At 32.1% G+C, this 60,088-nt stretch overlaps 6 protein-coding genes across 7 annotated transcripts; all 6 read right to left on the bottom strand.

Annotated features, from left to right (window-relative positions):
* Positions 1 to 302: 302 nt before the first annotated feature.
* On the bottom strand, positions 303 to 2,419 carry LOC114419789 (thaumatin-like protein 1). The gene is made up of 3 exons (XM_028385574.1): positions 2,291 to 2,419; positions 1,416 to 2,106; positions 303 to 1,062 (listed from the first exon to the last, which is right to left on the bottom strand). Exons 1-3 carry the CDS (start codon positions 2,352 to 2,354, stop codon positions 903 to 905), a joined length of 915 nt encoding a protein of 304 aa, XP_028241375.1. The 5' UTR covers positions 2,355 to 2,419; the 3' UTR covers positions 303 to 902.
* A 9,675-nt stretch (positions 2,420 to 12,094) lies between these two features.
* On the bottom strand, positions 12,095 to 19,262 carry LOC114393989 (ferredoxin--NADP reductase, leaf isozyme, chloroplastic-like). The gene is made up of 4 exons (XM_028355559.1): positions 19,253 to 19,262; positions 18,055 to 18,113; positions 12,491 to 12,725; positions 12,095 to 12,162 (listed from the first exon to the last, which is right to left on the bottom strand). The coding sequence occupies exons 1-4, from the start codon at positions 19,260 to 19,262 to the stop codon at positions 12,095 to 12,097; spliced, it is 372 nt and encodes a 123-aa protein (XP_028211360.1).
* Positions 19,263 to 19,977: 715 nt separating this feature from the next.
* On the bottom strand, positions 19,978 to 22,060 carry LOC114405669 (thaumatin-like protein 1). Of its 2 annotated transcripts, none has more exons than XM_028368119.1 (3): positions 21,991 to 22,060; positions 20,459 to 21,074; positions 19,978 to 20,387 (listed from the first exon to the last, which is right to left on the bottom strand). In XM_028368119.1, the coding sequence occupies exons 1-3, from the start codon at positions 22,058 to 22,060 to the stop codon at positions 20,183 to 20,185; spliced, it is 891 nt and encodes a 296-aa protein (XP_028223920.1). In that variant the 3' UTR covers positions 19,978 to 20,182. The 2 variants fall into 2 exon arrangements, with proteins under 2 accessions (XP_028223920.1, XP_028223929.1); XM_028368128.1 differs by lacking the exon at positions 21,991 to 22,060 and adding an exon at positions 21,155 to 21,224.
* A 3,033-nt stretch (positions 22,061 to 25,093) lies between these two features.
* Positions 25,094 to 25,798, bottom strand: LOC114405682 (thaumatin-like protein 1). Its single transcript, XM_028368139.1, has 2 exons — positions 25,674 to 25,798; positions 25,094 to 25,596 (listed from the first exon to the last, which is right to left on the bottom strand). Exons 1-2 carry the CDS (start codon positions 25,783 to 25,785, stop codon positions 25,094 to 25,096), a joined length of 615 nt encoding a protein of 204 aa, XP_028223940.1. The 5' UTR covers positions 25,786 to 25,798.
* Positions 25,799 to 37,292: 11,494 nt separating this feature from the next.
* On the bottom strand, positions 37,293 to 39,642 carry LOC114419796. Its single transcript, XM_028385586.1, has one exon. It carries the CDS (start codon positions 39,536 to 39,538, stop codon positions 37,571 to 37,573), a length of 1,968 nt encoding a protein of 655 aa, XP_028241387.1. The 5' UTR covers positions 39,539 to 39,642; the 3' UTR covers positions 37,293 to 37,570.
* Positions 39,643 to 54,143: 14,501 nt separating this feature from the next.
* Positions 54,144 to 55,038, bottom strand: LOC114419804 (chaperone protein dnaJ 11, chloroplastic-like). Its single transcript, XM_028385598.1, has one exon. It carries the CDS (start codon positions 54,956 to 54,958, stop codon positions 54,482 to 54,484), a length of 477 nt encoding a protein of 158 aa, XP_028241399.1. The 5' UTR covers positions 54,959 to 55,038; the 3' UTR covers positions 54,144 to 54,481.
* Between the last annotated feature and the right edge of the window lie 5,050 nt (positions 55,039 to 60,088).

Genomic DNA, 60,088 nt, shown 5'->3' on the forward strand with positions numbered 1-60,088 from the left:
ATATACGCTCTGATATGTTTTAAATACTTCATAATTTAAATAACTTTGTTTTTGTTCTCTAAATTTAAAAATAATCTTTCTAGTCATAATTTTTTTTTAAAAATATTTTAGTTCCTTTGATTAAATGCTCGTCACTCAAATGCCATCAAAATTAAATGATCACATTTAAAGAAAAAAATGTGATAGGATTTTGATAATAAGAATGTGAACTTAAAGTGAGTTGACTTGTAATTTGTTAATAACCACATAAGCATTTTTTGTGTAAGAAATTTTGAAACATTGATTGACATACATGGTACTCCTTTGTTGAAGAGACATTTCAATTCTCAAATTAACGATTGTAATAGTAGGTCTACATAAAAGTAGGTCAAACGCACAAACCTCTATCTGGTGCCATTAGGAGAGAAAATAACTGCTCCAGCAATTCAAAATTGTTCTACTCCTTGTTCACCTCAATAAACTTGATGTTCATATTTACAATTGGAGCAAATTAATGGCAATGGCATTTTATTTATAAAAATGTCACAATTCTTCCCAAAATGCCCTCCTGTTTGTCTCTGAAGATAGAGGACAACACATGAATGGTATTAGACTCATGAGCCGAAGTAAATGCCACTTGCCTAATTCTGTCTGTGCATCTGAACCTTTCTACTCTAAATAAGTGCTCCATGAAGACATAACCAATTAATGTTTTAATTAGTTGGTATATATACAAGTTGAGAAGTGGCAATCTTTGCACCGATTCCCATTGCATCTCTTCAAACACAAGTTGCCAACCTTGATTCCGCAAGAATATGATGCAAGTTGAGAACCGAATCGATAGAGACTGGCAATTGGCATGCACGGTGTATTATATAAAAATCAAAATAAAAAGTTATAGCCCACCAAATTCACCAGCCATTTTAATGCAACTTTGGCAGTGAAGGGACACCTAATTGAGTTGCCACAAATGCCACCAAAACAGAAGCAATCACCGCCATAACATTGTTTGTTCTTACGTCTACATTAGCACCCGAATTGTCCACCGCCATTGGGTATTTCCCATTTCCCGATTTAATCGAACTGCATCCAAATTCAATCCCAAATTAATCGCAAAAATTGAAAACATAAAACACCATAAGCGGAATCTCGACGGTGCAATAAAATTAAAACACGACATTGGAAAATAAAAAACGTGACAACTGACAACCATGTCTATGGCGATACCGCACCCAAAAACTGGTCCCCTAATTGACATTCGACCCAACTTCACTTTCCCAAAACAATCATATGAAAATTCAACAAGAACCTATACTCGTCTGATGTAAAACACGTTTTAACAGCTAACAGTTTCCGTAGATTAGTTAATTTGATTATTATTATTATTATTGAATAAAAAGAAAAACAAAAAGCGACAAATAATAAAATAAAATTACCTAGTGGATGGTTGTGGGCAGAAAGTGATGGTATAATCCGCTGTGGCGCAAGTGAAGGTGCTGGAGCCATCGTCATAAGCGTAACTATAAGCGCGTGGGCACGCGCTCTTAAAGAACTGCGAGTATGAACTGGGTTTGCATGTGTCAGGCGTCGCGTAAGCGCCACTACAGCAGTACTGTGGATCGTCGAAAGCTTCGCACGCGCTTTTGCACGCCACGCCCTCTCCGCTGCTCATCACCATCAGCTCCGCCGGGCACGGCGTGTTTAAATCCACCACGCACCCCGTGGCGGTGCAGTTTCCGGCGCCGGTTCCGCCCTGTGGCTCCACGATCATGGGGAGGTTGTAACCGTCCACGAGGCTCACATCGAAGAAATCCAGCCCGCCGGCGCCGTTCAGGGTGAATTCCGCCAGCGTGGCCGGCGGGGCGGCTCCTCCGCCGTTGCATTCCACGGCGGAGGAGCCGCAGTCGCCGGTGACGCAGGAGAATTTTCCTGTGGCATCTTGGGTGCAGAAGGTCCGCCCCCAGAGGCGGCCGGACCAGGCGGCCGGCACGGCGATCACGTTGGACTCGCCGGGTTGTAAGACGAAGCCGGTGGTGGGGAGCGGCGAGGTTCCGGCGCCGGATAAAATGCCGGGCCAAACTGTGTAGCTGCACTTGTTCACAATCGTGAATGTCGTTGAATACGAACCTGTACAACGTTAAACACAACGTAACACATAACACATGACAGTTAAATACAAGTAGCTAAAATTTGTTTTAAAAAAATCACGTAATTGCATATGAGAACTCGAACTGATTAAATTAAAATAATTTTATGTTAATTAATCTATGTATTTAGAACATAAAAATGTAATGGTAGTATGAATGGTTACCAGCTAGGAATTGGAAGAGACATAGTGTAACAAGAGTGGTGGAGAATTGAGTTGAGGATGCCATAATTGAAAAATGGAATAATATTCTGTTTCCCTTGTTGGATGGTTTTGGAGAAAAGTGTTAAGATGAGGAATGGGTTGTGTTGGGAGGGAAATCAATATATATATAGAGAGGATTTGATGTGGCCCATAGGGTTGAGGGAGGTTATGGGTGTGGGGCCCAGTGGAGCAGTGCACATGCATGCATTAAGCCGCCAATGTCTGGTGTTTATTGATGACGATTTTGCATACGCCCTAGATCGAAGGAACCTGAATATAAAATGACAAAAGAAAAAATAATGTTTATCGAAGGAATCAAAAACAGTGCTGACAAGCTTCAATTGGAGCCTGAAAATTAAAAGGACGGCTACGAATTTACATGAATAATGTTTGAAAGGACCTTTGATACTCGTGCACTTGAAGCCATTGTCGTTTCTAAGTAACCTAGGATGGAGGTTGGTTGAGGTCAAATATAAGCCAGTCAAGTACTTTATCAATCTTGCTAATTCAGATGGACCATCCATCTTAATGTTCACATGTATTCTGTCTTGTATTTTACCAATTATAGTACATTATACAATTTCATTCTTCAATAATTGATTCTTTCTGTATTGATACATAATAATTGATTCCTTGTTTCTTGTGACACCACAGTTATTGGTTTTAAAACCTTAAGTACATATTTTTCTTTTAAAAAATTGCTGTTTCTAATCTCAAAACCAAAAGACACATAAAAACTAAAAAAATGAAAATATCCGTACGAATCTATCTACCATAAAGTTTATAACACATCACCGTCATTTTTCAATAAGTGACATTATATTAATGGTGGTGGTAAAACACGCTGTCCGTGTCTTGTGTGTTAACTTTTTTTTTTTTAGTTAGATGTACTTCAAAAAATAACTGTAAATAATTACTAGTGATTGTAAGTAATTTTTAAAAAATAATTGAATGACAAATTAGGAATAATAAATGTGTGTATTAAATGAGGTCATTATTATTATTATTATTAGTTATAAATAGAATTTTGTTATAAAAGAATCGTAACTTGTCTGTCTGGCCTTGCCTTTCCGCAATAGACTTGCATTGGAAGACGGCCCAAAAAGAGTTAAAATGGCAGAGAGTTGTTATTTTCATTTCAGTTTTGTTATTCTTACTCCCTTATCTTGTCAAAAACATGCAAATGATACTCTTCCTCTCCCCTATTTTCCTACATCGCTCACTCCTTACCCCTTCCCACTCTTGCTATATATATTTTTATTTTATTTTTAATTATTTTACTTAATTATTATTGGTTTATTCTTTTGATGATGCTTGAACTAATCATGACACAAAATGATGCCAACTGATATCTTTAATTGTGATATAAATTACTTTTTTAATTAAAATTTAAATTAATGATAACATAAATTACTTTTTAATTGTAATTAAATTAGTTACCATAAAAATTAGTGTCATAATTAATTTTGATTATTATTAGTAAAGAAAATTTTCATAATAATTAGTTCAATTATTTTTATAAATGGTAAGTTATATCATAATCAATTTAATTTTAATTAAAAGGATAATTTATATCACCATTATTTTCATTAAAAAATAACTTATATCTATAAGAGTATTCACAATGAAAGTTGTTTAATAAGTTGTTTATTAAAAAATATTATTCGTTAAATTAGTTTTTTTTCCTTTAATTTATTTTTTAAGTTTGATTTGATTATCTATTTTTTTTCAGGTTCAATTTGATTCTTCAAATTTTAAATTTGGTTTGATTTAATCCTCTAATTTTTTAGTTTAATTTAATATCTAATTTTTAAAATCAGTTCAATTTATTCTCATCGTCTAAATTAATTTGAGTAGTCTTGACTCAATTTAGACAACAAAATCAAATTAATTCAATTGCTTATGATTGAAATGACAAAAATAAGTTACTTTTATAAAAATCATTGGAAATACTCTAATTAATTATAATTTTTTCTTAAAATTTTAATAATGTAAAAACATACTTTTATTGTGTAGTTACACTTTTTCATTGTATAAAATATACAATAGAAACATATTTCTTTTTTATTGTGCAAGAGGGATTGAAAAAAATATGCAGTAAAAATACGTTTTGGTGGTACATTGGAGTAAAGTAGCTAGACCAAAAATATCCAAGGAATTTTTTTTTGCAAAATCCAAAAATAGTGAAAAAATTGAAAATCACTAAATTTTCAAATAATCATAAAAATTGTATAATGCCAAAAACATCTTCGTTTCCTGTCGCTTTCAAATTTGTCTCAACTCTCAACCAAAGAGAAAAAAAAAACTCGCATGTGTCAGAGAAATTGAGGAAAGAAAGACTGACAGCAATAATAATAGAGATCCATCATGCATTCGTGTTCAGTCTCAAATAAAAAAATGTAACATTTCAAAGATGCAAGTAACCTAGTTGGTTGTATCTTTATACGGATTGGGCCGACAATGATGAATTCAAGTAGCTACTTCACAAGTCAGTGCCCTGTGAATTGACCAAAGGTCAACAACCTGAACTGCCCTATATTACGGCCCTTGCTTTGTGTCATAAGCAAGGAGTGAGTCATAACCTCACCCTCACCCTCAAGAGTCGCAATATCTCACTATTGGCCGGAGATACAAACCAAAGGAACTAAGACCATAATCTTATGCTTTAGATGGCATAATAAAAATTATTATAGTCTCTCATCTTCAATTAGTTTTTATAAGTTGTTTGACTTCATGATCTAAATACAGCACAAGTTGGCAAGAGTTCATTCTACTTGCACGTTTAATTTCATCATTGTACAATATAGTACTATATTTTTAAACAATTAATTATAATAATTCTCAGTTCGTCTTTATTATACTAAATATTGATTGTCACACTGCAAATATGAGATAGTGTGTTTCATAGCAATGTGAAATGAACCTCTTTTGTGCAGCCCTAAGATGTTATTTTCAGAATTATGATGACTCGGAGGCAAGAACGTTGAGGGTGGTTACTTACCGCCATATCAATTAATGAAGAACCAATCAATATATCATCTCGATCACTTATAATTGACTTCTCAAGAAAAGTTGTTCTTGCATATTCACAGAAGTGAATCAATGTCCAAAGCGGACGGATGGCTAATAAATTAGGTGTTTGTTTTGGATGTATCGAAAAAAGGTATTTGTTTTCGACCCCTTTTTGAAGAGTTGAACCTATCATAGAACAATAAGCCAATAAATCAGCCAGATAATTAGGATCCGATAATTGGACCTTCTATACACATCATCGAGAACCTTTCTCCAATATAGAAGGATCACAATATGAATCCAAATCAAAACAGCATGAGTGCATGCATGACCCATATTTTGTTAGTGGTAGTGTTTCTATTGAGTTTCAACGAGTTATGGCTGATTTGTCAGGTTCTTCTCTTCTCATAGTAATGTCTGATCTTTAATGTTAAAGCGGAGGAAGGTATCTGCAAAAAGAACTCTGACGAGCAAGTCAATGGTACTCTAAGGTGTTTATGTATCTATGTGTGGGATGAGTAAAAGCGTACTTGATAGTCTTGTCTTTGGGTCTATATATACACGATTGACTAAGGGGGAATTGCACTTTTCCAAGGGCCACGTCGGACCATACTGACTAACCGCTTGAGGGGACACATCATTTGCGTCGGCTAATTGCTCAAATATCATGGGGAGTTGAGTGCCACCACGATTTGAGTAGGACCAAGTTTCTTAGGCCATACGGTACATAAGCCCCAAGCTCTGAATTCACGTGTGTATGATAAAGCTAAATATGCCTAAACAGACCAAGCTGAGGACATTGGTGCTTGGGCCCTACATCGAGTGCGGGAGTGCTCGGGCATACATAAGTTGACGTTGATGAGGTAAGCGTAGCCAAGTTTCATAGACATATTTAGAATTGTCACATAGACATTTTTTGACATTTTAAACATTGTGTGATGTGTGTCTTGATCTATGTGGGCGATCGGGATGAATCTCAGGTGTTTTGTCATTTTGGGAAGCGTAATGGAGCGCGTGTAATGACGCAAACCTCCATGGAGCCTCGTCGCTTCATTTTCGTGTTGTTTGTCAATGAACATGACTGTTGAGTGTTAGACGATTGACAAGTGCACCAATTCGTTCAAGTAGTAATTAAAACGATAAGATCGAGTATCGTATCCACAGAAAATTTCTTGTACTTCAATGACGCATGTTCAATTTGTAAACAATTTTAATTGCAGGAAAGTGAAATGAATTAGCTCATTCATGTTTTTAAGTAAATTTAACAATTTTTCTCAACTTAGGAATAAATACTAGGAATAAACGTAGAGTTGTAAGATGAAACAAATACCAAGGTGAATATGTCGAGGAGTATTCTACTGAACTTCCTCTTGACATGATTAAAGAAGTTTTTCTCTATTTAACATTATCCTAATGTTCTTTGCACCGTCAAATTACTCTAGTTGTGATCTCTCACATGAAAGAGTCTAGTCCTCCTAGTTTCATTCTTGATTCCTCAACAAATTCATTCTAAGCGAGCCGCATTACGAATTAGATGTAGTGTTTACTAGATTATTTTACACTATTCCTAAAAATGAAGGCCTCTAGCTACTCTACCAAGTTCTAAGGATTAAAAATATTTTCCAATACTTAAATCCTAACAAAACATATAAATAGATGATCAAGCCACAAATGTGGAAAATAAATACAGATAAAAGCAGAGAACACTAGCAAATAATCTTAAATAGATAGTTAGAGTTTTTACATCAAGAGTGCTTAGTGAAAAAACTCACCAACAATAAAGTGTTTAGCCCTCCATTAGCAAGGAGGGCTCAATACAAGGTTAAAACAAGATAGAAATGGAGTGGTGAAGTAAAGGTGTGAAGAAAGTAGCTTCCTTCAGCCTTGATGCTCTGTTTCTTCTCTCCCATGCTGCTTGACACTTCATTTTTCCTTTCTCTTCTAGCTTTAAAGGATTTTGGGCTTCTCATATTACAAATGCGCGCTCAGCGAGCATGTCTCGCTGAGCGAAAGTTAGTGATTGGGTGCTTAGCGGGCATGGACACACTAAGTGTGAGAAGCGACAAAGACTTCGTTGGGCGGGCTGGCTACACGCTTAGCACACTGCTATCTAACTTTACATTCTCTAGGGTTCTGCTCTCGCTAAGCGAGCTGACTTCCTCGCTAAGCGGATTAGCCTTGTTTAGCTAATATGGCTCGCTGAGCGAGCTTTTCAGCAACATTTTCAAATCCTCTCTTCTTTAACCTAAAAAATCCAAACATTAACCATCCAAACGAAGCCTCCATTGTGTAAACTCACACAAATTCAATTATTTACAAATCTCACATAAGAAACCATAAAATTGGAGGCACATTGCTACATTTTTTTATCCAATTTTTATAAATTTAGTACTCTTGAATAACAATTATCATTAAGGTGGTTGTTGGATAGTGAAACAGTCGAACCGTAGGTCATTAGGGTTGGGCGCAAAGAGTCATGCTAAGGGTGAAGTGAAAAGTTGTGAGTTCCTTTAAAAGGGGTTGTTGTGCACGGACCAGCCACATTTCCTTCTTCCTTGCATCTCTCTTTCGTTCTAGCATTGTTCCTACAATTGGAGTGTTCTTCATTCTGCTTCCCTCGCTCTTGCTTTCCTTGCACTTCTTGTTAGGTACGCTTCTCGATCCTATTCCCTCTTTCTGCAGTCCTTTGTTCTTCCTTTGTTATTTGCTTCTTGCGTTATGTCTTCCTTTGCTATGGAGGACGGGTCTCCCGTCCGGGGCAAGTCCCTTGTGGCCAGGGAGGTTAAGGGCATAAGGGAGTCCGGGAATGAGGAGGAGTTATTTCTTTCGTCTCCTTCAAAGAAAACAAAGGATTTCTTGGTGAGTGTTGGTGAGGGGGTTCATGAGAAGATGATAGAGATGGGGGTGAAAGCCAAAGAAGGGATAATAACATTGTCGAGGATGGTAAGGGGCTACATCAGGCCATACCAATTAATCGCTTTAAGGGCCACGTCATCTGCACCGACTAACTGCTCAAATATTATGAAGAGTCGAGTGCATCCACAATCCTATTACGAGTCATGTTTCTTAGGCAATACGATATAGGTAGTAATTTTATTATGATTTTCTCAATAAGACTATTCTCGTGTTACTTCTCATAGGAAACGTTATAATAAGCAAATACAAAAAATAGTATATATAAATAGATCCACAAGGTTTGATGTACTCTCACTAACTCTTATCTCTTATTGTTGCTAGTATTCTACATACACTAACTGGGGATTTTTTTACCAAAAAAATATAAAAATAATAAATATTTATCTAACTAATAGAATCTTAAAAAATATTTACTCCAATAATATAAAACACTATAAAAAATGAAAAATCGATTGCTCTCAAATCGATAACTGATTTCACATTTTTTTTAATAATACTTTAGAAATTATTGATTTTTAAAAGTGATTTTTTAACACCTTATGAAATTGAGTTCTTAGTAAATAGATTGCATAACATGTTTCTTTTCAAAGCCATGTTATGAAATCGATTCCCTATGGAACCGATTTCATAACTACTTTTATTTTTTATTTTTTTCCTTACAATTTTTTTATAAAAAATTTAACTTGTTTATTTTTGTTTAGTTTTTTTTACTTTAATAATTTATTTATATTAATTTATAAAAAATATAATTTATCTAGTATTTTAAAAACCATTAATCTTTAAATGAAATTCAATTTAGCTAAAAAAATGTTTTATAAATTATCATAGGACTTATATTGTATTTAAATTTAGTTAAATATTTTTCTTGATTTATAATTATCGTATGAAAAAAAGACACATTAACTCCAGCTTGCTGATATTGCAAGAGACTCTCTTCCCCGCCAGATTCGTATAGTTTCTTGGCTTTTCTTTTTGTTTGATCCTTTGCCTTCCAACGTACCATGTATACACAAACATCCTCCAAACGTTATGCAGTGAGGCTTACAGATTGCACTCAATGTTTTCAGGATTCTAAGATGCTCCACTATAACATAAGGTAAAGGCTACTTACAAGAGGATAAGGTAAGCTCAATCATCCTCGAAACATTAAGTTCAAAATATTATTAAAAAATTGTTGATTCTTTTTTATGTTTTCAAGATTCATCAACCTCTGACGATGCATGCATGTAGAAAAGCATTATTCAGAGGCCAAAAACTAGGATCATTAGTTTTCATCTTCTTCTGTATGCTTTCGTGTCTTCCTCAACGTATGATAAGTACTCGAGTCATTCTCTGTTACTTTTGTTGCAATCTACAATCCAATTAATTTTAATATAATAAATTGATGGCCGATAATAATAACCTTACGGTCCAGAGAAGTCAGGATATGAAATTTAATTTAACAGCTCTGACACAAGAAAGGCATATTCCAATTTAATAAACAAAGTATAGCAGGTCCCTTAAAGCAATGACTATATCAAGAATATTGCACATGTTAAACCCGGAAATTAAAGTAATAAGAAAATAAGAATTTTGATCCCCAAACATACCAATCATGTATATTACGCAAATTAAGTTGCTTCTGAAACATTAATAGATAGAGCCTTACATATTATTCATTTATCGGCAGGCAAAGAAACCCAGAATCACATATAAATCTAAATATTACATTATTAGAAAATCACAGTTAAGAAAATCTGAAATGAATCAGTATTTTATTTATCTTCAAACACTTATAATCTTATTTGTTTCACGTATTTTAATTCATAAATAAAAAACAGTAAATGATAAACGAATGGAATTATTCAAAGTTAATATGAATTATTGATAATATTATATTTTTAATTAATTTATTATGATCTTAAAAAGCACTTAAAAAGAAATTACAAGAGTATTTTTCTAACAATTTGCCCTGATGTCGTGATAATATTATATAGTTTAATTATTATTAAAATTCCTCCTATAATTTTTTATTTAAAATTATTAATTCTTTGTTTTATTAATTTACTTGAATAGTTGTGACTCGTGAGCTTAGGTTGAATTCTTAAAAAGAAATAATTTTAAGATCCGTAGTAATTGGATTAAATGTAAGAGATTTTATTGAAAATAGATTATACTTTTAAAGAAGAAAAATATTTTTTATTTTCAGTGACATAATTTTTTTTTTTTTATGTTTAGAGTAGAAAACAAGCATATCATATGAATTTTATTAGAGAAAAAGTCACAAACTTTATATCGTAGCAATTAAAAGAATTACTCTAAAAAAATGAATCATTGTAAAAAAAAATTATCGACCAAATTGTGATATTAGCACAAAATAAACAGACTAAAAATTAAAATTGAGCTCAAAATATTTTTAAAAAAATTTAAGTTGCTACGTAAGTACAAGATCCATGTCTTTGATATCAGTTACACAAAATGGAATGTTTCTCGGACTGGTGATATTAAAACAAACTTTGCTTTTTCATTTTGGGCCGAGAAACCTTCCAACCCATTATCAGTAGCTGACAATAAATTAATGGCCCATGACAATATAGTATTCACATCATTCCCTCCCTTTTTTTCCCTCTCGCTTCTGCTTTTTTTTAAAAAAAAAATTGATAAAATATCTTTTTATGAAAAATGGTTTCCCTAAGATGTACGAAAAAGTAAGGATATAAAAGTGAGGGAAAAGAAGGATATTTTGAAAATATAAACAAAAAAACTAAAAAATGGGTGTATTGAAGAAGAAAAAAAAAAGAGATGTGAGTAAGATGGGCCTAAAGTAATTTTACAGGAAAATTTACATCATTAATATTTCTTTTTACAAAACATCATTAATCAAATAAATAACACTTTAAATTTGATTTTAAAAATAATCACAAAAGTTACTAGTTTTTAATAAAATGATAATTTTTTATTAATTAATAGTATAAAAATCTTTATGAAATTAAAATAATTCAATTTACCGAAAAACTGAAAAACAAGATAAAGAGAATAACTCATCTTCAAAATCATTAATTAAGTTAAAGTAATCTATTACTAATTAATCATACACTCATTAATAGATTTATACCGGTTGCACCAGTGACAATACACTTTAACCCAAAATCTTAATGCTTAGGTAGGTTTATAAGTTATATGTTGCTCGACTTTTTCGCATGAGAATCCTGAAACTGGCCAAATACAGACTAAAGGTTCAAGTGGAGAAGGATGAAGGCCTAGAGGCAGAGAGACTATCAAGACTATTAATTGTTGCTGAAGGCCCAAACTAATTTGAAGGCTCAAGTTAAATATGTTTTTTAGTTATAATTTTTATTTATTGTAATTTTGGCCCAAACTGTTTAGAAGACCCATGTCTATTTTTATCTTTTGTTCAGATACACTATAAGTATTGGTTTTGTTTTCAATAAAAAAAAAAAAACTTTTGGCATTTGATAAAATTTGGTGAGAGTTTTTCTTTGGGTTCCTTGTTGAACCAATCTCAGATTTATCAAGGTAATCCTTGTGGCGTCTACCTTGATTTATCTTCCTTCACTGGAAGTGGCATCATCCAAATCTTCGTAGCCTGTATCAAGCGATCCGCTCTTAGTCATGTTCACATCATCTGCTCAGGTTTATAGGTTATATGATACTTAGCTTTTTCACTTTTGTCTGATGTGAGACTTCACCTCACACTTGTAATCCAACAAAAATGATCATGTAGTAGAAAAGTTAGAGGGTCGTTATCTATCTACAGAACGCATGACAACAAAATAGATTTGCTACTGCACAAAGTAGGACATGATATCTATGTAAGTGCAAATGAACATAAATTAATTAGTAGACTTTGACATTCCGTTGTTCTGCCTTCTTCAATGGCCTCTTGTACTCAATCCAATCGATACCTAAAGCACAACAGCGAACTCAACATGATGAAATAAATTTCTTTGATTCTGGGCTAAGGTTATGTTTGGATAATTTTGTTCATAAATACTTAAGGTAAAAATAGAAATGTAAACTGAATTGAGCTTCTTCCATAAGTTATAATTAACTTATGCACTTAAATTTTCTATATTAAAGCTCTTTCATTTGATTTATTTAAAAGTTGAAATACACAAGTTAATTTTAATTTATGGGAAAAATTCAATTCACTTTAACTTATTATTTGCTTCTCTCTTATAAGTGTTTCTGAGAAAATTTATCCAAATAGACCCTAAAGATAAGTGTTGTTACCATCTTTTGCAGCCAATGACACCATTATGTCATCGATTACCTTTTCCATTCCTTTTAGTCCACACATATAGACAAAAGTGTTATCTTTCTTCAGTAACTCCCATAGCTCTTCTGCATATTGAGCCATTCGTGTTTGGATGTACATTTTCTCTCCTTTTTTGTTTGTTTGCTCTCTGCTCACAGCAAAGTCAAGCCTGAAGTTATCAGGTACTTTCTCCTTCATCTTTTCAAATTCCTGTTCCACATATCAACATATGTATAAGCCAATGCAGTAGCAGATGTGTGAATAAGTTTATTTGTAATTGTAGTGTATGACACACAACCTATGAAACACAGACATTGACACGAACAACGAACATGTGGATACCTGTAATGTCTAAAATATAGGACACGGACACAGCTATATGTATATATATAATAAAATAAAATAAAATTACATAAAATTAAATATAATTGATATGCATAAAAGATCTAAATTGAAAATTAAGATTTATATATTCATCATCATCTCAAAAGAATTTTTCCTATGATAATGAGTCTCACAAAAAATACTAAGAGACCTCATTATACACTTTGTACGCTTTGTTTCTTTACAAAAAAAAGTATAAAGATGATGAATTAGCAACTTCAAGTCTTCAAGAATTTCATAATCTAAGGCCTTTCACCCCCTAGGTGATCATCATCATTGAAAAAGACATTCTCTAACTCTGATTCATCTAAAGACAAATTAACAATTTCAAGAATACCACAATCATCAAGTGATCCAAAATCATCTCGAGCTACATCTCACATTTTAGTTTCCTCTTGATGATATTGTGGAGTATTCCTTGAGAGAAGTCGTAGGTTGTCATGAACAAATACTAAATCTTCAGCTCTATGTGGTGCCATTTTGTTTTTCTTTAAAGAATGGATAAATGAATACGTACTCCAATTTCTTTCACAACATGAAGATGAACAAAGTTGCTCAAGTAGCTTAAGGACAACCTTTTTAAAGTATTTGAGCATTAACGCCATGAAAGTCATACATATGGTTCTTTGTATAAAAAAATTTATATCAAAAAATAAAACAAACAAAAAGCAATACCAACAATATACTTTTGTTTGATATTTTTATTATTATTGGCTAATTTTTATGTAAAAAAGCAACGTGAACATAGACTAAGTTAATTTGGACCACTTTTGTATTGAATTTTATATTATAAAAAGTAATATAGCATAAGAAAGTGCAGCGGGAACACACACTGAATTAATTTGGACCACTTTTGTATTGAATTTAATATTATAAAAGTAATATACCAAAAGAAACTAGCAAGTGCAAACAAACAAAAAACAATACCACTTTTGTATTGATTTTATATTATAAAAAGCAATATACCAGAAGAAACTAGAAAGGGCAAGGCATACGAAAAACAAACAAAAAGTAATAACACTTTTGTATCTCCATTCTCCACAAAAGAAAAAAAGAGAAATAGGGAGCAACTGAGCAACTTAGAAAAGAGAAAAAAACAAGGAGTGGTATCCCTACCGTGTCGGAGCTGGAAAGAATGATTTTTTCAATATGGACACCGATGGGGTGTATCCGATGCGCGGACGTCATACCGATGTCGGTGTCGGGTTCGTGTCGAACATCCAAATCTAACAAGGGACTGAGGTGTCCGAGCTTCATAGCACATAACCCTGCATGGACCTTTTTGGATTTAAATTCTCTGCTCTCACATGATCACTTAATTGGAAATGTGGATCGTATGATTTCATTAAACGAACGGTATTTTAAAAGTATTTTTAAGTTTAATTTACTAAAATGTGGATCGTATGATTTCATCAAATGGTTCTCTTATCATCTGGGTGTGTGAATGGGTGTTTTATTCGATTGCATGGGAAGCCGTATCTGCGAGACACAAAATTCGAATGTTAAGAGGGCAGATCGAAAAAACTAGCCTAAATTGATTGTTTTGTTTGTTCTGTATCTTCCCTTCTTTACCTCTTGGTAATGCGCCCAACATATATAAATAGGCCCATAAGCGCATGACTTCAGCATTATGTAACCAATAATAAGATAAGAAAACACTCTTTTAAATACATTTTCTTTAATTGAGTAAATTTAAATGAAAACTATCAAATTAAAAAATAATTATGAAATATAACGTGAAATCTACACAATTTTTATATTTGATAAGAAATGAAAATGAAAGGAAAAAAGTAAAAAAAATAAAAATAAAGTTAAAGCTTTTTGTGTGAGCTTACTGTTACTAGTCTAGATTTAAGGATTTATTGTACAATTGCTCATTTTACATTAGAATTATATATATGAAATCCAAGGAAAAAGATCATAAGTTTTTGTAACCAAAAGGCCACCTTTTTCTGTAAATTGTTTGGAGAGGATCCTTCCTATGAATCATAGATCTTGTTATCATATTTTTTATTTTCTGTAAGCAAATTGTGATAACAAGGTCCTTTTTTTTTCCTGTAAGCAAAAGATATTTTATTAAATCAACACAATATATATAACATTCATAACATTTCTCTCTTATTTATGGGAGAACGTACCATTCACTTGACCTCTTTATCCTTGTCCTAGGTTTTTGTTGTTCCCAGGCTCGATCGAACTGCATGAAAATTCGAACACTTTAAAAAAAAACTCATTTATTTTACATTTTAAAAAAAAGGTGGAAAAAAATTGTCATAAGCATAAAATCATAGACCTTGTGGTTGTGGAGGATGTGGGAGTGATGGTATAATAATCATAGACCTTGTGGTTGTGGATTTATACGAAATAACAATTTTCTGGCTGATTCCAATTTGATTTTTAATTTTCATGTTATTTCATTAATTAATTAGCTAATGTATAAAAATTCTTCCTTTTGATTTGGTGCAAAGATACATGAATATTTTCTTTTCTAAGCGCTTTAATTTTTCAGGAAACTTTTCTATATACACTGTGTTTAAGATCCGGCACTGTCTCCCACTGACAAGTCCTGCAAAGCCAAGTGTCTTCCACGTCTTTCTTCTCTTTAGTTGATTAGCTGCAGCAGGAAAGCAGCAAACAATTCGTTTTCCCACTCCCAACAGTTGGGTGGTTTTTGGCAATACCAGGCCACGATTATTTATTGTGTTAAGTAGTTAGTTTTTTTTTTCTTTCTTTGTTTAACTATTGTACCTAAAAAACATTAGGATATTTGTTGATAAAAAATATATGAATAGTGTTCCTCTTTAATAACGAAATGTTAAAAATTTGAGATAATATTTATTAGGTTTGAGTAAATTATTATTCTTTTGTTACATTAATTGATGTTCAGATTTAACGGCTAATTTAGTTTTTTTAATCAGTGGAGAATTACAAAAGATAATTTGAATATTTTTGGTGCTTTTATTATTTAATTTTGTTTGAAGATATTGTTAAATATTTACTCTTATTTTAATTTTAGTGATAGTTGTTATACGAGACAAATTGCCTAGAAGTTTTCCAAGTATAATGTTGTGGAAGTTATTTTTCAATAATTTGAATCTAAAGTGGGATATTAATTTTATATATGCACATAGTAATAGTTATGAGAAGAAAATTTTGATACTTTAATTTGTATTTTTTTCACAGGGATACTTTAATTTTTATTTATTTATTTTTATTACATTCGTTATGTATGTCATGATTTATTCATTATTCACTAATAAAATAAAAGAAACCAATTTAATATGAATTGCATGTTTTAGTTACAACAGATCGATTAGATTTTAATTAAATTTAAAATAGATTTTATTAGATTGACTATAACAAAAGAAAATAAATGAAACTAAATTAAAATTTCCAATACCCCTAGGCTCATTGACATTCTTATGGACAATTCTTCCCGCAAAGGCTGGGAGTGCACAAGAGCTTATTTGAATTAAATCATGAATATTTTTCAATTTTTTTACTTAGAAACTGTTTTAATTTATTTCAATAAGTTTTGTAAAAAATATTAAAATATTACTACTATTATTTGTATCCTGTATTAAATTTTACAAGTAAAAAATATAACTTCGAATAATAACTCTTGTATACACATGGAAGTCACTACTAAAGAAGTGGAATTTTATATCAGCATACTACATCGGTTTACAACCGTTATCATACGAAACATCGTAAAAAGAGAAAGCTTATTCTATGACGATCGCGAACAATTGTTTTAGAATAGTGAATATTCTACGTCAGTCCTTCAAATATGACCGTCGTACAATAGTCATCATTCTATATCGGTTCTTCATAGAAGATCATCTAAGAATGCTAGGCAATCTAAGACGGTCTCGTCTCAACGACTGATGAAGAATGCTCAGCATTCTAAGACGTTCATGTCTTAACGATCGTCTTAGAATGGTTAATATTTTATATAAGTCGTTTCAGGATTAATGTAGAATGCCTTTTTTTTTTTTAGTTCGAGCTACTTTTTTTTATATATAGAATTGAAAGCTAGGTTCTTTAAATACCTGTAATAAACACGTGAGAATATAAAATTAATTAAATTTTATGCAATGAATTTTAAATTTTCAAATCTTTTGTAGTTTCTAACATAGAAGAATTTTAAATTTTCAAATCTTTTATAGTTTCTAACATAGAAGTTTGTTGATATTACTTATTTAAAGTTCTTTTGAGGTCGGACTGAGCGGATTCCATGCATTCACAGTTAAATTTATTGATATAACACCATAGAAATAATCTTTGTAACTATTTCATATACTTTTGGTCATTATGAACAAAACAAGTAAAAAAGATGTTTAAAAAGACAAAGTTAATAAAACCTCATATGATTTTAATAATTGCTATGACGTTAAGTTTATGGCTGAAGAAAAGATAATAGGATTTCAATATGGAGTGAAACCTCCGATGATTCGACCCAGGACATCTAAAAGCATGATGTCATTCAAAGAGAACAAATTAATTATAATTTTTCAGCTCATTCTCATATTGGATATAATGATCACAACCAGGGGATATAACAAGACAATGGCAATTAAGAAATGCAACATACCCACACAACCATTGGTAGCCATTTTCCATAGTATTCTGATTAGATTAAACACTTACGTACCAATCTTGCGGCCGCAATAACAAGCAATAAAAACAAAGCAACGATAAAACCAAAACAAGACAGGGCCAAGACCATAGAAGCCAAAAGACCACTCCAAATAAAGGCACAATCTACACAATTATAAAAATAATAAATAAAAACACATACAAAACAAACAAACAAAAAGGCCAAAAATAAATAAACAAATTTGATAATTTTACATATTTGGATAAAAATATTTTATATCGACAATGTATATAAAGTAAACTGTAAAGCAAGAGTTTACCTTTAATTTGACAATTTTACAGTTCATAAAAGAAAATACAAGTGCTAGTTATTAAAATAAGTATAATTAAGTAGTAATATCGTTAATTTAAAAAATATAGAAAAAATAATCATTTTTTATCATTCAATTACTACTTATTATATCTTAACAATTAAGAAATTGCACATATTTGTTAAATGTTCATGATTCTTCAGTCTCTACATACAAATTAATACTTTGAAGCTTAGCAATCATACCTTGTAACGATGATAAGCATCAATGGTCACATCTCCATTGCTTTTGTCTTTGTTCTTATCTGCATATAAATTTAAGATGATACATATTAACCAAACAATATATAAAAGATAACAAGTCAAACATTCCCTTTGGTACATATTAATTTATTAAAAATGTAAAATCTGATTAAATTAATTCTACATGAATCCGTTAGCTTTAATTTCAACCATGAGATGGATTCAATAGTCAGCAAAGAAACTGAAGACCGGTTGCATGAGAAATCGGGAGGAATATGTTTTCCTAGCTAGTGTTCATTTTTCTTTTTGTTTATGACGTAAATATGGGCCCATGCCTGTGAATTATCAATGGTCAGAGACTCAGCAGGTGCAGCATGAAGAATACTCCTCATTGGATAAGAAATAGCATAAGGATGTTTCCTTTTTTCCTGACCTTTTCTGTTGCATTGCATATTTACCATATTTCCTTAAATTAGTTTCATAATTAATAAAATGGCTACTTGCTTGAATTCGGATGATTTCGTGTAGCGCTGCTGTAATCTAACTCGGAATTGTGCAGCAATACAAAATATAATATTTTTAGGGTGTTGTTATTCAGTTAGAAAACCATAGACACGAAATGAACAGAAAATGTCTCTTAACACAGTTTTTCGAAATACTATATATTAATTAAAATGTACAATAAATTTTGACAAAAATCACACTTGGTATACATATATATTTGATGAAATAGGATTTATACGAAATAACATTTTTCTGGCTGATTCCAATTTGATTTTTAATTTTTCATGTTATTTAATTAATTAATTAGCTAATGTATAAAAATTCTTCCTTTGATTTGGTGCAATGATACATGAATATTTTCTTTTCTGTACGCTTTAATTTTTTAGGAAACTTTTCTGTGTATACACTGCATTTAATACTCACAATTTTTTTTCTATTTTTTATTGTAAAATATTTATTTATTATCCCCATTAATTTTCTATTTTCCAGTTTCTCACAAAATATTAAATTATCTTAAGGTATCCACCTAACATTTTAAAAAAAACAAATGTTAAGATACAACGAGAATGAAATATTTTCAACACATTAAAATATTTTGTAACGTTGAATTAAGGGATAGAAATTGTTTTTCCAATTCTTCGTTGTCTTTGTTGTATATATTGGGCCACCCTTGTCCCCACAAGCCTTGGCCACTCACCATGAGCCATGCACCGCCTCATTACTTCCGTTGCAACTTCAGCATCAGTTCAACATCTTTGAAATTGGGCATTTTAAGAATCTTGAGTGTTTTTTTTGTTGTTGTTGATATAACTAATTAAGTATTAACTTTGGAAAATGAAAAGTCTTAATTTATATCCCTCTGGGACCATCCAGAGGCAACAAGAGGACCATTTTTTTGTGTGTGGAAGGTGTCGTAATCTCTTTTGCAGTGTGCCAGGATTGTGATAATTTCGAATTTAATGAGGATATTTATGTTGAGAAGGTTTATTTCAGGATCATCTTCGAAAGGTTAATTTCTATCGCACTGAAACTCGCTCTATGCATGGCATTCATTCTGTTTAGACAGCTGTCTGCAAACTCAACTGTATTGCAATTATAGGGACAGACATGTCAACTTTAGACAGATTCTGTAAACTGCAATGCGATATTTAAGGAGAGACAAGCTAACTTTTTATTTGTCGGACATAGAGTGAAACACAAATAGGAGACAACTTATTTGAATCCCTGATAGGCAATTAAGTTAGAAACCTGTTTTGCAAAACATATCTTATTCATATAAGAACTCACAATAATTCATATAACAACGTTTCCTATATCCACAAGTTGCAGAAGCAATCTGTCCAAAGAGGAGCGTGCAAATTTTGCTCCAACTGTATTTTCAGTATCTGGAGTTTGAAACTCACTGTGCACAGATAACAAAAGCACGGAGGGGAAATGTTGCTGACGATAGAAGCTATTCTCAAGGTGTTTAGGAAGACTGCACCAAGATCTTTATTAAACATTCACTACCCCTACTCTCTTTCCAAAGGCGCAACACCATCATTCAAAAACATTACACAACATAATGCGAGTTTGTAAAATAGAAAAATATTGTAACAAATAAGAGGACCCAGCGCTAGCGTAGTTTTTAAACAGTGACATCTTGGATTGTTCCAGTTCTAGTTCCGGCGCCGATGCCGAAGACACAATCTCCATTTGATAAGCGAATGGTTATTTTGCATGCTATAAATAGGCCACAAACAGAAGCAAGAGCAACAACCACGGCAACGACGACGTTGATGGGTGAGCTCCCGGGTTGTCCACCGCCGCTTCCCCTGGATATTTCTTGATAACTGCATCAAAATTAAATTAAGCACCCAAGTTTTAAAAACTGTTACTATAAATTAATAAAATAATTAATTACCTGGAAGAGGGTGTGGGTGGGGGACAGAAAGTGATAGTATAATCATGAGAAGAACAAGTATAAGCATGGACGTGAGCGCCTGGGCATGCAGTCTTGAAAAACTGTGAAGTCAAGCATGGCTCTGCTTGGCACGAGCTCTTGCACGCCACGGCGTCTCCGTCTCTTATCACCTTAAGCTCTGTCGGACACGATAAGTTCAAGTCCATCTCGCAACCAGTAGCCCTGCGGTTCCTGCCGCCACGAGGCTCCACCCTCACGGGGAGGTTGAAACCGTCGACGAGACTCACTTCGTAGAAGTCGAGCCCGCCTGTGCCGTTCAGAGTGAACTTCACCAGAGTAACCGGTGGGGCGGCGTTTCCTCCAACGCATTCTATGGTGGTGGAGCCACAGTCACCGGTGACACATGAGAACTTGGTGCTGGTAATGTCTAGGGAGCAGAGAGTACGTCCCCATAGTCGCCCGGACCAAGCGGGAGGAACAGGGACGATCTTGAAGTGTCCCGGTTGGAGGACGAAGCCGCTGGTGGAGAGCGGCGAGCTTCCGGTGACGGATAAAATTGCTGGCCAAACTGTGTAGCTGCACTTGTTGATGATGGTCAGTCTGGTTGAATACGAACCTGTAATATTAATCTTAACCATTTTTAGTCTTGGAACAAAAAAATTAACTTGTAAAGTGTTCGAAGAGTCACCTACTCACCATATAGGAATTGGAAGAAAAATAAACATGCCGTAGTGATGATGAATGCCTTTTTAGTCGAACTTGCCATACGTTAATTAATATGGGACACAAAGTGCACTAATATATCAAAGATTGATAAATATTCGTGAGGGGTTGGAGAAGTATATATAGCAGATTGGGCTTAGAATTAGAAGCGATGGCAATTTTGTAATTTGGGAGAGAAAAAAATGTGATTTACGACGTCGCAATCTAAGAGGGTCATTGAAATCAATTTGGTGGCACCCGCTGGCCATTTGCTACATTGCTGCTCTTTCTTGTCTCTCTTACTTTTAAACTACTATTCAAGGAAAGAAAAGGAAAGAAAAGAGGAAAAAGAAGGACGAAAAACTTCCCACATCCCTTAGAAATTAAAATATTATGTAATTGTAAAAAAAATCATAGTTTCTTTTGTGAATATGATTAATATAAATAAAATGAAAGTATATGTGTATTATGTAAAATTTTATTTTTTCAATTAATTATAAATTATCTTTAATATATTTATAAAAAAACATCCTTAATATTCTTAAGGTAATTATGATAAAGATTAACAAACTTATCATATTTATTAATTTTTAATTAAATGATAATATAAAAAAATATATTTTTTCAATACATATATCGCTTATTCAAAATTTAATACTAATGAAATACAAATAAATAAACATTCATACAATTTGTACAGTGACTTGCGAGAGTTAAGTTCATTTTATACTACACTATTAATTATATATAAGATAACAGTATTTTTTGACACAAAAAAAGATAATCAGCATTCATGAAATATAAAAGATAACAGTATTTATACTACTCACCAGATAGGAATTGGAAGAAAAATAGACTTGCCATAGTCACCATGAATGCCATCTTAGTTGAACTTTCCATACGTTAATTAATATGGGACACAAAGTGCACTAATATATCAAAGATTGATAAATATTGATGAGGGGTTGATTGCACCGTCTTAGAATGGGACTTAGGTGGTTGCATTTACAAAACTATCAGGAAAAGAAAAGAAGTGAGGAAAAGGAAGGAACCAAAATCTTCCCACATTCCTTGGAAATTAAAACATTATGTAATTGTAAAAAAAAATCATAATTTCTTTTGTGAATATGATTAGTATAAATAAAATGAAAGTATATGAATTTAATAAACATGTAGTATGTAAAAATTTATTTTGTCAATTAATTAAAAATTATCTTTAATATATGTATAAAAAACATCCTTAATATTCTTAAGGTAATTATAATAAAGAACAACAAACTTATTATATTTATTAATTTTTAATTGAATGATAATATAAAAAAATTATATTTTTTCAATACATATATCGTTTATTCAAAATTTACTACTAATGAAATACAAATAAATAAATAAACATTCACACAATTTGTAACGCAGAGAGCAAGGTTCCCATCCGCAACAATGCAGATCCGAAGAATGAAACTCAAAGGAACTGAGGGTCCCATAACAACTCAGAGAGCAAGTATCCGGTGGAAACCCAAGAATGAAACTCAAAGGAATCGGGCGTAGCTCGTAGAATAGAACTGGCAGGTTTCTTGATTGTGACATCTCGAATCGGTACAGCCATTCTCTTGGAAGACCTTTCTCATAGGACTCTCAGCATGCTACCAGTCCGATCTAGCTGAATCCAGTAGATAGTGAGGACTGTCACTGGTAGAGAAAAGAAGACGACAAGCTAGTTACCTTAATATTCTTAAGCTAATTATAATAAAGATTAACAAACTTATTATATTTATTAATTTTTAATTAAATGATAATATAAAAAAATTATATTTTTTCAATACATATATCGTTTATTCAAAATTTACTACTTATGAAATACAAATAAATAAACATTCATACAATTTGTACAGTGACTTGCGAGAGTTAAGTTCATTTTATACTACACTATTATTTTATATATATATATAAGATAACAGTATTTTTTGACACAAAAAAAAATGATCACAGCATTCATGAAATATAAGAAAATTGTTAACAACCCATTTTTTATATCTTTTTCTAACATTTTTTTATTAAAAATATAAATTTATTAAATTAAAAAGCTATGAAAGAATTTTTTTAAAAAAATTTAATAAAGATGTTTGGCAAGTCAAATTAAATAATAGAAGACAAGGAGTTGGTAGTAGCTCAGCCCTCACGTGAGGGGGTGGTTTTCTCGGACCCGCTCTGTGAAGGATGTGCCAGGGAAAGGTCTTCGCATCGGTTATTCTCCACGACAATAAGGCGTGAGGTTTAAATGCTTCTTTTGGTTTTGTGGGTAAAAGTCAAATATCATTATTTCACAGTTTCACAATGGCTTTTGCCATTTTACCAACCAGCCTTTCTGGCCTGTGCTCATGTATATAATTACTTTTTCTTTTTAATTTTATACATAATATATTCTGTAGTAATATTTACATGTGTATGGTTTTAGAGTTTGGAAATTTTGGAGTCTTCTGTTCTCTGTGGAACAAACTACATAGATAGTAGGATTTTGTAAACGTGAATAAATTTGAAAATCTGAAACATTTACTTATTTTCTAGTCTATTTCTTTGGTACTGTGTTGCTTTGAAGATATGTTTAACATGCTCGTTTTGTGTCCATGTTACAACAGTTGCTTTTGAGAAAGGTACTATCACTGCCCTATCTTACGGAGGATCAAAGTCATGGGTTAATTACGTAGCCAGCAAGTTGCAAGCTTTGGCATTCGGGGTTCCAATCTTACGTTCAGAATTTACTACTAATGAAAAATTATATTTTTTCAATACATATATCGTTTATTCAAAATTTACTACTAATGAAATACAAATAAATAAATAAACATTCACATAATTTGTACATGACTTGCAAGAGTTAAGTTCATTTTAATTATAAATATATATATATAAAAGATAACAGTATTTTTTTACACAAAAAAAATAATCAGCATTTATGAAATATAAAAAAACTGCTTTTTTATATCTTTTCTCAGAGCATCAGCACTTATGATATAAAACCACATTTTATTTTTTAATCAATTATTTGCTGGAAAAAAAGTGAATAGACCTCCAACCCCCCCCCCCCCCCCCCCCCCATTGGCTACATCGCAGTATCTCTTGAGCTTTGAAACTACAATTCAAGAAAAGAGACAAAGGAAGGACGAAAAATCTTCCCACATTCCTTAGAAATTAAAATATTATGTAATTCTAAAACAAATCATATTTTCTTTTGTGAATATGATTAATATAAATAAAATGAAAGTATATGAATTTAATATACATGTACTATGTAAAGTTTTATTTTTTCAATTAATTAGAAATTATCTTTAATATATTTATAAAAAAAAACATCCTTAATATTCTTAAGGTAATTATAATAAAGATCAACAAACTTATCATATTTATTAATTTTTAATTCAATGATAATATAAAAAAATTATATTTTTTCAATACATATATCGTTTATTCAAAATTTACTACTAATGAAATACAAATAAATAAATAAACATTCACACAATTTGTGCAGTGACTTGCAAGAGTTAACTTCATTTTATACTACACTATTAATTATAAATATATATAAAAGATAACAGTATTTTTTGACACAAAAAAAGATAATCAGCATTCATGAAATATAAAAAAACTGCTAACAACGCATTTTTTGATATCTTTTTTCTAACATGTTTTTTTATTAAAAATTTAAATTTATTAAATTAAAAAGCTACGAAAGAATTATTTTAAAAAAAATAAGAAGTGAGTCCATAAAAATTTGATAAATTTTAGTAATAATACAGAATATATTCTGTCATAATACTATATTTAAAAATTTATTAAAGATTATATTAGTATTAATGTTTATCTGAAAATTACTGAACTTAATGTGAGTCAAATCAAAGAGCGGTGTGATTTCCGACTGTTTAAGACTTCATGACTTCATGGCTCTGCTTGGCACACGCTCTTGCACGCCACGGCGTCTCCGTCTCTTATCACCTTAAGCTCTGTCGGACACGATAAGTTCAAGTCCATCACGCAACCAGTAGCCCTGCAGTTCCTGCCGCCACGAGGCTTCACCCTCACGGGGAGGTTGAAACCGTCGACGAGACTCACTTCGTAGAAGTCGAGCCCGCCTGTGCCGTTCAGAGTGAACTTCACCAGAGTAACCGGTGGGGCGGCGTTTCCTCCAACGCATTCTATGGTGGTGGAGCCACAGTCACCGGTGACACATGAGAACTTGGTGCTGGTAATGTCTAGGGAGCAGAGAGTACGTCCCCATAGTCGCCCGGACCAAGCGGGAGGAACAGGGACGATCTTGAAGTCTCCCGGTTGGAGGACGAAGCCGCTGGTGGAGAGCGGCGAGCTTCCAGTGGCGGATAAAATTGCTGGCCAAACTGTGTAGCTGCACTTGTTGGTGATGGTCAGTCTCGTTGAACACGAACCTGTTATATTAATCTTACCATTTTTAGTCTTGAAACAAAAAAATTAACTTGTAAAGTATGAAGAGTCACCTACTCACCAGATAGGAATTGGAAGAAAAATAGACTTGCCATAGTCACGATGGATGACATTTTAGTTGAATTTCCCATACGGACATTACAAGTTGTTGCCATAGTCACGATGAATGCCATTCTATATATAGAGATTAAGTGAAAAACACTGTTCCCTGCGGACATTAAATCGTTGGACGGAAAGAGGCAAAGGACGATGCTGCTTACGTCGATGTTGTTCCCTAAGTTTTCATATCTTCGTGGTTGCGGCCACTAATCCCATATAATAACTGTGATAGCTCTATGCTATCTTTTATTTCTAGATGATAAAAGAATTCACATTCAATAGGTAATTTTAATATTCAAACAATTTTTTTCAGAATCTTATTTTTCAGTTATTAAACTCTTTTCTTTTACTAATTCATTTTTTAAAATTCATCAAATTTTATAAATAAAATCTTATATTTTTATATTTTATTTTATCTATATTTATATAATTAAATCCTGATTTTATTTTTTATAATTTGTATCCAATGACTTAGGGTCTTAGATCCGCTATTATGTAGATCAGTGATGGACCTATATGGCTCTAAGGATGGACACTTGCACCTCCTCATTTTTTAAAATTCATTAAATTTGTAAATAAAATCTTATATTTTTATATTTTATTTTATTTATATTTATATAATTGAACCCATTAATTTTATTTTTTATAATTTACATCGAATGAATTAGGGTATTAGGTTTGCCACTGGTTTTCCCACTAAGTGATGTTGTTGCTTGCTGTTTCGATGTTGTTGACCTTTGACGTGGATTAAACAAGCTTCCCACATTCCTTAGAAATTAAAATATTATGTAGTTGTAAAAAAAATAGTTTCTTTTGTGAATATGATTAATATAAATAAAATGAAAGTATATGAATTTAATAAACATGTACTATGTAAAAATTTATTTTGTCAATTAATTAGAAATTATCTTTAATATATTTATAAAAAAACATCCTTAATATTCTTAAGGTAATTATAATTAAGATAAAAAAAACTTATCATATTTATTAATTGAATGATAATATGAAAAAAATATATTTTTTCAATTCATATATCGTTTATTCAAAATTCACTACTAATGAAATACAAATAAATAAATAAACATTCATACAAAGTGACTTGCAAGAGTTAAAAGATAACAGTATTTTTTTACACAAAAAAGATAATCAGCATTCATGAAATATAAAAAAAATTGTTAACAACGCATTTTTTATATCTTTTTCTAACATTTTTTTTATTAAAAATTTAAATTTGTTAAATTAAAAAGCTATGAAAGGATTTTTTTTTATATAAGTGAGTCCATAAAAATTCAATAAATTTTAGTAAAAATAAAGAATATATTCTGTCATAATACTATATTTAAAAATTTATTACAGATGATATGAGTATTAATGTTTATCTGAACATTACCTTAATGCGCGTATGATACGCGTACACGTTAACATGTATCGCTGCTCCATTCTATCACTGCTATATACCCAAAATCAGTCCGGAGGATCAAAGTCATGCTACATGTTTGTTTCATCGGCAGAAAAGCTACCAAAGTCAGAAGAAAAATATTTTAAAAAAAAAAGTGGCAGGACCGGAAATGAAATATTATATTTATCCCTGTCGAATGCGTTAAATACTTGAATAGTTAAATCCCACAAGTAGGTGCAAAGTCAAAAATGTATATTGGTATAACAAGGGTTATTACGCAGCCGCCGGCAAGGCGCAAGCTTGGCATTAGGGGCTCCAAATCTCCAATCTTACGTTCAAAAGATAAATATTATTTATTTTTATAAGAGAGAATTTTTATAATCAATAAATATTTTTTGATATAAAAATTATATTTTAAATTTGCAATGATAAATTTAATTGTAGTTTAAGGTTATTCTTATTTGAAATAGATAGATAATTAAGAAAGTTGGGTATACATATAAAGATAAAATAAAAAAGTGAGTAATTTAAGATGGTTGAAGATATGTTTCAGGCTTTTAGCTTGTTGTAAGAATAGTACATGAAGTATACCTTCCAAGGAGGAAAAAAAAAGAGTGAATGTTAAGAATGTCTTATTCAAAAAGCGAGAAAAGTGGAAATTACACTCTAAATCATGAATTATAATTTATAGTATAAACATCAGTTATACAGAAATTGGTAGTTTTTTTAATACGATTAATATAAATAAAATTAAAATGTATTGCTAATGAAATATAAACAAAATAAATAAAAATTTTGAAAAAAAAAAGACTTGCAACCACATGCATAGTGGGACAATCATCATTATAAATTACATGTAATAGAGTGATATATTCTGCAAGATGTTTTCTCATATACTTAGATGTAACATTCAGATTGTCATCCACATGAACTAGTGCAGTTCCTCGCCATGAATAGCCCCGAGATTGGCCAAGGTCATGAAATTCATTCAAGCATACCACACTAATGTGTGTGACACTCTTGTTTGTAAATAGTATGCAACATATTAAATGCAATAAATATATTCGAGCTGCTAGGGTACATTGTTTTGTATCACATTTGTTACGATAAACATCTTGTTGCCAAACTAAGTGAACATATACCCCTTTACATTACTCAGTCTCATCTTTTGTTTCGTGTCTACTGACTTCAAGCAACTTAACAACTTTCACAACATCAAAGGTATGGAAGACATCTCTAATGGGTAGATTTAATAAGGATGTCACATCATTCAGGATAATAGTCAGCTCTCATATAGGAAGATGAAAATTGCTAGTTTTCTTGTGTCACCTCTCCACAAAAGCAGATAAAAGTCTCATGTCACTTGTCCCTAAAGAACTTAGTTCTGTAACAGTAACTATGCCTTCAATCTTAGGTGTAGGTCTTCCATATTTCTCAACCTTCCTCTCATAGGAGGTCAATTTCAACTCAATATTTTCCTGCAAATAATTAAAATTAATTAGGTAAATTAAAATGATAAATAGTTATTCAAATAGGTTATAATTAAACAAATAACTATCTCTCCTTCCCAAATTATAGCTGCCACATGATCAGCATATAACATCAACATTGATGTATCATGCGGTCTGTCTAAAAAACCCTCAATATCAACACTTATATGATTCGTAACTAGCTTGTGATGCTCCTTATGAACCTTGTCAGTAACATGATCCACATGGTTAATATCCTCAAAACCAACTGCAGTTGTCTGTTGCCTACGTGTGGATGTTGTCTATCTTTGACGCTAAGGGGATTCTTCCTCATTACCCTAAATTGTCTGCCTAAGGCTCTTTATGAAACTCTACCTACAATCCGACAATTCTTTGATTCTAACTATAATATACAAATTTACAATTTCATATCAATTAATGTCATCGTTCAAATAATAGTTGAGTTTCATATTTCATAACAAAAATGTTTTCATTTTATTGCTAAAAAAAACTAACTAAAAAAGTAACTAATAAATTTTGTAAAACTTTAATGTATTATAAAATGTAGTATATTTTAACAAATGTAATAGAAAAAAATTAAATTAACATTAAATTATTAATCTAGCAAACTAAAATATATAATCAAAATCAAGCTACAATTTTATTTTAAATATTTTATAAATTATTATTTAAAAATTCATAGATAAGGATTTTATTATTTTATAAATCATTGTACAAATTTATTTTAAAAATTTTATACTTCAAATCAGTATTTCGTGCAAACTAAAATATATCATCAAAATAAAAGTACAATTTTATTTTTAATTTTTGATAAATGATTAATTCAATATTTTATAAATAAATATTTTAATACTTTTATATATTTTTAAATGAACGAAAAAATTGATTTATATATTTTGATCATATAGGTGTGTGAATGCGTGTTTTATTCACACAAGATTCGAATGTAAAGAGAAGCCGGATCCGTGAGACACAAGATTCGAATGTTAAGAGGGCAGGTCCAAAAAACTAGCCTAAATTTATTGTTTTGTTTTTACTATATCTTCCCTTCTTTACATCTTGGTATTGGGCAGAATTCACTCGAGCTTTGACCCAAAATGCGCCCAACATATATAACTAGGCCCATAAGCGCATGACTTCAGCATTTTGTAACCAATAATAAGATAAGAAAACACTCTTTAATTTAACTACAATTTTTTTAATTGGATAAATTTACTTGAAAACTATCAGATTAAAAGAGAATTATGAAATATAACGTGAAATCTACACAATTTCGATATTTGATAAGAAATGAAAATGAAAGGAAAAGAGTAAAAAATATATGTTTTATAGGTTATTTGATATTAAAATTAATGAAAATAAAAACAAATAAAGTTAAAGCTTTTTGTGTGAGCTTTACTGTTGCTAGTCTAGATTTAAGGGTTTATTGTACAATTGCTCATTCTATATTCGAAATTATATATGAAATCAAAGGAAAAAGACCATAAGTTCTTGTAAGCAAAATGTGATAACAAGATTACCTTCTTTTTTTTTACCGGTAAGCAAAAGATATTTTATTAAATCTGTGGTTTGTGACTCAAAATTACAAAAGGTACAAGTTGGAAGGTTTCAAGTGGTGCTGTCATAACTGAATTCAGTTATTATAACTGAATTGGTTTTGACACCAAAGTATAGCCTTTATTCCTAGGACTAGCATCTTGAGTGAATATATATGTTTGATCATGGTATTCATTGATGGCAAGCTGAAAAACAGAGTAGTTGCAGAATATTCAGAGTGTTCATAAGGAGATAGTGAGCTAGGTGATTGAGAGAGGTTTTGTTAGAAAGAAACCAAGAGAGATCAAAGCTAACTATTGCTTGTATTGAACTTGTAATTTTCATGATCAATGTGATGATGATGAGTTGTCATTTCCCGTGAATGTAGGCACATTGCCGAACCATGTAAATCTTTGGGTTCTTGTTCTGCTGCACTTGTTTTTTGTTTTCTGTTTTTTTTTATCTTGTGCAGGTTCTATGAAAAACGAAACTGATAGAAGACCACAACAAGTGGCACCGTCTGTGGGAAAAGGATCAAGATCAAGAAAGATGGGAACAACAAAGTACAATATTGAGAAGTTTTCAGGGGAAAATGACTTTGGGTTATGGAGAATCAAGATGGAAGCAATCTTGATTCAACATGGTGTGTAGAAGCTCTTAAAGGAGAAGAAAAAATGTCTGAATCTCTAAGCTCAAAGGAGAAATCAGAGATGATTGATAGAGCCAGAAGTGCAATCATTCTATGCCTTGGAGATAAAGCTTTAAGAGAAGTTGCAAGAGAAAAGACATCAGCCTCAATGTGGTTGAAACTGGAGTCATTGTATATGACAAAGTCCCTTGCAAATTGGCTATGCTTGAAGCAACAATTGTACACCTTCAAGATGACAGAGTCAAGAACAGCCACTGAACAATTGGCTAATTTCAACAAGATTCTTGATGATTTGGAAAATATTGAAGTAAAGCTTGAAGAGGAGGATAAAGCTCTTTTGCTTCTGAATTCCTTACCAAAATCCTTTGAACATTTCAAGGATGCAATTCTTTATGGCAAAGATCAAGACATTACCCTAGAAGAAGTCCAGACCTCAATAAGGACCAAGGAGATGCAAAAACAGCAAGACTCCAAATCTGAGGATAATGGTGATAGCCTGAATATTTCAAGGGGAACGAGTGAAAAGAAGGGAACAAGAGGAAAGAAGTCCAGATCAAGGTCAAGGGATTCAAAGAATGGCCAGAAAACAAAGTTCAAATGCTTTAATTGTCACAAAACTGATCACTTCAAGAAAGACTGCCCAGACAGGATCAAGAAAGGATCTTTGGACTCTACTGACATAGTTGAAGCCTCTGAAGGTTATGAGAGTGCAGGTGTTTTAGTAGCTTCTAATACCAAAACACAAACAAAATGTATTATGGATTCTGGATGCTTATATCACAGCAGCCCGAGAAAGGACTACTTTGAAACCCTGAAACTGAAACCAGCAAGAGCTCTACTGCTAGGAAACAACTACCCCTGCAAGGTACAAGGCATTGGAACTGTGAGACTAAAAATGTTTGATAACAGAGAGTACCTACTGAAAGATGTAAGGTACATTCTTGAACTCAAAAGAAATCTTATCTCCATAAACATGTTTGATGATCTAGGATATTCAACTAGAATTTTGAATGGTGTTCTTAAGATTTCAAATGGATCTTTAATCATAGCTAAGGGTAACAAGAATAAAAGTAATGGCTTGTTTATTCTTGAAGGTTCCACTATTATTGAACATGCATCAATAGCTAGTAATACATTGATTGATAAAACAAAACTTTGGCATTTGAGATTAGGTCATGTTAGTGAAAGAGGATTACATGAACTTGAGAAAAAAAAATTTGTTAGGTGGTGATAAACTAGATAAACTTGAATTTTGTGATCATTGTGTGCTTGGTAAATCACATAGAATAAGCTTTGGCACTGGTATTCATGTTTCATCTAGGCCTTTTCAGTATGTGCATTCTGATTTATGGGGACCATCTAGAGTGAAAACTCATGGTGGAAGCTCATACTTTCTCACCATCATAGATGATTTCTCAAGAAGAGTATGACTGTATGTTTTGAAAAATAAATCAGAAGCTTTTCAAAAATTCAGAGAGTGGCATACTCATATTGGAAATCAACTTGGTACAAAATTAAAAGTTTTAAGGACTGACAATGGCCTGGAGTTTGTTTCAGAGCAATTCAATGAGTTTTGCAGGAAAGTAGGTATCAAAAGGCACAAAATAGTCCCTCTCACACCACATCAGAATGGATTAACAGAAAGAATGAATAGGACCATTTTGGAAAGAGTGAGGTGCATACTGCTAAGTGCAGGACTGCCAAAGACCTTTTGGGGAGAAGCTGCAAACACAACAGCCTATTTGATTAACAAATGCCCTTCATCAGCCTTAGATTTCAAGACACCAATGGAAGCTTGGAGTGGTGAACCACCTGATTACTCAAAATTAAAGGTGTTAGGATCACTGGCCTTTGTTCATGTTAAACAAGGAAAACTGGATGCAAGGGCTCTAAAGTGTGTGTTCGTTGGCTATCCTGAAGGAGTTAAAGGGTACAAGCTGTGGAAGTTGAAACCTAGTGAGACAAGAAGCATCATTAGCAGGGATGTAACCTTTGATGAGAGCAGAATGACAATGCTAAGCAAGGAGTAGATGGATAACAACTCAAGTAGAGAGAGAACCAATTTTGAGGTGGAGCATTATGAGATTTCAGATCATGACAGTGGAGATGCTATTGATCACACTGATCAAGTAGAAACTGGAGATAATGAAGAGCTAGGTACTCAACATGACTTGTCCAATTATCAATTGGCTAGAGATAGAGCAAAAAGGGTGATAAAGCCTACAAAGAGGTATGGTCATGCTGACATTATCTGTTATGCCCTGAATGTTACTGAGGAGATTCAAAATTCAGAACCAAAGACCTGGAGGGAAGCAATTGAAAGTGAAGATAGTCAGCTGTGGCTTCAGGCAATGAATGAAGAAATGAAATCCTTAAGAAAGAACAAGACCTGGATACTTGTGGATCAACCCAAGAAGCAGAAGGCTGTTGGATGTAAGTGGATTTTCAAGAAGAAAGAAGGCATTCCAGGAGTAAAAAGGCCTAGATTCAAGGCAAGATTGGTAGCAAAAGGCTTTACACAGGTTGAAGGAATTGATTACAATGAGATTTTTTCACCAGTTGTGAAGCATTGTTCAATAAGAATCATACTTGATCTGGTAAATCAGTATGATTTGGAACTTGAACAGCTAGATGTTAAAACAACTTTTCTCCATGGAAATCTGAAGGAAACCATTTACATGAACCAGCCTGAAGGTTTTGAGGAAGGGGAGAACAAGGTGTGCTTGCTGGAAAAATCTTTGTATGGACTGAAGCAAAGCCTTCGAATGTGGTATCTGAAATTAGATGAGCTCCTTATCAGATATGGCTTCATTAGAAACAGATATGACAGTTGTGTATATATCCTGAAAAAGGGAAAAGTGTGTGTTCTCTACCTTCTCTTGTATATGGATGACATCCTCATAGCAAGTGCTAACAAGGAAAAGATTAGGAAACTCAAAGAAAGCTTGAACACAAAATTTGATATGAAAGATCTAGGGTCGGCTAGAAGGATACTCGGGATTGATATTCATAGGGATAGGGCAAAGGGTGAACTATTCTTGTCCCAAAGCAATTACCTCAAGAAAGTAGTTGAAAGGTTTAAGATGCATCAAAGCAAACCTGTTAGCACACCACTTGGCCATCATACAAAGCTATCTGTTATTCAAGCACCAGAAACAGCTGAAGAAAGGTCTAAAATGAATCAAACACCCGATGCCAGTGGTGTTGGAAGCATAATGTATGGAATGGTTTGCAATAGACCTGACTTGGCTCATGCTGTAAGTATTATAAGAAGATTCATGGGAGATCATGGAAGTGCACACTGGGATGCTGTGAAATGGACACTGAGGTATCTAAATGGATCTTTGAAAGCTGGATTAAGGTACAAGAAGACAACACATGAGGCAACAATCACAAGCTCTGTAGATGCAGATTTTGCAGGAAATGTAGATACAAGAAAGTCCTTAACTGGATATGTGTTTACTTTGTTTGGAACAACAATCAGTTGGAAAACAAATCAATAATCAGTTGTTGCTCTTTCAACAACTGAAGCAGAGTACATGGCCCTAACTGAAGGAGTTAAGGAAGCAATTTGGCTAAAGGGAATGGTAAATGAGCTTGGAATAGCACAATCCTGTGTCATAATTCATTGTGACAGTCAAAGTGCTATTCATTTAGCAAATCACCAAAGTTACCATGAGAGGACAAAACATATAGATGTGAAACTACACTTCATCAGAGATGTGATTGATTCTGAGAAGGTGAAGGTGGAGAAGGTTTCAACAGAAGAAAACCCTAATGACATGTTCACAAAGTCTGTATCTACTGTCAAGTTCAAGCACTGCTTAGACTTGATCAATTTTGAAGATGCCTAAAGCAGGTTTAGTAGAAGTGCAGCCCTGAATCACAAGATAAACACTTGTTGATTTGGAGTCAAGGTGGAGATTTGTGGTGTGTGACTCAAAATCACAAAAGGCATAAATGGGAAGGTTTCAAGTGGTGCTGCCATAACTGAATTCAGTTATTATAACTGAATTGATTTTGGCACCAAAGTATAGCCTTTATTCCTAGGACTAGCATCTAGAGTGTATATAAACGTTTGACCATGGTATTCATTGATGGCAGGCTGAAAAACAAAGTAGTTGCAGAAAATTCAGAGTGTTCATAAGGAGATAGTGAGCTAGGTGATTGAGAGAAGTTTTGTTAAAAAGAAACCAAGAAAGATCAAAGCTAGCTGCTGCTTGTATTGAACTTGTAATTTTCATTATCAATGTGATGATGATGAGCTGTCATTTCTGTGCTTGTTTTCTGTTTTCTGGTTTTTTTTTTATCTTGTGCAGGTTCTAAGAGAAGCGGAACTGATAGAAGACCACAACAAAATCAACACAATTTATATAACATTCATAACATTTCTCTATTTATGGGTGAACCATCCACTTGACCTCCTTCTCCTAGGTTTTTGTTTTTCCCTGGCTCGATCGAACTGCATGAAAATTCAAACACTTTAAAAAACTATCATTTATTTTATTTTAATAAAAAGGTGAAGAAAAATTGTCATAAGCAATAAAATCATAGACCTTGTGGTTGTGGAGGATGTGGGAGTGATGGTATAATCAGCAGAAGCACAAGTGAAGGAGTCGTGGTCATAACCATAGACGCGAGCGCAAGAGCAGAACCATTGCCACAGGCGCATTCCAGGTTGAGGAACCACAGTCACTAGTGACGCAGGTGAACTTGCCGGCGACGTTGGATTCTCCTGGTTGTAGCGCGAAGCCCGTGTTGGAGATATGCGAGGTTCCAGCGCCAAATGGAAATGGTTGGCCAAACTTTGTAGCTAGCTGCACTTGTTGGTGGTAGTGAGTATTGCTGAATTCGAACCTAAATAATGTTAAAGACATAAAAAATCTTTACCACTTTTAGTCTTGGAACAAAAAGCTATGAAAAATAGTTACTTAGTAAAGAATCACCTGTCAAGAATTGGAAGAAAAATAGACTTCCGAAAGAGATGAACGAAATTTGCGCTGAAGTTCCCATAGTGGAGGTAAAGACTCCGCGGGAGAGGATACAAGTTCAGAATATATACATTGGAATATTTTTATATTTTAAAGCAATGGAGTACGTATTTTGTTAGCTGACGTGGTAAAGTTGGAAGTTTTTATGATCACAGATTGGAAGAAAACAAGCTTTTCCTCTTTTTAGTACTAGTTATACATAGGGAAAAGGAACACAAAAATGTCATGCTTATTTCTTGATCTGCTTTATACAAGCAGATCATAGGTTTCGGTTAGTAGACCACTTGGGCATGTTCTATGTTTTTTTTGTGTTCGTAAATGATGGGCGAGTATGAGTAATTGGGCTTAACTGTAACCCGGGCTTTGACTGCGCAGACATGTTTGTTGTGCAGAAGCATGGACTGCAAGTTTGAACAGTTGGTGAACCGTTTTCACCTTTTCTATACCTCTTGACTTTTGTCTACATTGACACTGATACAATGATTAAGACGAATCTACTTATCAACATACTGGCGTGAGAAACCCCTGTGCGAAAAATGGATTAGTTTGGCACTGGCCATAGCATAAGTATCGAAAAGCAATAGCTATACACGTTCTATTCACCGTGGAAATTTTTGCTTGGATTAGTTTATCTGTTTTATCCAAATGCTGTGTGGTTTGAGCTGACATTTTTTCAAGGTGAAGACATTTGACCATCGTCTTGAACGGGTTTTACCTACGTGTGGCATAAGCCTACGTGAAAAATATTTGTTTGACTAGTTAAAACTAGTATATGTATACCAAAAATTGTAGTCGTCTTTTTGCCCAGCATACGTGTGGTTTCATCTTCATTGTGTATTTATTCAGTAACGTATTTTCAGTCAGAAAGGAATTAAATCATCATGCAATCTAGATATTTTGCCCAGCAAAGAAAGAAAGAAAGATTTGTTAAGTATGTAAATATGCATTTCATAGCAGCTAGCTTCCATTCGGACTTGAATAGTATTTTGTTGAGAAGCTGTTTGCAACTTGCTATGATCCATAATCCAAGTATACAACCTCAGCTGCACCTAATTCTTGGTTCCACTTTCTAAAGTAAAGTCAATGGTTCTTTTCTTACTTCACGACATAGGAGAATATCGTCATAAATTTGCAAGTTAACTATATTTTATTTGCAATACAGTGTCATGATGTAATAAAAATATATTCAAGTAAACTAAAGGTGGGTTAGTTTGAACAGGTCCAACTTTAGCGTTCGAATCTTTTGGACCATGATCCATCGCCATAATTCAGGTCAACTAGACTTGTCCTTTTCTATCTATATATTCTCTGCTTTCTATTCGCCCCGAAAAGCCGAGGAATCGTTCAAAGCAATAAAATATTCTCTCGAGTCTTTTTCTATATGGTTCAGCCCAGCTATGAATAGTAAACTATTGAAGACAGCAAATCATGCAACGCTCTGCGATCTACCTTAAGGTAAAAAAATTGCTCAAGAAGAAAAATAGTGAAAATATGCTCAGAGTATTATTAGGTGGTGTTATATCAACATTTGAATAAAAATTGTGTCATGAAAATATTATCAGAAATCATACATACAGGGTCTGTTGAGCATGCAATTCAACCTTTGTAGAGTATAGAGTAACAGGGAGAGGAAGGAGGTGTAGAACACTAGAACAGATGGATGAGGAAAAACAATATTATCGGGACAATTGAACAAGTGAATCGATTGTATACACAGCGAAGTGAATGAAAGAACAAAAATGAATGAAAAAAAAAAGAAAGAAAAAAGAAGAACCTTTACAAATTAGAATGATCCTACTGATGCAAATGCAATTTATGGAATCCTCTAGGACCTCTAGACTGGTAAAGGTCCAACTTGGTCTTGGACTCCAACAACAAGGCCTCGATTGCTTGGTCATTAGCAATGGAGGATTGCTTGGAGGCCCATTCAATGACTCCAAGCACCTCAGCCTGAGCAAGTTCCTCGCTATCAGGGACGTGCATTGCAATGTAGGAGAGCAGAACCAGCGCTGGAATCTGAACCATCTCTTCCCCTCCAAAATACACCAGCTGAATCAAGTGCTTGGCCCCGCCGGCGATTATAATCGCCTTGGAGTGATCCACGTGAAGGTAGTTCTCCGTGCACGCGAATTTCGTGAGCGCAATCGACGCTTCCCTTGACACCTCCGCTTCCCTTTCGTCAAGAAGCTTCACCAATGGCCCTATCATCCTTGTCTCCGTCGCCTTGAAGGTCCTCGCCAGATTCCCAATCGTCTTTATGCACGGAATCAAAAGCTCCGAATCCGCTTTCTCTATTATCTTCACCACTTGATCAACAACGGCTTTGCAAGCAGGAGAGTTGGGCTTAAACGCGGATTTCCTTAATTCAGCATCTTTCTCTGCCACTGCTGTAATCTCCATCACCGCCATAGCCGAATTGTACTGCACAGCCTCCGTTCCTTTTTCAAGAAGAACAGCGAAACAGAGCAGTGCTCTTGATTCAGTAATGCTACGACAAATTGGCGAGTTTCCTTTCGCTAATTGCCAGAGAGCCCTCGCTGCCATTTCCTTCATGTTAGCCTTAGTCTTAGGATCCTCATGATCCCTTCCTTTCATGTTTATCCCCGAATGTGAATAGTTTGGCTGGTGATTCTGATTCTGATCCTGATTTCCTTGCTTGGCATCATTACCAACTCCATTGGTCTTGGGATTTGATTCGTTTCCGTGTTTGGTGGCAGCGTGCATTGCGATTGTGCTAGTAATTACTCTATGGAGATTTCGTGGTCTTTCACCCAAGGGATGTGGCATTCGTGCTTTGTTTTGGTTGTCGAGAAATGGATCTTCCATCTTGACGTTATTGGTGCTGGCGATGACGAGGGCGTGGATGGAAGTGGGTTTGGTGCTGACAATGGTGTACTTACTGTGCTCCTCGACGGTTTCGAAAGCGAGGTGACCGACGAGTAGCCTTATGATGTTGTGCTGGGCGAAAAGGTCCTGACACTTGGGGTAATTGGCGGCGAGTTCCGACACGGCCCAGGCCACGACAGCTTGCACTTTCATAGGACCTTCTTTGAGGATCTTCGCAAAGACGGAGCACGCGCCCACGTGGATCACGTGCTCAACGCTCTCGGGGTCACGCCCCAGAACCCCGATGGCACGTGCCGCGTGTTCCTGCCCTTCGGGTTTTCCTTCCTTCAGAAGCTTCAGAAGTGGGCCCACCCCGCCTTCTTCGATTATCAGCTTCCCGTAGCGGTCGCTGCTGCTGGCCAGCGAGACCAGCTGCGCGGCCGCGTCGGACCGGTCCTCCGCCGAGCCCGTGTGGAGGACGGCGATCTGCTCCCAGATGAGGCAGAGGATCGGGTCGTTCGCCGCGATAGGAGGGAGCCCGCCGATGTAGTCGCCGCCTCCGTCGCCGGCGGAGACGCGGAGGAGCCAGGAGACGTCGCCGGTGGAGTTCTCGAGGAGCAAGGAGACCTTGCGGAACGCGGCTCCCGGGTTGAGCGTGAAGACGCGCTTCATGAGGGCGTTGCCGCGGCACCTCAGGACCAGGGCGAGGGCCTTGTCGAGGACTTGTTCGGTTTCGTCGATGATGCGGCGCGTGGGACGCTCGTAGAGTTCGGAACTCGCACGCGCCGCCTGACGGAGCAGCGCCGCCAGCTTCTCCGTCTTGGACTTGAGGTCGCCGCATTCCTGCTTGAAGGAGCTGGCCTCGTCGGCGGCTTTGGTTACTTGGTCCGCCAGCTGGATCGGCTTCGCCAATATTTGCTTCACTATGTCACCCATCGGATCAAAAAATCGAATGGGCTTTGTTTGGCTTTCTTAATTTCGGGAGAAGGATGCGAATGCCTTTATGCGGTGGCTGAGGAGATTTTATTTTACCAAGTCAAACGCGCTTTCTTATCTTACTTCTCTTTTTATAAACCCGGTTTCAGTAAGCTCACCCTCCGGCTTCTCGTTAAACGCTACTGTTTAGATGGACTTGTTTAAAGTTAAACAAAGTTGTTTAAGAAACTCTAGTATCAGAACTGATGGTTTTAATATTGTGTTATTTAAGTGATTTATTTATGTAAATAATTGTTATTTAATTAACTATTATAAATGAAGAATTATTTTTTCAATCTAAAATTTAATGTGGAAGTTAAATACTTATTCTATCAATTTTAATATTAAAGTAATTTTTTATAGAAAACTTTTAAATTCATATGATATTATGTGATTCATAAATTTAAGATAAATAATTTATTTAAATCATTGATTTTCTAAATTGTGTCCACAAGACACACACGTCCTCTTCTTTCTTTATTTCAGCGATAATAGTTTTCTTTTTTCTTTTTTCTTTTTCGTGTTTTTCAAGTTGAATCTTAACCTAGTATTGTATTATCCTACCCCACCAGAGATTCACAGCTGCCTTTTCCTCCAAAATCAGTAGGTACTTCACAACTACCGCACGTACGAAGATGCACTTTCCCTTTTTTTTTTCTTTTCTTTTCTTTTCTTAATTTCTGAGTGTTCTGATTTGAGATCTTATTAGGAAAAAGGATTCATCCTTCATTTATTTCTTTTTAATTTATAGTAAGTGATGGTAACTAACTAACTATGATTCACGTGGATTCCTTACACAACTTTGCTTGCTTTGAAAAGAAAGCTTAACTGAGCGAGAATTTGGTTTTATTCCAAGAATAGCTTGAACACAAAATTCCAAAGTGCCTTATTGGCTTCATCCATGTTTAATTACTTAGAATTAGGTTGAAATATCACCTGGAGTAGTTTTAAATAACTTTTTATATGCTTAGTTTTACATTCAAAAATTAATTATGATCAAATAAAATGTATGAATAGATCGATTTTCAATTAATATCTAGAATTATATAATCACAACTAAAGTTTTTTTTTAGTGTAATTGCATCTAAAGTTATAATTCCAAATTAATAAAATGTAATTGTTTACTGTCAATTGACAAAAAGTACAAAATTGTCTCAATATTAAAAATTAAGAAAATAAATTCAACTGTTTAATAATAGAAGAATTAAGTTAAACAAATTAAATAAAAATAGAGATCAAAACAATAATTTAACCAATATTTTTTCAGTAACATGATGGCTCAGGCAAAATGTCTTTCCACACAGTACCTTTGAACTGCAATGACTGATTTGAACCAATAATTGGGAAAATATCATAAACAATCTGTCATGGTTGACGCTTCTCACAAATTCAATCCATCACATGGCATGTCAAAACCTGCACTGCTTTTTCACTCTCGCAATCTTGCAAATTTTGTAGCAACAGTGCTATTTGTGCCATATTTTTGTAATATTAATTTTGCAATATTATTTCGTAAACAACAATATAATAAAAACATTTTTTAATAAAACACCTCTTTTCTATTTTAATTTGTGATTTGGTTTTAAAAAATAAATACCATTTGAAGCAAAAACGAGGTCGAGTAGCTCGACCTCTTACCAGTCAATAGGTTCGTCCTCAGTGTCGGTTAAGAACTTGATCTCACAAAGACAATCATTGTCCAACAGTCAATCACTGTTAATCATGTAGAGCGTGTTTGATTTCCTATTGAAACTAAGTTCAACGAAATTTTCTTACTTTCCAAGACAAGAAAGTAGAAGTAAATACCTTGTGTTTTAAAAGGAAGGCTAGTTATACTCCACATAAGTGTTATTCAAACATGTTCATTGCTATCAAATCAAACAATTCCTTTCACGGTGTAGATCTCGAATACAAAGAAAGTCTATCATACTTCACAACAAATGTCTTCAATAAATGTGACATCTATATGCTAAAAAGACTATCTAATTTCTTAAAATATAATGTATAAATTTTTTTACGACAATCTTTTCCCTATGCTACAACATACATATATAAACATATATATATATATATATATATATATATATATATATATATATATATATATATATATATGTTTAAATATATTTTTCATACCTGTAATAAATATATATATTCTTTTCTATTTATTATTTAAAAATATTTTTTTATTTTACTTTCTTATATTTAAAAAAATTTCTTTTGGTATTTGTTGTTATTTTTGATCCGTTGATAACATACTATTATTAAAATATTAAAACTAAGATTTTTTAAGGTAAATTTTTTTCACACTTAGGATGTGCAATAAACGAGTGAAATGAAAAGAGAAAGAAAAGGAGAGAAAATGAAACTTGTGCTAAAACTTGAAGAGAAATATACAGAGAGATGAAAAAGAAAGTGTTAAAAAAAAGCAAAATAATATTTTCTAAGACCAATTTTATTATGTGAAAAGTTGGTGTAAACTCACTAATACTTTGAGTTCAATTTTTAAGGGGAAAAAAAAAAACTGGTGGCCTTTGGAATGGGCGAAAGGGTTTTTGTAGGTGAAACATGATCTGAATTATGTGTAACACGATCTGAACTTTACATGGCCACTATTATTCCACACGAGCAAGGATTACCTCAGGCCCAAGCCGATTTTGTCCGGAGACATACTCGACTGATGCGAAAGTTGAGAAAAAGATAATAATTTGGGTCCCATTGCCAATAAGATTGCACACAACAAGCCCATTGCCATCTAAAGTAGGTAGAACTTTATACGTTTACAAGGGAAATATTTATTTCTATGTTGCTTTGCATTTGGATAACGATTAACTATATATATTGAAGCTGATGCACCAAATATTACATGCACAATTGTTCCATGACTTATTTAAAAAAAGAAAAAATTGTTCCATAACTCGTACAATCATTTGATCAGTACTAACCCCTTTTAGTGGCTAATTTGCAGGGAAATCTGCAGATCAATTAATTGTCAAAAGGACCAATTTAGTGGCATTACCAATGAAACAAAGCTAGGAGTCACGACAAGGTTAACTAATTTTGCTAGAAAATGTGGTGACAAATCAACTTTCGTGTTTCGCATTATACGTGCTTTCGATGTTATATTACATGCATTCACCGGATTGGTTCCTTTATATTTGAGCTGAGGAGCATACGTTAGTTTCCTATTTGTAAGTATGGGTGAGACACAATAGTACATGTCTAAATCACATATATGGCTTTATAACATGCTCCTTAATCATGTCCTTCTTTCTCAGTGGTACAAACTTTCGAGGAAGCAACCTCGTCTGGATTATCTACTTAAAAACTACAAAGGGTCATTTTCTCAACATTGCCAAATCTGATATTTTCCGCACGTTAAACTGTACATATTGGCCCAAACAAGAAAAGTGAGCACAAAGCAATGTGCATATATTATAAGCTACTCATCAGGGAAAGTAATTGGGAGCACTTATCACTCACTGTCTCCATACTACAAACTTCTAGGTATCAGCTACACTGTGATCAATCAATTAATTAACCTTTCACTATCAGGGCCAATTAGTTCTATTACTTCTGTATAATATATATATATATATATATATATATATATATATATATATATACACTAAAGATCAAGAATTTAAACTGTCAATTATCAAAACTATCATGCACATTAAATATTAGATAAATCAAACATATAGTTATATATTATCTTACAGTTTATATTCATTTATATTTTAATTAAAAAGTATATTATACATTAAATTAAATTTTACTAACGAAATATTAAATAATTATAAAATTTTATAAAAATGTAAATTTGATTCGCTAGATAAAAAATTTATTTAACAGTTAAATTATTAAAATTCGATATTTATAATTTTTTTAATAAAAAATTACTTTTAAAATAGCTTAATCGTCACTCATATAATATAGAATAGAGTGTCTTTATTACTGTCAATTATATATGCCAGATACCAAGGTCCCACACATTAGGTTTTTTTGCTTATCATGTAAACCTTTGGAGTGAATATAAATAGAATAAAAAATAATAAGAAACTCATGATTATTTAAGATTTTTTTAAAAAAATAGAAGGACAAATATGGGTTAATTTTTTTTACATTAAATGAGGATGAATAAATTGAGCCAACATATACAAATATCTGTTTACTTAATTTGTTAAAATATTGGTTTAATTAGATATGATATTTCGTCTTGCTTGTGTGGTTGTCCTAAGTTCGTTAGAAATAACGATTTCAGATTTCACACGAAGGCAAAGTAGGTCCATATTTGATTATTTTCTGCTCTCCTACACGTGACACAGTGTCACACTATTCTGTCTTACTCTTGAACAAAGCAGAGAAAATGAAACCTCCACAGGCCTTATGCCCCCAGTTCAGGACTCTACCCCTACCCCATTTGTGAGCTTTCATTTTCCCACTTCATTGGGATGCATGGTTACTGTGCCTGAAAAAGTTGTGTACGTGAGTGGTGTTTAATTAGAAGCGATACGTTCATACTTCATACACTACTACACCCCAATTATAGATAGATCGCTTAGATCTTTATAATCATTTTTCTCGTCCTTTTTTATTTTAATTTTTCTGGAAAGATTCAATTGTTTGAAGACTAGCCATCAATTACTTCAATTGTTTTTGTAATCATCAGAGCCTGCATTTTGGACGCTTTTGTGAATAATGTGAACAAAGTTGTGCACTGTTCTCCCATAAGTCCTCTACTTACTTGTAGCAGAGTAAAATACCATATATCTTCCAGCCGAGAGCTTTAGGGACTACATGATTGACAGATAATGGTTGAGAATGAATCTAAACCAATTCGAAACTATTTCTTTCATATATAATTAATTCATTCAACTTATAGTGCATGAACCAAATGAGTGGGTGCAGAAATTCCTTTTTCCCTTTTTCTCACAGCCATAATTAAGCTTACCCAAATTATATATTGAAAAATGATAATACGTACAGATGTTTGGAGCCAAAACACGTACTGCTGATCAGTTTGTTTTCACCAACCCAACAACTAGGAAAAAATAGGAACCTTAAATACGTTTGGAAAAGTTTGGTTAACGACTAGTGTTTAATTCCCATTTCCTGTTTGAGAAAAAAAAAAAATATGCACGACTTACTTTGTAAGAGTACTCTAGTTAAAGTATTGCTAATCACTATCTTAACTAAGATATTGGTTAAAAAATCAATCAATAATTTCTTTATTATAAGTAATACTAGAAGAATATTAGAAATTATGAAAAAAGTACATTAACAATATTTTCAATAAAAAATGAATTTGTTTCTTAAGGACACATGACTAGTTGAGATAAACAATTATCCTTTCACTTTTCGATACACAAAATCACATTCTTCTTTTGCCTTGAGAAACGCTCTCCTTTTTGTTTGTTAACTTGTAAAATACATTTAAGAGCATATTTATGGGGTATTTTTTATATTCTTAAACAATTATAGTTAAATGGAATCAATCATTAGAAGATAAGGAAATTATTCAAATGACACATAGAGAGAGATTTATTTATATAAATAAAAAATATGTTGACTTGTGTGTATATGGATTGCAAGTGAAGGAGAGTTATGTGTTCAAAAATTAAAAGATGTTAACTTGTAAAAAAAAGTTAATATAGCTTAAAAAAAACAATATCAACTTAAAGATGATTGGTTAGAGGTTATATCAAGTTTTACCATTAAACTCGCATTACTCCTTAAAGTAAATCTTTATTGTTAGAAACGCCTTAAAAGTCACCCGGTATTATAACATCAAAGGGTAAGATAAGAAAACTATTTAAATGACACTAACGACGAGTTTGATGATGTTAATGAGAACCTCGATGATCACTGTTGGAAGTAGGATATAAGGTCAATATGTTTGATTTTGATTTTGACATTGAACCTATTGTTGCCACTAATGATGGCATTGCTATGGATGTTAATGAAGAACCTGTATGGTTTGCTATGAGTCCACTATTAATGCTTCATTGTACCTTTCTTAGCCATCATTCTCCAAAAGATGGTTTGCATCATAATGGTATTTTTACCTCCTCATGCGTGATTGTAGATTCGAGGACGAATCTTTTTGACGAAGGAAGAAATGATGTAGAAGTGTGGTACAATCATGGGCTAAAAAAGGATCAAGGTGCGATCCAATATTGAAATCCAACGTCTCAAAAAATTCATATAAGGTTCAAAATGAAGAAATCATTTAAAGAATATGTCCTTCTAGAATTAGTTATAATTTATTAAGAAATTAGAAATATTAATATATTGTTTTTTCTTTTTAATAAACATATTATATATATATAGCATTAAAGAGTATGATTCTAGTAAGTTATATATAGAGAGAGAGGATATAATTAGTAGTATTTTCTTACGAATCAATGAATTTGATATTCTTATGAATCAATGAGTTATCTTTGATATTCTCTTGAATTAACGAGTTGTTGAAATCTGTGTTTAATTTCTTTTTCCATTAGGTACGCTGCATCAACTCTCCTCTTATGTGTGAACCAACTCCACTCATTCTCACATTCTCACATTTAAATCTCCAAAATCCCTGTCGTCGTGCGTTGTGATCATCACACGACAATAAGTCAGACTTTTTCCAATTTGCTTAAAGAAGTTAGATAATGAGGCCGTTTTACTTGGTTTGATTGATGCGCAAATATATATACTTGAGACTGAGTTGGTCTTTTGACAGGACCAAATGTTAGCTTCGGGATCATTGGCTAACAAAAAAAAACTATTTCTCTAAAATCCTTTAAACTAAATACATACTTCTGTTATTTGTAAGTTCAAATTCAAATATCGATAAATCTTCTAAATAAAAATGAATTGCATTTGCTAGCAAAAGGGTGTGGTGATTCGGCCTTAAAGTAGCGAACAAAGTTTATTTCCAGCTTTTAGGCACCCAAAAAGTTAATAAGAGTCTTCGATCTTTTTTATTATTTGTTAATTTCGACCTTAGCAGCAACACTTACCCTCTTTTTAGAACACACATTAGTGGCCCACCGTCCTACAGACCCCAAACTTTTAAATTGGGCCAGCATGTAAGAACTCTGTTCACTCGGGCTATATATTAATTCGTAATCCAGCAATTAGACATTCATATATATATATATATATATATATAAATCTTTCATGGATAATTAATTCAACAATGATATAAATTTGATTTCGATGAAATCAAATTGGATCAATATGACGAATAACAATATCTTAGTTATCTAATAGATTCATCATCAAGAATTAAATAGTATAACAAGATCTTTTATTCATACTAAATAAAACAAAAAAAATATTTTTTTGATGGAATTCAAAATTTCCTTTCAAAACTTTTGCCACTATCTATTACGGGGGAGTAAAAAATCTATCTTCTTAGGAATGGTTAAACTACATAAATTTTACCGATTGTTGGTTTAAAATAAACTAACTCATTTTGTTAAATAAGGTTTTAAGTTTTAACATTGTGAATGAAAAAAATATGATTAATTAAGTTATCATCAAAGTTCATAAATATTTCATACTTATAATATAATAAAAAATGTTAATTAAATTTTTAGTTCCTCTAGTTTTTAGCTTCTAAGTTTTAGTCCCTCAAAAATTTTTTTGACAACTTTTAGTTCTTCACTAATCTTTTGTCATCACTTTTAGTTCCTCTAAAATTTTTTGCCCACTTTTAATCTCATTTATTTTTATTATTCAAAATTAGTTCTAAATATAAAAAAATGAGGGATTAAAAATTGAAAAACTAAAAATTAATTTTGAGTAATAAAATAAATAATGGACTAAAAATGAAAAAAAAATTAAATAAAATAAAAATATTGAAGAAAAAATTATGAAAGATTAAAAATTGTCGAAAAAATTTAAAAAACTAAAAATTGGAATCAGACAAATTTAAAGTATTACAAACTTAATTGACCCTAAAAAAATTATATAAACTTTGTTGGCCCGAGCTTTCAATTTGGTAGTCAAATTTTCAACTTATTGGGAGTGTTGATTAGCCTTTTTTTCTTTAAAAAGAGAAATTAAACCAACCATATTTAGAAAATATATTTTTAAAATAAAGAGCTTAATTTTTATCAAAAGGGAGAAAAATAGCTTTTAAGATAATTTTTTTTAATTAAAATAAGTTGTATATCTAATTAACCTTCCTACTCCTCTCCTTCTCACATTGAACTATCAGTTGAGAGACAATAAAATAAAACTTTTAGTTTGAAAGAAACTTTTAAGTTGACTGTTAACTCATTGGCTAAGTGTATTAAATTTGTCACAAGTAGTAAAATACTCGGAAGTCCGAGTGTCGAATCCACGTGGACTTTGTTTGTAATTAGATTAATGCAAATCCAAATTAAAAGCAATAGATGAATAATAGATAAAGAAAGATAGAAGATAAGATAAAGATTTAAAACAAAAAGATAAAAGATTTAAAGATAAAAATAGAAGATGAAAAAAGATAAAAGATTTGAATTAACAAATGATAAAGATTAAATAAAATAGAAGATAAAAAATAGGATAAGAAAAATAAAAGATAGGAAAATTAAAGATTAAGATAAAGATAAAAAAAAAGATAAATTCAAGATGTGATAATGTTACGACCTGCTCTGCCCTGTTTGCCTAGGATGTATGATTTTATGATTTTATTTACTTGCCCCTGATTTCTCAAGATGACAAACCTATTTTATTTATTTATCTCCCAAATCCATAACAAATAAAAAGTACGAAGTCTGAATTCTAAATGTTTGCAAAAATGCATGGCTATAAAATTATCATTCTATGTCTAGCAATGACTTTTTTTATGAAATATTTTCTTTTTGTTCTATTAGAAGTTACCATCTTCCGAGCATATAACTCCTGAAGCTGATGCATGCATACTTTTTTTAAATCTTATTTAGAAGTTATCCTCTCACGAGCATCCAATCAACCCCTAAAAGAATGAAAAAATGAATAATGCATGAAAGATAAACAGAAAAGACAATAGGATAGAAAATACCTGATATTGCATTGATAAATAATGAAGAGTACATCATACATCACTTTGCCTTTTAGGCCTGCCTAGTCCTAACTAGGGGTTTAGCCACTCATAGTCATTGATAGTTTTACAATAGATGAGGTATAAGAACTCATGGAATAAGAGGGGTGAAAGATACTCAGGCGGCTTAGGATGTATTCATTGCATTGTAGAGCTCTGAGTCTCCGAGGTGTGTTTTTTCTCATTGTCTGGCTCTTTATTTATAACTGCTCAAGTAGATTTTGGACCTTCGTATGCTCGCTTAGCATGTCCTTCCTCGCTTAACGCACATTGGATCGCGCGCTTAGCAAGCTCCTCTCGCTTAGCGCGTTTTGTTTCTGGCTTGCGCGCTTAGCACGTGTTGTTTCTATTTTGCCCGCTTAGCGCCTGTTATGTGCTCAGCGCGAGCTGCACGCTGAGCGAGACATGGGCTGAGCCTTGTTACAAATTTTCTCTTTTCTTCATTTTTTCTCTTCAGCTTTTTGCTTTTAGCCCTTTCAATTTTCATATCTGCAATCAAGATTCGACAAAACATCAATTCTTAATATTTTAAACACAAATAACTGCTAAATAATTATTTTAAAGGATAATTTTTCTTAATTTTTTATTATCAAAGTACAATTATTTAACAATTATCATTGATGATTAAAATTAATTAAAAAACAAAAATTATAAATTGTTTGATAGTTTTAACTTTAAAGTTTCTTTTAAGGAAAAAAGTTGTTACATCAACCATAAGTTAAGTTCTTTTACACTATCTTTATATTGTAATTAAATTTAAAAAGAAAAACTAAGAATCCAATTGGTTCATGATGAATTATTTACCAATGCCAACGTGGGATCTTACACTTCATAACTTGATATCTGATTCAGCATTTGTCATCGAGGAGCTTACATTAATGGGACGTTTGGTAGAGAATTTTTTTTTTTTTTTTAAGAATTTTAGGATGAGAATCTTAAATTTTTATGTTTGATATTTATTTTAATTAAAAAAATGGATATTTTATAGAAAATGATGTTTCTTGAGAATGTTTTTTAAACAGTTTTTCCAAAAAAAAATTTGCATGAGAAAATTGAGAGTCTTATTTTCTTGAATTTAATTTTTCTTACTATAATAAAAATATCATATTATTCTTGTTATATTAAAATAAATAATAAAAATATCTAATAACTCTTTTATTCTTAAAAAAATTAATCCAAATATTCTTAATAATTAATCAAACAGATTTTATTCATTATGAGAAAACACAACTATTCTCATGATTCATGAAATCATGATTCAGGAGAGACCAAAAAATATTTCTCCCCACGAAAAAATGTTCCCTAACTGCAATCAAGTGCATTTTTAATTACCCACCGGATATTAAGCATAGATAAATGACCATATAGAGATTAGAGAGAGACATTCACATGAAAGCGAAAAACAAAAACGTCTACAAACAGGAATCCTACCTAATGTTTGGCGTAGCTGAACTGCTGAAGGATCAGCTAACAATACATGCAATAGAAAGAAAATTAAGGAGGGCCAAACTTAGCATGGGGGTTTGGCTTCTCTATAGATGCGAATCAAGAGATATACTATTTGCAGCATTTTGAGTGCGTGCGTGTTTGTCAATGATTATTGCTCTCTCTTCATGTCTCAAAGCTCAAGTATGCAAAACCAGTCTTTTTAGCTTCAAGCATATTGAAGCTGCAGTACCAAACACGCCGTGAATACTAAATAGCTCGGATCATTGTGAAACATGGATGGTGTTGTCTGTGATTAATTAATGTTATGCTTGATTTATGTTGTGTTTATACGGATATTTATTTATTTATAGGATGAAATACATACAGCTGAAAAGAGACTCTTTGATGTTTACAAATGAAAAGATTATTTTTGTAAAAAGTAAACACACCTTTAAATATAATATTTGTTCATGAAATTTAGGAAGACAATAGATAATCGAATGTCGACTATTAAATTTCAATGTTAACCACGAAATAACAGCAAGCAACCAACAACAAATAAAACTCAATTGACTTGAAGTTTCCTCGATCTCCATTGGGGAACCCTGATCAAGTTTTGCATCCCTCCCCTCTCAATTATCCCTTCAGGCTTCGGCCTCTCTTCCATCTCCTTCCCTCTGTGTTCAAGCTGCCACCAACACATGCATGCATGTTGGCCCTTGTTAGTTAAAGATGCTTAATTAAGGACTAAAAATTATTTTTCAAAACTATCTGTTGAAAAACCATCTGATCCGTTCATTTCTTAGGGAGTTGTATATATCATTAATGGATACAATTGATCATGGAAGCAAAATATTTGGTCATCCTCTGCTCCAATATATATATATATATATATATATATATATATATATATATATATATATATATATATATATATATATATATATATATATCATATAAGTTTTTAAAAAAATTGGTAATTAGTTAATTGAGTCCCTAAAAAAATCATCATTTTTTAGTGTTTTAAAGATTTTTTTTACTAAATTAATTCAATAAAGATTTGGCACATCGTTAAATTAGTTCTTTAATATTTAATTCTCATATTATATACTATATTGTAGTATGTGGTTTCTAGTGTTGCACGAGGTGTGAAGGGAAAAAAGAATCTTCAACAAGAAAAAAAATGCAAAGAGTTATAATTCAACTTTGTTTTTACAAAACTAGATAGTTATATACTAAATTGGAAATTATTAATTAATTAAAAAATATTAGTGATTTTAATTTTTAATATCCGTTGTAATTAAAATAAATGATTTTTTTATCAATTATAATCATAATTGATATAAAATCTGTATAAAAATTTTTTTTTAAATCGATTAGAATTACAACTAATATAAATGATTTGATATATAATTTTACAAAATCATCTCATTTAATATAAAAGTCGTTATAGTGCTACCAATCTGTCAATGATTGTTTGTTATCCCCTTGCTAATTGCTATGTTCTAGTCTTCTAGAAACACATCTACTATAACCAAACTATATTAGACATTGTCACACACCAGTTAACCAATGGAAGGTTGAATTCAGCAAAAAAAAAAAAAAAAATGCCACTGCAAGGTTGTTGAAGTTTGTTCTTCGACATCAACGCACACTGCAGCCTGCAGGCAAACCACACACATTGCCTTTTTCGTTTTAAATTCTATACCTCGTTCTAGAACTAAAAAAATAACCGAACAATAAAAAAAATTAAAAATTGAAGTCATCTTAAAGAATTTAGTTTCACTAAAATAATAAAATTTGTAAATTAAAATAATTTATAAATTTAATTTTCTATAAATTAAGGGTAAATATATCCTTATTTTCTGAATTAACGAATAATTGAAAATGAATAATTGTTTAATTTTTTTTATCTATCTAATGACTTTAATTCTAATTTTTTATATCTCCAACCTTGTTTCATTTATACTAAAGAATTCCACTTACATCTATTTTTCCTTCTTTTTTTTTCATCTCTTACACTTCTATTCATTTTCATTCATCTCCGTCAAACAAACTCTAAATACTAGTGTCCCAGCAGCCTCCAAATATCTAGAAGGTTTTTTATATAGAGGTTATCTTCTCTCTCATGTGTGATTGTGTCTACTTGAATAATTTATCAATTAGGTTTGGAAGATAGAGTCTAGTCCATTACAGTGATAGATAAATATATGCTTTATCTTCTTGTACTATTCAGGGCCACAATACACATCACGATGAGTTTGCTACATATCTTCTTTCTAGAAGGATAGGAGGACAACATCAAAATTAATTAATTTTCAAAGCTGCTGAAAAGTCACCTCCACGAGGAGGAAAATAATGCCATTTTCATTTTTCATTCGTTTCATAACCTGTGATTCGTTTTTATAATTTTATGTCTTTATTTTTTCTTTACGTATTTTCTCTAAAATGTAGAATGGTATGTAGTTAGCAATGTGAAAATTTTGTTATCACGCTAAAATTAAATCAAATCTTATATCATCACAGTAAAATAAATTAATTGTTAAGTATTTATCAAAGGAGAACTTTATTAATCACGTTTTCTGTCCCATTTACACAAATGTTATTTTCTCTTTCAGTTCAAGAGAATTTTAGTCAAAACCTCTGATTGAATGAATATTCTTTTCTTTTCTTTTTCTTTGTTGTATGCGGAGATTATGTTCTCACTTCTTAGGTGCCCGAAAAATATAGCTTGCATATATTGTTTACTTGTTTCGTTATCCTTGACATATACTGGTGGTCCATGCCTAGTGACACTGCAACAACGTCTGAGATTTCAAATTTCATGTATATATTAATCGTTCATCTAGTTTTGTTAGGATTAAAATAAATATACACAGTCAATATGAATGTTTTGATTCTATTAACTAATTAAAAATCATCTTTATACGATGTTGGTTTGTTATCCATTTTATGTGATAGATCATTTTAAAATTTAAATACTTAAAATCACTCTCATGATCTGTGTGATTCAAAATATTGCTATGCATGTTCCCTTTGTCAGGTTTGAATTTATTTTCTATTTTCATTTATTAAGTTGATTGGCGATTAATTAGAAATAATGAGATCTGCATGACCACACAAATGTTGCTGGGACTGGGATTTCTGTTAGATCGCTTCAAATATTACATTTTCTTTTAAATTTTTTTATACTAAATGATATCTATTACCAAGAATAAAAAAACACGAAAAATTTAAAAGAGTAATGCCACGGGATCTTAGCACATGCAGTAGTAATAATTTATTAGATGATTATTAAGAAAATGAATGATGACAAAGTTTAAATAAAATATTTGAGAACTATTATTTGAATATAGTAAAGTATCACTATGTCATAATACTATATTATATTATGAATCACATTTGTCGCGGATATTGTCGTCCATGGACACCAAATTTTAATTTTATTGGATATTTTTTTAATTATGAAAATATTTTTTATGACCATATGACATGTGAATGTTATTTTTAAATATTTAAGAAAATGAGTAATAATTTTATAATAATTATTTTATTATCCAATAATAATAATAATAATAAATTTAATATAATATTTCTAAAAATAAATAAATATTTCATGAAACAAGCACTTGGAATATAACCTCAAAACATTATTGAACTATAAACAAATTTTCGTTTACCGGTTAACTTTTGGCAATTTCAATGGGAGGAACACGCACCTTACTTTTCTTGGGTTGTCCCTCTCATGTGCGTGGCAAGTTGGAACTTGGATCATTCCAAAAGGCACGGTACCCCATCTTCTAGAAACCTTGAGCTTCTAGCATTTTTTCCTTATGAACACGCCAAATGGAGTTGACTTTGGGTTTTTTAATAATAGAACCAAAAATTCCAATTACACAAAGCAAATTTCATTTAGAAAAAGCAAATTAACTTTCTTTGTGCTTTAGGTTATCTCGCCCCTAACCCTATCAACACCACGGATCTCAATCACCGCAAATAGAACTTTCTCTGTTTCTCAGTTCAATCATGTTCATGCTTTCTCTTAATTTCTTGAATTGATCGATAATTAATCACCACTAATAAACCTTGAGATGTTTTCTTAATTAATCGAAAAAAACAATACTAGAAGCAAAAGTACATATTGGACAATCTCATATACCAAAGTCAATTTTCTTCTGTTTTTTTCCTTTTCCTTTTGTTCATCCATAAAATTTTGATGATAAGTGGGAGAGAGTAAGTACAAGTGGCAGTCTATTCTACTCTACGCGTATATGTATGTTTGTAGCTATACATATACGTAGTATAATACAAACTCTAACGACTAACTAATTAGTGATTAATTTTACTATATGCAAGGAAAGGCGCTTCAACAACCGCGTCTTTTCCCATTCACTCGAGCGAGTCGACTCAGTGACTCACTACCAACACTGATCCGTTTCCCAGTTCCGACGCGTATAACCGGAGAACACCGCCGCCGTCGACAACGGCCGTTGTCGCCGGAAGAGCCTCTGATCGTAGTTGGCGCGCTTGTCGGGATCCGAGAGAGTAGAGTACGCAGCGTGGATCTTCATGAACTCATCGGCGGATGAGTTTTTCCGGTCAATCGCCGCCACGTCGGGGTGGAAGACTCTGGCCAGTCGCCGGTACGCCGCCTTGATTTCTTGGTTAGAGGCGCCGGCGGGGATGCCGAGAACCTCGTAGAGCGAAGAGCAAGAGGAGTTCAGATACGAAGGTCTCGGTTGCTCCGTCCAGGAAGAGCGAGCTTCCGCGGTGGCGGTGGCGGTGGCGAAGGCAACTATAGGCCTGGATTTGACGCGGCACGACGGAGAAGCCACGGCGTTGCCGGAGAAGTTAACGGCGGGAAGAGACGCTGGAAAGGACACGGAAGAAATCATGTTCGCTACTTGCTATATTGCGATCCGTTGGGATATGGAAATTGGGAATGGAATGTTAGTAACGAAATTTGGGATTAGGGTTGTTATATAAGAGTGAGGAGAGAGAAAGAAGGGAATGTGGAGCCCACAGTGAATATAACAGCGGTTTTGGCGTGTTTGGATTTTATGACACGGAAATAGAACTTATCCAATGGACGATGTGCTGACTCAGGACGTATCTGGCTTGGCTTTCGGCTTTAGCTTACCTTATTCTCTGCTTCGAGATCCACTAGTTAAACATCGTTGTCATATATATGCACTTGCCTAGTTTTCCAACCCTATTTTTCCCTGCCACATTTTTATTCGTGCCTGTGATTCAATAGTTTTGTCTGATTTTTCTTTTCCTACAAATTTTGCTTTTGCTCTGCTAATAATATTAAAGGTATGTATTAATTTTATTTTTGGTTGTTTTTCTGCACTTTCTATTAATGGATTTAATAGGTAAATCCGTTATCAAATAAATATAAAAAAGGGAAAATGCTAACTAGCTCATTATCTTAAGAGTTAAGACACTGCTTAAGTTGTCAAGGAATTTAAAATAAAAAAATTGTTAAAAAAATAGCGTTAATACATTTTTAGTGCGATTTCCAATGTATTCTTAAAATGAATTCTAGTAAAATAAATTATTTTGAATTCTTTTACTAGATTAGCATGACCCAAAAGAAAATCCTATGGATATTTTTTAAACCAAAAGAAGATTTTTGTTAATTTATTATGAATTATAGAAAATCCATCACTAATTAACATTCCATGCTATTTGTTGGGTGGAGGAAGATTTTTAAATTATCTTAAATTGATAAATCAATGATTCAAAATAGTACTGAATGTTAAATTGTTAATTAGTGATTGATCCTTTCACCGTGGCCTTTATGTTATTGAAGTATCCATTTTTTTTTTTCAAATTGGGATATTTTGAAGATTTTGGATTCAATATTATACTTTTTTTCAAATGCTATTGAAACACAACCATACGGTAAGGAACAAGAATCGGCGTGTCATGTGCTCTATGATGTCGTATTATCAGTGGATTCAGCAAACATAATTAATTAAACACCGTAACTTTTGTTTATATTTTCTTGGATCAAAAGCTTCAACATTCCCTTCCCATCTCAAAAAATAAAATAAAATTAGGGCAATTAATTATTAAAACTGATATAATAATAATTGAACAGCTATGGCCCGCCAGCTACCTTTGTTGCACATTTGGAAGATGAACATCATCATCATGTTCCCCTATACGTCTATCTTCCTTCTAGAGACGAAGACCAAAGATATCTTATATACCACCAATTAATGCTATAAGTGGGTTGCTAGTTACAACTTACAAGTTGCGCCAAATGCATGGCCCCAGTGCTTTGCTCAGATATTCAAATTCACATGGAAGCAATGTATATACTATTAGATTCTAATCTATAGAAACAATTAAATGTATCTCATATTCTCATTCCATTAATTAGTACTATTATTAGATACTATAGGCTTAATTAGTTTGAATTATCTTTTAATTTACGAGTCTTTTAATTAAAATAAGTATGAGCGCGAGGCAACTTAATTATATATTTAAATTTGGTATTTATAGAAAAGTTATTTGATCGATGAAACTTATAAAAAAAGTTAAAAGGAGAAAGTTTTTGAAATTATTTATATATAAAGATTTATAATTTTAATTTATGTCAAAAGTTTATTTTTTATGTCTTTTTCTACAAATAATTTGTCTCACATTAACTTTGCTTATAATTTAAAGAATGACTACTATGAAGTGTGAACTGCGAGGGTGCTGCTTAAGTTTTCAATTAATGATTTAATAAGAAAAATACATTTGGAGAAAGGAGGGTGTCTGACCAAAAATCATTTGGCTTTTTAATTTGCCGGAAAATGATGAGTTTAACTTCAATGCCAAATTTACCAAAATTTTTAATCTATATATGAAGTGATTAATTTTGGGAGTGTGATAGAAAAAAATATGAATTGAATTTATATATTTTGTAAGTGTAAAATGTTTTTGCACATATTAATAAGATTTGTTTATTTTATTTACCGGCGACATCATTTTATTCGTTATTATGATGTAGTGATAGTGTGAAATTAAAGCCTGAGTAAAAATATTTTACACTCATATTATATGACTTCAATTAAAAAAAATATTATTCTATAATTCAAATTATTAATATAGTAATTTTAAATCTTCCTACAACAATATTTCGTAAACCATCCTACTTACTATCGATGAAAACATTATTAGATGTTTTTTTATGTTTTTAGTATATTTTAAGTTTTCTTCAACTTTCGTTTTTACTTAAAAATTACTTTAAAGTTAAAATTCAAAATAACTTTTTTAAAGTCAAAGTAAAATTCGTTGATAGTTTTCATTTTTTTATTTTAAAAAAACTTCTGTGCATATATATATATATATATATAGATAGATAGAAAGAGAGACGTTTGGTATCACAATAATCATAACTGCACTATATATTAAGCATAATGCTTCTTCATTCATCACGTACAAATATAACACGAAACAAACATTTTTTTTTTTCTTTCTTTCTTATTTTTATTTATTTCTATCTTGCCGGATAGCAACAAAGTACGAGAGCGTATTTCTCAAAACACTCAGAAAACTTATAAGTTTCTTTAACTAATTTATAAGCTAATTTAACTAAACAGGGCAAGCAAGCAATCAGTGCCAATATTTTTCTTCGTCGCTCTTATCCCATGGAATGCATGTCATCCACATTCGACAAAACAATATGGTAAGAGTAATCATACCACGTCTAAGTGCAGTATATATATTATTAATTTATTAGCTTGTGAGTGATCAGTGATGCAACTGATAGATCAATCACATACCTCCATGGACAACCATACAACCCTCACAAGTCACAAGAGCCACCGCACACACAATTAAGAAATATTATTCATTTTTATATTTTTTAGGTTTAAATATGTTGATAATCCTTAAAACATATTTGAATTTCGTAATTAATCCTTGGAATTTTTTTGATTAGGATTGAGTACTTGAAACTTCAGAAATTTTATAGAAAATCCTTTCAAAATGTGATAATGTGTTTTTTTATGGAGAAAATTATAAACAGAAAATGTTGTTATATAAATTATTTCATGAATAATATCTTTACATAATTTCCTCTTCCATTTGTATGTGTTGCCCTTTTAGACTTTTCTGTAATCGAAATGGCACTTTACTATTTTCAACCAAATTTTTTGTTCCTAGTTCTTACTGTTACTGACAAGTTGCGTATTCTTCTTTAAAGTTTATTGTGTGTATCAAAGTCAACAGGAAACTTAATAATTTCTTGACACAAGAAATGCGTACGTACTAGCTAGGTTAACTATGCCTTATGTATTATTATAAATCTTATTTGTCTATATTTTTAATTATTAACATTATATTATAAACATATTTATTTATATTATATATAATTGTCATAAAATTTGATAATTTTTAGTTGTTATTTTTATAAAAATCATTATTTATTAAATATTTATTTGTTAATATATAAATATTTAAGTAATTAAGATATAAAATAAAAATCAGCCCCTTTCTGCTTGGATCCGTCCCTGCTACCGGCTATTGTCATGCATGTTTTCAAATTCATAATCTTTCATAATTTAAATTGAAGTTTAAAGTGTGGAAGAAGAGATTCTTATCCTATTTCTAGAACTTATATTTATGAACCAATGATGATGCAGATTGTCGTGTTTGTGTGAAAACATAATATACCGAATACCCGCATTATAATAAGAAGACGTCAACTGAATATATTCGATTAATTAACTGTAACTGTATGTGAATCAGAATGCAGGGACTATATATGCCTGATTCCTATTACGGAAGAAAATTGCAATACTACTTCCTGTCTCGTTCTTTACCTTAATTATAATTTTCATTTTGAATTTAAAATCATAAACTTCCATGTTTGAATTCAATGCAATACTACTTCCTATATTGTTCGATCTTTAGTTAAGATCCAAATAAAATATGTACTAAAATCCAGTTTGAAATTGCAGTTCATTGATAGTAAGTAGATCAATGGTCTGTTTGCATGTAAGTTAGAATCGCTTTTGAGATTCTCCGCTGAAAATATAGAATAAGGACGTATCGGAGGAACAGTTGAAGTTCACGTGCTGTTAATTAAGATATGGAAATCCACAATTTAAGTGGTTTATAAGCATATGTTTGGTAAAATGGTTAGCACAACGTAGCATGTTTTCCAAAATGGTCTCACTTGATTATGACACAAGGTGTGAGTAGACTAGGATAGTCCAACCATAATGGGAAAAAAAAAATTATTCTCACGCAAAATTGAGTTAGGAAACTAAATGATTAGAAAAATAACTAATTTTATAATAATTAATAAAATTAATTGATATCATTAAATTTTACTAATTTCAGCTAAAAAAATTATTTTAAAAATATCCTTAATTAGAATTTATTATCATAAATGAAAAAACTATTAAAAATAAAATTAAAATTAAATAAAAAAATATTTTAAAATGATAATGTTAAATAAAATAAAATAAAATTAATTAAATTTATTTATATTTAAGTTTAACATATAATTTTATTTTTTATTTATATATAAATTCAAAGATAATAATAATGTTATTATGTCGGTTATATGCGGGTCGAGAGACATATTTAACTCTCTCCCCATTTGATCTCTGGCATCCCAAGACAAAGTTCTTAGAATGAGGTGAATTTTATAGTCATTAAAAAAAAACATGAACACTCAACTAACACCTAGTAAAAAAGAGATAAAAGTGAAAAAAATAAATAAATATTACTTTTTTAATCCTAAAATAATAATTGTCTTAGATTATTTTATTCAGATAAAAAATGAGTAATAAATATATAAAAAAATATTAATTTTACAAAATTAATTTTATATCATCATTAATTTATTTATAAAATTTTTTATCTGTCATTAATATCATATGAGATATTAGTAAAAAAAATGTAATAAATGTTACCTTAAAAAATTTAAATAACAGTTATTTTAACAAATTTTTTATCTTATACGATACTTATAATAAGATTAAAAAGATAATAAATAGTATGTTTCTGTTACATGC

The sequence above is a fragment of the Glycine soja genome, chromosome 1 (genome assembly GCF_004193775.1).
Source record: "Glycine soja cultivar W05 chromosome 1, ASM419377v2, whole genome shotgun sequence".
NCBI classification, from domain to species: domain Eukaryota; kingdom Viridiplantae; phylum Streptophyta; class Magnoliopsida; order Fabales; family Fabaceae; genus Glycine; species Glycine soja.

Bases quoted from the DNA above. Each gene is read 5' to 3' on its own strand.
- LOC114419789 (XM_028385574.1), bottom strand. From the start codon at position 2,354: ATGGCATCCTCAACTCAATTCTCCACCACTCTTGTTACACTATGTCTC. The intron at 2,107-2,290 runs GTAACCATTCAT...AACGTTGTACAG, and splicing joins TCTCTTCCAATTCCTAGCTG to GTTCGTATTCAACGACATTC. The intron at 1,063-1,415 runs GTAATTTTATTT...ATTTGGATGCAG, and splicing joins TGCCCACAACCATCCACTAG to TTCGATTAAATCGGGAAATG.
- LOC114393989 (XM_028355559.1), bottom strand. The intron at 12,726-18,054 runs GTATGATTGCTA...TATGTGGAACAG, and splicing joins ATGCTTATCATCGTTACAAG to GAATTTGAAAAGATGAAGGA. The intron at 12,163-12,490 runs GTAACAACACTT...GTTGTGCTTTAG, and splicing joins GTCATTGGCTGCAAAAGATG to GTATCGATTGGATTGAGTAC.
- LOC114405669 (XM_028368119.1), bottom strand. From the start codon at position 22,060: ATGGAAAGTTCAACTAAGATGGCATTCATGGTGACTATGGCAAGTCTA. The intron at 21,075-21,990 runs GTGAGTAGTATA...TTAATATTACAG, and splicing joins TTTCTTCCAATTCCTATCTG to GTTCGTATTCAACCAGACTG. The intron at 20,388-20,458 runs GTAATTAATTAT...ATTTTGATGCAG, and splicing joins CCACCCACACCCTCTTCCAG to TTATCAAGAAATATCCAGGG.
- LOC114405682 (XM_028368139.1), bottom strand. From the start codon at position 25,785: ATGGCATTCATCGTGACTATGGCAACAACTTGTAATGTCCGTATGGGA. The intron at 25,597-25,673 runs GTGAGTAGGTGA...TTAATATAACAG, and splicing joins TTTCTTCCAATTCCTATCTG to GTTCGTGTTCAACGAGACTG.
- LOC114419796 (XM_028385586.1), bottom strand. From the start codon at position 39,538: ATGGGTGACATAGTGAAGCAAATATTGGCGAAGCCGATCCAGCTGGCG.
- LOC114419804 (XM_028385598.1), bottom strand. From the start codon at position 54,958: ATGATTTCTTCCGTGTCCTTTCCAGCGTCTCTTCCCGCCGTTAACTTC.